Raw genomic sequence first — 61,501 nt, 5'->3', positions numbered from 1 at the left:
CCAAATGTTTTAAGTCAATACTGGTAAATTGCGACACCTTGATTGGCAAAGTGAGACACAAATCTTTCTCGTAAAGAATAATAAATTAAAGAGTATATGAGTAATTTCAAAATGTTCTTCATACAAATTAAATGTATTAAAACATTATTTATGTATTTTTGTGGAACATTAAGAAGCATAATTTATCATTATTATTATCATTATCATCATCATACTTGATTATAATTATATGATGTAGCCTATATGTAATTGTATAGCCTATTCATAAAATAAAATGAACTTCATTTAGGCCTATCAGCTCAACATCACACTCTAATGGACATTTTGTAGAACGAAACCAGAAAGACCTTACCTATCAAACATTTCAACGACTGTTTTATTGTTACCATAGTCAAATACAGCAAAATAAACTTTTTTAGTCATCATATACCTTTATAGTTATGAATATAGCTTGCTAGGATGTTTAATGTATTTTTTTTAGCAAGCTAGCTGATTTGCAAATTTGAGGAAAATGAAATTGAACATTTGATCCTATTTAGAAAATAGATTTCTGTTATTCATAATCCCCGGAAATATTTTTTCTGCATTAAAATGGCCTAGAGTGGTGTCCCATTTTGACAGTAGGCGATTGGCATACTGGCACACTGTCACAATATCACTATTCTAAAACGTGAGAGTAGTAAGAAAACCATTTACAGTCATTTGGATTTACAATTACATCCCATTACAACATAAGTTGTAATGAGACACTGAAAATCCTTTCTTAGTGTTTTATAACTTTAACATTATTTACCTCAGAACCCTATGTCAATTTACTTACCATTATGCCTCGAGACACGTGTCATTACACGGAATGCCACGCCCACAACGATGACGCCATACCCATTTTTTAATCATCACATACTTCCTCACTAACACACAGGCGTTATGTTATAGTACACATTTAAACATATCAATTACAAAGCTTAAGTGTCCCACTTTGCCAGGTGTTCCACTAACCAATGCTCTCCCTACTCTAAAGCCACAAATTGCATAAATTAGGAGGAGTAGGTCACATCTATAACACCCAGGCCTTCTCCCCTGTTGTTTTTTTAATTTGTTATTTTTTTAATTTAACTAGGCAAGTCAGTTAAGAACAAATTCTTATTTACAATGACGGCCTACCAGAAGGCAAAAGGCCTCCTACGGGGACGGGGGCTGGGAGTACAAATAAAAAATATAGGACAAAACACACATCACGACAAGAAAGACAACACAACACTACATAAAGAGAGACCTAAGATGACAACATAGCATGGTAGCAACACAACATGACAACAACATGGCAGCAACACAACATGGCAGCAGCACATGGTAGCACCACAAAACAGGGTACACACATTGTTGGGCACAGACAACAGCACAAAGAGCAAGAAGGTAGAGACAACAATACATCACACAAAGCAGCCACAACTGCCAGTAAGAGTGTCCATGATTGAGTCTTTGATTGAAGAGATTGCGATAAAACGGTCCAGTTTGAGTGTTTGTTGCTGCAGCGAACTGAAAAAACGAGTGACCCAGGGATGTGTGTGCTTTGGGGACCTGACTGGCAGAACAGGTGTTGTTTGTGGAGGATGAGGTGTGCAGTAGGTATCTCAGATAGGGGTAGTGAGGCCTAAGAGGGTTTTTATAAATAAGCAACAACCAGTGGGTCTTGCGACAGGTATACAGAGATGACCAGTTTACAGAGCAGTATAGAGTGCAGTGATGTGTATAGAGTGCAGTGCAATGATGTGTCCTATAAGGAGCATTGGTGTCAAATCTGATAGCGCTCTCTTTCCCAGCAATCTGTTGAATATCAAGGTAAGAAGAAATTATATAAAGTTAAAAAACAAAACATGTACCATAGTTTCAATGTGCAGGGATACTGGAGTAGTGAGGTAAATAGGCTATGTAAGCAGGGGTAAAACAAAAAGTGACTGTTAGCAGCAAGTATAATAATAATAACAAACAAAAAAAATAGTAGCAGCAGATATGGTGAGTGTTTGCATGATGGTGTGTGTGTGTGTGTGTGTGAGTGTGTGTGTGGACGTCAGTATGTGAGTTTGAGTGTGTGTGCAAGAGTGTCAGTGTAGGTATGTGTGAATGGGTGGGTGGATACCTGTGAGTATGCAGTCAGTGCAGAAAGGGTCAGTGCAGATAGTTTGTGGGTGAGGGTGGGCAGCCATTGATTAGCTGTTTAGCGGTCTTCTTTCTTGGGGATAGAAGCTGTCTTGGATCCTGTTAGTCCAAGACATGATGCTCCGGTCACGCTTGCAGAAAGAACAGTCCATGGCTGAGATGCCTGGAGTCTTTGTACATCTTTCTGGCCTTTCTAGGACACCTTTCCTTCCACAGAACCTTCTGAGAATAGAGCTAATGATGGCTAATAGGCCTGGAGAATTCAGAAAGGTCTCAAAATGGAACTTCACAAATTGACTTTCGCGATTCTTTTAAACCAATATACAAATAGCCGCGGAAAGTAGGGGTGCTGAGGGTGGAGCAGCACCCCCTTTAAAAATCTGAATTACAAAAAAATCTGAATAATAAAATTCAAAAACGTTTTTTTGTTTCCCACAAATACTTCACTAGAATTTTGGTAGTTTAGGCTATTACCTTCCATGGTCAAATCAAATCAAATCAAATCAAATTTTATTTGTCACATACACATGGTTAGCAGATGTTAATGCGAGTGTAGCGAAATGCTTGTGCTTCTAGTTCCGACAATGCAGTAATAACGAGCAAGTAATCTAACTAACAATTCCAAAAAAAACTACTGTCTTATACACAGTGTAAGGGGATAAAGAATATGTACATAAGGATATATGTAAAATTATTAGGGATCTATTTTAACAAAACGTATGCAATGGTCAATCTTAGTGCTGGTTGTAAGAGCTATAGGCTGGGGATGTGTCAGAAATATTTTTGCTATTTTCACAAACGGAATTATGGATGCAGTTGCTGGCAGTGGCGCGAAAGGGCTGGGTATTGAGGAGTAAACAAGTTGTAGGTGTGTCGAAGGCTTGACCCCTCACTGGCCAATCAGAACATCTCCAAATCAAATGTTAGTCCATTATGGACCAGTTTGTTAAATAGCCTACAGAAACAAAATAACAAGATGTGTGTAGGCATATCCTATCTTTGCTAAATATCTTGGAACATGTTTGCAGTCCACATTGTAAGAAGCCTAATTGCATGGCTTCAATATAGAAATATATTGTTAAACAAAGCCTTCACACTGATATAGGGACTAGGGCTACTTTAAATTGTTACGGCGTTCGTCTGTTGAAGGAGAGTCGGACCAAAATGCAGCGTGGTAGTTACTCATGTTCTTTAATGAAAAAATAGCGATACATGAAATAAATAAATAAATACAAGAACAACAAACGAAACGTGAAAACCTAATTACAGCCTATCTGGTGAACACTACACAGAGACAGGAACAATCACCCACAAACACACAGTGCAACCCAGGCTACCTAAATATGGTTCCCAATCAGAGACAACGAGAATCACCTGACTCTAATTGAGAACCTCAGGCAGCCATAGACTATGCTAGACACCCCTACTCAGCCACAATCCCAATACCTACTAAAACCCCCAATACCACAACACAACACAAAATAACCCCATGTCACACCCTGGCCTGCCCAAATAAAATATATAAACACAAAATACTAACACCAGGGCGTGACAGATCCCCCCCAAGGTGCGGACTCCCGGCCGCACACTAAAACCCATAGGGGAGGGTCCGGGTGGGCGTCTGTCCACGGTGGCGGCTCCGGCTCGGGACGTGGACCCCACTCCAACCAAGTCTTAGTCCCCCTGTAACGCGTCCTTTGATTGGCAACCCTCGCCGCCGACCTAGGCCTAATAACCCTCACCAAGGACCCCACTGGACTGAGGGGCAGCTCAGGACTGAGGTAGAAGCTCGGGACTGAGGGGAAGCTCGGCACTGAGGGGAAGCTCGGCACTGAGGGGAAGCTCGGCACTGAGGGGAAGCCCGGCACTGAGAGGAAACTCAGGCAGGTAGTAGGCTCAGGCAGATCCTGGCTGACTGGCGGATCTGGAAGATCATGGCTGACTGGCGGATCCTGGCTGACTGGCGGATCTGGAAGATCCTGGCTGACTGGCACATCCGGCTGCTCCATGCAGACTGGCAACTCCGGCTGCTCCATGCAGACTGGCATCTACGGCTGCTCCATGCAGACTGGCAGCTCCGGCTGCTCCATGCAGACTGGCCTTCCGGCTGCTCCATGCAGACTGGCATCTCCGGCTGCTCCATGCAGACTGGCAGCTCCGGCTGCTCCATGCAGACTGGCACCTCCGGCTGCTCCATGCAGACTGGCACCTCCGGCTGCTCTATGCAGACTGGCAGCTCCATGCAGACTGGCAGCTCTGGCTGCTCCATGCAGACTGGCAGCTCTGGCTGCTCCATGCAGACTGGCAGCTCTGGCTGCTCCATGCAGACTGGCAGCTCCATGCAGACTGGCAGCTCAGGCTGCTCCATGCAGACTGGCAGCTCAGGCTGCTCCATGCAGACTGGCAGCTCAGGCTGCTCCATGCAGACTGGCAGCTCAGGCTGCTCCATGCAGACTGGCAGCTCAGGCTGCTCCATGCAGACTGGCAGCTCAGGCTGCTCCATGCAGACTGGCAGCTCTGGCTGCTCCATGCAGACTGGCAGCTCTGGCTGCTCCATGCAGGCTGGCAGCTCAGGCTGCTCCATGCAGGCTGGCAGCTCTGGCTGCTCCATGCAGGCTGGCAGCTCAGGCTGCTCCATGCAGGCTGGCAGCTCAGGCTGCTCCATGCAGGCTGGCAGCTCTGGCTGCGCTGAACAGGCAGGAGACTCCAACAGCGCTGTAGAGGAGAAAGGCTCTGGCTGCGCTGAACAGGCGGGAGGCTCCGGCAGCGCTGTAGAGGAGAAAGGCTCTGGCTGCGCTGAACAGGCGGGAGGCTCCGGCAGCGCTAGAGAGGAGGAAGGCTCTGGCTGCGCTGAACAGGCGGGAGGCTCCGGCAGCGCTAGAGAGGAGAAAGGCTCTGATAGCGCTAGACAGGCGGGAGACTCCGGCAGCGCTGGAGAGGAGAAAGGCTCTGGCAGCGCTGAACAGGCGAGGCGCACTGAAGGCCTGGTGCATGGTGCTGGCACTGGGTAGAGGACATGCACAGGAAGCCTGGTGCGGGGAGCTGCCACCGGAGGACTGGTGTGTGGAGGTGGCACTGGATAGACCGGACCGTGCAGGCGCACTGGAGCTCTTGAGCACCGAGCCTGCCCAACCTTACCTGGCTCGATGCCCACTCTAGCCCGGCCAATACGAAGAGCTGGTATGTACCGCACCGGGCTATGCACCCGCACTGGAGACACCGTGCGCTCCACAGCATAACATGGTGCCTGCCCGGTCTCTTTAGCCCCCCGGTAAGCACAGGAAGTTAGCGCAGGTCTCTTACCTGGCGTAGCCATACTCCCTGTGAGCCCCCCCCCACCCCAATACATTTTTGGGGGTGACTCTCGGGCTTCCATCCGCGTTGCCGTGCTGCCTCTTCATATCAGCGCCTCTCCGCTTTCACCGCCTCCAGTTCTTCTTTGGGGCGTCGATATTCACCAGGCTGTGCCCAGGGTCCTTTTCCGTCCAATATTTCCTCCCAAGTCCAGAAGTCCTTCGATCGCTGCTCCTCACGATAAACAGGGGGAGTTGGCTCAGGTCTGAACCCTGACTCTGCCACACTCTCCCTGAGCCCCCCCCCCAAGAAATTTTTGGGGCTGACTTTCGGGTTTTCTTGCCAACCGTGTTCCCTCGTATCGTCGGCTCCTATCTCCGGCTGCCTCTGCTCTCCTAAGTGCCTCCACCTGTTCCCATGGGAGGCGATCTCTTCCAGCCAGTATCTCCTCCCAAGTGTAACAACCTTTGCCATCCAAAACTTCTTCCCATGTCCATTCCTCCTTTCGCTGTTTCTGATGTCGCTGCCTGTCACCACGCTGCTTGGTCCGTGTGTGGTGGGTGATTCTGTTACGGTTTTCTTCTGTTGAAGGAGAGTCGGACCAAAATGCAGCGTGGTAGTTACTCATGTTCTTTAATGAAAAAATAGCAATACATGAAATAACTAAATAAATACAAGAACAACAAACGAAACGTGAAAACCTAATTACAGCCTATCTGGTGAACACTACACAGAGACAGGAACAATCACCCACAAACACACAGTGCAACCCAGGCTACCTAAATATGGTTCCCAATCAGAGACAACGAGAATCACCTGACTCTGATTGAGAACCTCAGGCAGCCATAGACTATGCTAGACACCCCTACTCAGCCACAATCCCAATACCTACTAAAACCCCCAATACCACAACACAACACAAAATAACCCCATGTCACACCCTGGCCTGACCAAATAAAATATATAAACACAAAATACTAAGACCAGGGCGTGACATAAATTGCATTATGTCTGCCATGTCTGAGCCATGGACTAGCCAGAAGTTGTCAATAAGCAAGATTAAATTAATTAAAAAGAGAATGAATAATTTGAATATAATTGTAATTGAAACTAAACAAAAACTTGTTTTAAATAGGCAATGTCTAAATACAGTTACAGGCACCATACTTGCTCCCCGTGGGCATATAATATTAATGTAGACTGGCTGCTTTTACATACATCCAAAATAACAACGGGAGCACGCTGTTTTGCTGCTCCCAAACTCTTTTAATCAAGCTTTGGTGATTAATATTTATTTCAAACCCTTTATTGATAGGCTGCTATTTGGCGAATGCATTGGGCATTGGACAAAAAAAACTGCCTTCGTTAATCCTTAAAATTCTATTGACACATCCGTGCTTCAATCTAAGTAACATAATTAAAGAATCCCCATAAAAATCTGTCAGTTTAAGCTAGAGATATCAAGTGTTTTGTATGGGCTGTGTCTCAATCCACCTCATCAGTTTATGTCGGCCTTCCGCATCTGCAATAGGAGTCATCTGAAGGTGACCCATACAAACAAATGGAAGTATGGCGGTAGTTTCAGGCTAACAAAAATAATGGGTTAAATATGTGTCCAAAAAAACAAAAATATTTCCTGAGCTTTCTTATATCTCCTAGATATATGATAGACACATCAAAACCTTATTCCTTACGATACTTTTTTTGACTGTCTTCATTTAGCATTTACAAATGTGTTGTAATTCCATGCATTTATATGGGCTATAGTAGTAAATGCCAAATTCAATACCTTTTTTTATACCTAAAGGGGTCCTAAAATTCAAAATCAAATAGCTAAGAATTTTAGAGGTTCATTCAGAAGAGGGGAGGCTATGCAATATTTCTAAATCGGATGGGGTCAGCATGATATCAAAAATCCCATCTCTAGTTCCATGGCACTGTGCACAAACCTAGGAGTAAATCTCTCTACGCATAACATTCACACGCCTATACAAAATACATGGCTCCTGTCAATTGTATTGTTGCCTATGTGCGAGGCACATTCTCGAAAAAATCTGCCGTTGATATGCATTATAGAAGGACTGAATAGTTTGGTGGAGCACGTCTTTGGTAATCGGACGAGGGACGCTCTTTGAAAACGGGGATCTGTAAACTACTTGAACAAGCAAAATGAAATATGCAGGTATGTGAATTGTGAATCATGAAAAAGCACGAGGGCAAAAACCTCCAAAATACTTCCAGCCACTGTCAGTAGACCATAAAAAAACTCTTTATTCATTGGCTACTTGGCTAATGCATGGACAGGATGAAAATGCGCACTATGCAAAGCTGCTAAACTAGCCTTGATTAAGGGAAAGGTAGGCTAGGCTTGTTTTTTAAAAATCAAATCAAATGAAATGGGGGGAAACCATTCCAAAAGGCACAACTCTTATGGGCACACAGCTGGATAGGCTGCGCTTCCGCTCTCAAAATCCATGTCATTATCAACTGCATTACAGTTAAGACCTGCTTTTGGTGGTTCTTAAAACTTCCCTTTAGCGCTGCATGAAATTATCACTTGTGTGCTTGTTTATATGGACAAACCTCAAATATGGCCACCCTTCCCCCTCAGCGGAAGCGAGCTGATATTAGACAGGTAAATTGCTGAACCTGGCGTAAGGGTTTACGACCATTTACACTTGGATCTCGCAGCTAGCTAGATGCTATCCGTGTGACTATTGGCTTACGTCGATTCCGGAGTAAACATCAATTATTCTGGAGCTAGCCAGCTGAAGAGTTCCATCAGCCACTCCTGGGCTACAATCACCTATCCGGACCCGTTTTACTGCCGATGCTGAGCCCCACCGGGCCTTCATGACTGGACTACCGACTTTATCTGCCTGAGGGAGTTATCCAAATGGCCCCTCCGTCGCGACGTTACCTGAACGCCCATCTGTGGCCCGCTAATCGTTAGCTGTCTTATTTGCTGCTATCTGACTAGGTCTATTGGACAAATTTTCTTGGGTCACTATAACTATATCTATTTTGCCAATTGGATTGATCCCCTCTACCACACGGAACCCCACTAATCTACCGACGGAAATGCACGAGGTGGCTAATAACAGACCTCCATCCTATGCTAGCTTGCTATTGATGGCCCGGCTAGCTGTCTGAATCGCCGTTACCCCAACCAACCTCACTACTCACTGGACCCTTATAATCACTCGACTAAGCATGCCTCTCCTTAATGTCAATATGCCTTGTCCATTGCTGTTCTGGTTAGTGTTTATTGACTTATTTCACTGTAGAGCCTCTAGTCCTGCTCACTATACCTTATCCAACCTATTAGTTCCACCACCCACACATGCGATGACATCACCTGGTTTCAATAATGTTTCTAGAGACAATATCTCTTTCATCATCACTCAATACCTAGGTTTACCTCCACTGTATTCACATCCTACCATACCTTTGTCTGTACATTATACCTTGAAGTTATTTTAAAGCCCCCAGAAACCTCCTTTTACTCTCTGTTCCAGACATTCCAGACGTTCTAGACGACCAATTCTCATAGCTTTTAGCCGTACCCTTATCTTACTCCTCCTTTGTTCCTCTATTCCCCAGGCGCTCTCTTTTGATGACTTCTGTAACCGTAATAGCCTTGGTGTCATGCATGTTAACATTAGAAGCCTCCTCCCTAAGTTTGTTTTATTCACTGCTTTAGCACACTCTGCCAACCCGGATGTTCTAGCCGTGTCTGAATCCTGGCTTAGGAAGACCACCAAAAATTCTGAAATCTCCATCCCAAACTACAACATTTTCAGACAAGATAGAACGGCCAAAGGGGGCGGTGTTGCAATCTACTGCAAAGATAGCCTGCAGAGTTCTGTCCTACTATCCAGGTCTGTACCCAAACAATTTTAACTTCTACTTTTAAAAATACACCTCTCTAAAAACAAGTCTCTCACCGTTGCTGCCTGCTATAGACCACCCTCTGCCCCGAGCTGTGCTCTGGACACCATTTGTGAACTGGTTGCCCCCCATCTATCTTCAGAGCTCGTGCTGCTAGGCGACCTAATCTGGAACATGCTTAACACCCCAGCCATCCTACAATCTAAGCTTGATGCCCTCAATCTCACACAAATTATCAATGAACCTATCAGGTACCACCACAAAGCCGTAAACACGGGCACCCTCATATATATCATCCTAACCAACTTGCCCTCTAAATACACCTCTGCTGTTTTCAACCAAGATCTCAGCAATCACTGCCTCACTGCCTGCATCCGTAATGGGTCAGCGGTCAAACAACCCCCACTCATCACTGTCAAACGCTCCCTAAGACACTTCAGCGAGCAGGCCTTTCTAATCGACCTGGCGGGGGTATCCTGGAAGGATATTGATCTCATCCCGTCAGTAGAGGATGCCTGGTTATTTTTTTTAAATGCCTTCCTCACCATCTTAAATAAGCATGCCTCATTCAAGAAAATTAGAACCAGGAACAGATATAGCCCTTGGTTCTCTCCAGACCTGACTGCCCTTAACCAACACAAAAACATCCTATGTTGTTCTGCATTAGCATCGAACAGCCCCCGTGATATGCAACTTTTCAGGGAAGTTAGAAAACAATATACACAGGCAGTTAGAAAAGCCAAGGCTAGCTTTTTTTCAAGCAGAAATTTGCTTCCTTGCAACACAAACTCAAAAAAGTTCTGGGACACTGTAAAGTCCATAGAGAATAAGAACACCTCCTCCCAGCTGCCCACTGCACTGAGGATAGGAAACACTGTCACCACTGATAAATCCACTATAATTGAGAATTTCAATATGCATTTTTCTACGGCTGGCCATGCTTTCCACCTGGCTACCCCTACCCCGTTCAATAGCACTGCACCCCCCACAGCAACTCGCCCAAGCCTCCCCATTTCTCCTTCTCCCAAATCCAGTCAGCTGATGTTCTGAAAGAGCTGTAAAATCTGGACCCCTACAAATCAGCCGGACTAGACAATCTGGACCCTTTCTTTCTAAAATGATCTGCCGAAATTGTTGCAACCCCTATTTTATATACTACCCATCACTGCGACCTGTACGCTCTCGTTGGCTGGCCCTCGCTTCATACTCGTCGCCAAACCCACTGGCTCCAGGTCATCTACAAGACCCTGCTAGGTAAAGTCCCCTCTTATCTCAGCTCGCTAGTCACCATAGCAGCACCCACCTGTAGCACGAGCTCCAGCAGATATATCTCTCTGGTCACCCCCAAAACCAATTCTTCCTTTGGCTGCCTCTCCTTACAGTTTTCTGCTGCCAAATGACTGGAACGAACTACAAAAATCTCTGAAACTGGAAACACTTATGTCCCTCACTAGCTTTAAGCACCAGCTGTCAGAGCAGCTCACAGATTACTGCACCTGTACATAGCCCATCTATAATTTAGCCCAAACAACTCCCCCTACTGTATTTATTTATTTATTTTGCTCCTTTGCACCACACTATTTCTATCTTTACTTTGCACTTTCTTCCTCTGCAAATCTACCATTCCAGTGTTTTACTTGCTATAAACTGAATTTTACTTGCTAAAACTTACTTGTTTTACTTGCTACAAACTGAATTGGTCCACTCACACAGACAGCATCGTGAGGAAGGCGCAGCAGCGCCTCTTCAACCTCAGGAGGCTGAAGAAATTCGGCTTGTCACCAAAAGCACTCACAAACTTCTACAGATGCACAATCGAGAGCATCCTGGCGGGCTGTATCACCGCCTGGTATGGCAACTGCACCGCCCTCAACCGTAAGGCTCTCCAGAGGGTAGTGAGGTCTGCACAACGCATCACCGGGGGCAAACTACCTGCCCTCCAGGACACCTACACCACCCGATGCTACAGGAAGGCCATAAAGATCATCAAGGACATCAACCACCCGAGCCACTGCCTGTTCACCCCGCTGCCATCCAGAAGGCGAGGTCAGTACAGGTGCATCAAAGCTGGGACCGAGAGACTGAAAAACAGCTTCTATCTCAAGGCCATCAGACTGTTAAACAGCCACCACTAACATTGAGTGGCTACTGCCAACACACTGTCAATGACACTGACTCTACTCCAGCCACTTTAATCATGGGAATTGATGGGAAATGATGTAAATATATCACTAGCCACTTTAAACAATGCTACCTTATATAATGTTACTTACCCTACATTGTTCATCTCATATGCATATGTTGATACTGTACTCTATATCATCGACTGCATCCTTATGTAATACATGTATCACTAGCCACTTTAACTATGCCACTTGGTTTACATACTTATCTCATATGTATATACTGTACTCGATATCATCTACTGTATCTTGCCTATGCTGCTCTGTACCATCACTCATTCATATATCCTTATGTACATATTCTTTATCCCCTTACACTGTGTATGACAGTAGTTTTTTTTTTTTTTTGGAATTGTTAGTTAGATTACCTGCTCGTTATTACTGCATTGTCGGAACTAGAAGCACAAGCATTTCGCTACACTCGCATTAACATCTGCTAACCATGTGTATGTGACAAATAAAATATGATTTGATTTGATTTGATTTATATTGTATTTACTTCGCCACCATGGCCTTTTTTTTGCCTTTACCTCCCTTATCTCACCTAATTTGCTCACATTGTATATATACTTATTTTTCTACTGTATTATTGACTGTATGTTTGTTTTACTCCATGTGTAACTTTGTTTCGTTGTATGTGTCGAACTGCTTTGCTTTATCTTGGCCAGGTCGCAATTGTACATGAGAACTTGTTCTCAACTTGTCTACCTGGTTAAATAAAGGTGAAATAAAATAAATAAAAAGAGATGGAAAATAGCTGAATAGCCGAAAATAGAGCCCACAGTTTTGTTATTACTGTGTAATTATTCTCATAAGTGCACTATAACAAGTATTGGTTTTACTCACCGAGATTTGGACATGAAGCTAGGCTTAGGGTTGAACTGGGATGTGGACATGAAGCTAGAGTTAGGATTAGGTTTATTGCTAGGGTTAGGGTTGAACCAGGATGTGGACATGAAGCTAGAGTTAGGATTAGGTTTATTGCTAGGTTTAGGGTTGAACCAGGATGTGGACATGAAGCTAGATTTAGGATTAGGTTTATTGCCAGGGTTAGGTTGAACCATGATGTGGACATGAAGCTAGAGTTAGGATTAGGTTTATTGCTAGGGTTAGGGTTGAACCAGGATGTGGACATGAAGCTAGAGTTAGGATTAGGTTTATTGCTAGGGTTAAGGTTGAACCAGGATGTGGACATGAAGCTAGAGTTAGGATTAGGTTTATTGCTAGGGTTAGGGTTGAACCAGGATGTGGACATGAAGCTAGAGTTAGGATTAGGTTTATTGCTAGGTTTAGGGTTGAACCAGGATGTGGACATGAAGCTCGGGTAAGGATTTGGAATATTGCTAGGGTTAGGGTTGAACCAGGATGTGGACATGAAGCTCGGGTAAGGATGGAGGTTTTGGTTGAGAGGTAGAGTTGATCCTTTAAAAAAAAGAAAGAAAAACAGCTAAATTGTGTGTTGTAAGTCCACAACAATGTTTAAACCCCATCAGGAGGGCCACTTTTGAGGTCTGGGAATGTTTTATTTTATGTTTGTGTGTAGTTACCCTTTAATTCAAGTGGCACATAGCAATAGGCTGTTGTTTAGTGGTGTTTTTGTAGCGCACTTGCTTGATAGTACAGTTTGCAAAACAAATACCCACTGGATTGATTCAAATACTTCTGACATCATTCTGCCAGGTAAGCATAGGCTACTTTGTAGTTAACGTTTAATTGACAAGGTTTGGGGGAAAGACTTTCCACTTTTTATTAGCATCGTCGCTACTGCCTACACAAAGTGGTAGACGCACAAACACAGACAAGGGGAATTCTCATTGTCTCTTCAGCAAGTTGCAGGAAATACGAATCACCAATTCATTCTGTTAATGTTTTATGATAAACGTGTACCAACGAATTCATTTTCAATACATTTAGTTGATTCCATACTAAGTTCAATACATTTTCAATATTGTTGAATTCCGTTTTGATGTCTGGATTCCGTGATTCTGTAAGTGTTCTCCGTATAGCGGATTTTACAGGGCTCTACAGATGCAATGTCTGGGACCTGGTCACAATTGCACACAAGGTTGTCTACGATGCAGTTTACCACTAGATGTCGCTGTATTACTGACTATTGCTGTGAGCTAGTATTTATAATTCACCAGTACACGTAACGTGATATATGACAGCGCAAAGGACGTGGAAACCTTGTGTTAACGTGTATTCACATGAAATGGGTAACGACAACCTATACCGTTTAGTTCAGTTCCAGGGATGACTTTGTTTGGGCCTATAAGATCATTTGTATTCAGCATTCGGTGGAGTGTAATTATGTTAGGCCTCTATCAATGCTACAGCAACCCATCTACCTTTTCTTGTTCACGAAACACACTGACCAGGGTGGGTATAATGTGTGGAACGTTCCAACGGGAATCTGTTCCAAAAACTTCGTAAATAACAAGGTTGCCAACAAACAACGCATACAACGTTGGATAGCGGCCGAATAAGATACCGGGTAGGGAGTGGGCTATTTCATTAGGTTTTCACTCATCACGTTTATTCCGAAAAATGTCTCTGGTAGCCTATGGAAAAACATTAAGAATAAGCTACGTGGTGAGTTGATGCCTATTCGGCAGCTAGTTAGCAAGGTGAATTGATCATGCTACTTTGTATGCGTTGTTTGTTGGCAACCTTGTACTTTACATAGTTTTTGGAACAGATTCCTGTTGGAACGTTCGACAAATTCTACCCACCCAACTGGCCAGGCAGCTAGACTTGGTAAATCGGATAGATGCAGTAGGTTCTGTCTAGCGTCATGGTCTTAGGTTGGATAATGTGACAGCAGTTAGAATTCCATTCAACCATTTTTTTTATAATAGAGATATAAAGTGAAGCATTCAGCTTCTCAGGCAGTTCATGGTTCTCTTACAAAATAGGAGAAGTAGTGCTTAGAATAAATGAACTGAGGCTAGGCTGGTCGTTGACAATGAAAACCAATCATACCAAGGAATAATAGGAACTAGAAAAAAATCTTTGTCTGATCCACAATCACTGCTTACAAACTATTTTCTATTTAACTGATTGGACTTATGTATGGTAACAGTTATTTGAAATATATATTTAATCTACATTATGTAAAATATAAGAATTACTGAGGAAAAAGGTTGCATTGCCATGTGTCAAAATGGTAGTTTGAACATATCTCAAATGCAACATAATAATGAATGATGAAAAAAATTAACATCAGGGGTCATTTGATGTGTCAGCAATGTCATTCTAGTCTTAGACTATACCCCATGACCTAAACTGCTATCACATAAATCTACTGTCTTGTGCATCCAAAACTATTATCATTGTTTCCTTGTTTTAATTGGTTTTAAACTCACTACCCCCAACCCGTCCTCCTAGCCCCCACCCCCACACCCAGCTCTGTTGTGGGCTTGACCAGAGCTGGTGACCTATCAGGGCCATATGGTCAGGCGGGGGGTGACTTCATACAGTAATTAGTGGATGGAGTCGGGCCCCAGCTCCAGTGCCACATTAGCTAAAGGGTTGTTTAAAGCGGAACTGGTAAGGCTAGTAGTCAAAACAGACTGCCTGTTTTGCCTGAGACTGTCTCAGCACATAACTGAGTATAGAAACCATGTACCAATGTCTACAATATACAACTATTTATTGTGCTATTACACACACATGGGATATGCCTATAATGTTATGAATCATGCAGCATACACTTCCACGGTGTTGTACTGTGCTTTCAACATAAAGGATGCATTTGAGCGTGATGAGAGGTGGAGAACCTGGGATTAGGTGCCCAGTCTTGTTCTAGATTGAGGTCCAAAATACTGTTGTTTGTGACTCTCTATAACCCCTAGTGAGAAAATCCATCTGAAAACCATCTGAAAAAATAGATAAATATTACTGTGCTGGCACAACAAAGACAAATCGAAAGGACCATAATCCTTAATGATAATGCTTTAATTTGCCACAGTAAAAGGCTCACAAAGAGCAGCATAATTCCCCTCTTTCTCATAAACATCTCCGGTGTTCAGTCTGTGACTGACACCTGTTCTTTTGTAGGGTGTCATAATCACACCACGCCATGGCTGGACTTAGGGAGCCAAGGTAATGTCTATGGAAATGCAGAATGGCTCATAATAATGCCTGGAACGGCGCAAATGGAATGGCATCAAACACATGGAAACCATTTTGGAAGGTCAGGTGGCAGAGAACCTACTGGGCAGGGAGGGAATGGGAGGGGAGGGGGAGGTGAACAGTGATGATGGCCCTCTTTTAAAAAAAAAATTAACCTTTATTTAACTAGGCAAGTCAGTTAAAAACAAATTCTTATTTACAATGCCGGCCAATCCTGGCCAAACCCGGACAATGCTGGGCCAATTGTGCGCCACTCTACGGGACTCCCAATCACGGCCGAATCTGATACAGCCTGGATTCAAACCAGGGACCGTAGTGACACCTCTTTTGCACTGAGATGCAGTGCCTTAGACCGCTGCACCACTCGGGAGCCCTCTGAATGTTTAGAGTCTAGTAAATAATGTACCCTCCTTGTTGGGGAACCATTTAATTGTTTAGTGTGGCCCCCACCCATTGGTCCATGTTTGGGGAGAACACTACACATGCTCCTTTCCCCCCCAACCTTTCCTCCAACCAAACATGTAGAATGGCACATTGTGGCTGACAGGCTAGATGCACTCATTGGTCGCTTAATCTAGTCACCCTAATCATCCAACCATTAGTCTTGAATGCGGATTAGAGAGAGGGAGAGAAAGAGAGCACATCCTGCCTAGTTTGCTGTCTATTGCTGCCTCAGCCTCTCTTTGACAGAGAGAGAAAGAGAGAGAGAGAGAGGAGGGGGAGGAGAGAGATTGGGGATGTGCCGTGTGTGAGGGGAGGAGAAGGAGGGGTTTGGCTTCAGTGTGATGTGAATGAAATAGAATCAGCGTGAGGGAGGGAGACAGAACAAATCAACCTGCCTCTTTTGACTGAACAACGGAATGGAAGAGCTGAGCTCCTAGGCACACTGACCAGAGAGGAGTTTTCTTTTTGGAGAGGGGAAGAAGAGAGCAGACAAGGGAAATCGAAGAGGGACGAGGAGGAGAAAAAGCATCAGCGTGGGGATAGATAGCAGAAAAATGCTGTCATGGGGAGAGGGGGGAGGGAGGCTACAGAAAGGAACAGGATGATACCAGGCAGGGTGGAGCGGAGCTGAGATGTGGAGGTAAGCACTGTCTTTCTTTACTCAAAGCCTTCAGAATGTACACATTCCTAATTCCCTATATCTGGTGATAATGAATGTGATTGATTTGTTCAGGACACCCCCTATGTGAGCATGCATATGCTCTTATTTCCTGTCGATTTCACCAGAGATTCAGATCATTCTGCCGTACAGAAGTGAGAGAGCAAAGGATGTGTCAACACAATGAACGGACGCTTTGTCAGGGGTAGAAAATTATGTCTGAGCGGCATTCTGCTATCTTCACGCTCCCCCCCCTCTGGTGTTCTGGGCTCGTTTTTAAAACGGTGTAATGACATTGACATGAAGTCACTGCAGACCTTGCTGTAGGGCGCTCGGGGCTGCAGGACCCAGAGATGTGGGCCAGGTGGAGGAATGGAGGGAGGGAGGAAGAGACAGAGAGCACGCCAAAGACAGGGAGAATGAAAGAGGTGAATAGACAGGAACTATAGTGACACAGAAACAAAAAGGTAAGAGAAATAGGATATACATATAAATGTACTTTTTTTTTTACAGACTAAGGTCTGCAGCCCCTGCCTGTTTTCGTGTGGGGGATGATAAAGAGGACTGAGAGGGTACTGCATGTAATGTGCACAGACAATGATGGAATGGAGAACCAGAGCTGGGATCAGGGTGTTGTTTTCAAGGTGGCAAAGAAAAGGAGGGATGCGGGATATCATTTTTTTTCTCATTTTGGCAGTGAGGGGGGGTTGTGCTTTTTGGGGGTTGGGGATGCAAGGGATTGAGAGGGCTGGTGTAGAAGAGAAAGGGGGAACAAGGAGGGAGATGAAGAGGAGAGGGATGAGGGACAGCTTACATAAGCTAGTGCACTATAAGGACTGGCCATTTCATTTATTTTGCGCCAGATGAATCCTCCTATGTGGTGTTCACTGTGGTTGTCAGTAATGGACAATGGTATTCCTTATGATGATGAATGCATCGGGACTTGACATGGTGAAGTCCTTGCACTCATTCCCGAGGAGTGTGGTAGGCCGTGTGCTTGTCTAAATTTGATGACAGGGACTTGGTCATGGTCTTTGTGCGTTCCTTGCCAGATTGGCAGAGGGTGTGACGTTATCGGTCCTAGACTGTTAACCTAGATGGTTGGCCAGATGTGCTCATGGATATGTGTGTGTGTGTGTGTGTGTGTGTATGTATGTATGAAAGTCAATCTTCTGAAATCAAGCTCTCTGAGAATGAATATACTGTATATGTGATCGGGGGTAACTGAACCCGGATTATAACATCAGATTTGTTGGTGCCACCATGACACACAACCACTATCATTGCACGCATAGCACATGGGTACAAGAGTCTGGTGACGCTTTGAGGTCACACTGCCAATGATGGGGACAGATGCCGGTTTTATCGAGGGAAACGGACCCTACCACAGTGCTTCAATTTTCATGAAATGCTTCTAAAATATTCAAAATAATTGAAAATGTAATAATATCACAATAATAACAAAGTAATTACATAATAGGATTGCAAAAGGGCATTCAACTTGGGATCAAATGTATTGTTATTTTGAGTGTTCTTTGAGAAGATTAGGCCAGATAAAATGTCCACTCTTAACAGACATTCAACTATTTAATGCAGCAATCTCAACCCGACAGTTATTTAATTGTCAGTCAAATGTAGGTTCATGGATATACTCGCCAGTATTTTAGGGTTAAATAAACTCCCATGTATTCAAACTACGAGAAAAAAAGGTATATTCTCTATTATTTGACAACATAACAGGAAAAAACTTTGCCCTCAGACTTTTATAGTTTGTGGACAGTAGGGAGATTGTTCTATACCTACAATAATATAACGATCAGATGTGTGTCTGTCTGTCTGTGTCTGTGACAGAAATATGCCTGTTCTAGTTAAAGTAGTGAAGCACTCGGGCGCTCTCAAAAATAACACTTTTTCTTAGAACATGTTAAAAATGTGGTGCTTTAAATATGCTGTTTTGACCCAAATGATGGGAACTAGCCGTTGGCGTCAGAGCATGTACGTGTCTATATTTGTTCATCTAGCTAGGACTAGTATTGTCACAGTAGGGGGCTACAAAAACCTGTGGGTGTCTGGGACTCTTTTTTAAATATTAGAGGCTCTCTGTCAGTCAGCAGGGACCTGTGGCACAAATTCTTCAGCTGAGTGGGAGGAAAGGAGAGGCTGAACAGCTCGTCTCTGTGATCGATCAGGCCCACTTGTATTTCCTGCACAATCAAATTGCTACATCACTGTCCATTCCTACACCAGCCCCTGACCACAGAGGACAGATCTATTAAACAACATTGTGTTCCATAGTAAGAGGCATCTGATGAATCAAGGGTGTATGTACAGAACCACTTGACGTCTTAAATGTATAGATGAAATGTAAAGGAACTGTTACATGTTTGTCCTTTGCCAGTTTAATAAGTGGAGATCCTTAAAACATTGAAGGCCAAAATGACTTATATGATGTTGATGGAAATAATAGTGAGAGCAGCGGTAGTAAACGTTTGTGCCGCAGGATGCTAGCAGAGCCCCGGAGCTAACAGACCCTGCTTGTCTCAGAGGTACTAAAGCTGTGTGTCACCCAGGATTTCAACCCCAGATCACACCGCTGCACTCTTTGCATACCAAATTGCATTTCAATGCCAAAAGCAACTCCTCTCCGTTGGACCGCTGCAGCGTATAGCCTCTGAACAGTCAACCAACCGTCTTCACATAGCACGACATAGACAGGCGCCTGTCCGACAACAACCTGAGGCTTGTAAAAATGCTATTCAATCTACGCTGAGGCCTACTGTGCTCCGCCGAGAGAGGAAAGTCACCATGGTGCTCCCACCGTGCCGTGACAAACTGACCTATTTCTACTCTCATCTTTTTATGCAAGGACAAATTACAAATATGAGCGAAAATGACTAAGACTATGGTTAAATAGATTTCCCTGGTGTCTTAGGAGAAATAATCAATATGTCCAATCAACATGGATCAATGTTACCGGGCAGATTATTCTCTCCTCTAAAACATGAGTCAGCACCACACCATCTCCCTCATTTGGAGCCATTTTGGGTGACTAGGCCCCGTCTCTCTATCCCTCCTAGTGAGCAGTATGTCTGTGTGACTGAGGTAGGCTGGTGGCCCAGCAGTGCCACCCCCTCTGAGCAGAGCATAGGATGGTAGAATGGTGGATGGCAGTGTAAGCCACTGGGTGGATCCTCTAATCGGCTTGTGCTCTCTTTTGTCACCTGTCCTCTGTGGCCATGCTCTTAATGGGAGCTCAGCCCTCTCTGGAGTGGAGTCACCCTCAGATATATGTCCCTGGGCTCTGGCCGGCCTATAGCTCTGCTCTGCTGCACAGGAGCAGACTGCACAATGAGCAGGACAGGAGAGGAGAGAAAAAGGAGAAAGAGAAAGTGATGGGAGGGAGGGAATGAAGGAAAGGAGAGAGGCAGAGAGGAGGATTAGAAAGAGAGATGGTGAGAAGTAAATCAAGTACTGTGTTTGTGCAACTGGAAGGAACATGTTTCAACCTGTATTGGCTTGTTGTTTTACTTCTCTAAATTAACATGTTTCAACCTGTATTGGCTTGTTGTTTAACTTCTCTATATTAGGTCTTAATGCAGGTCGAAACATGTTCTTTCCAGTCCCACAAATATTTGCGTTTTATTTATAATTAGGATTATGATAAAGATTATTTTGAGATGGCATAAATTGAATGAAAACATGACTTCTGTAAATTTGAATAAATTCACTCTAGTGGTGGTTGATCATGTCACATGTTGATCCCTTGATACAGATTTGCATACTGTAAATAACCCACTAGTCAGAAATACTGTAGGCAGTGTGTGTGTGGAGTTTGCTGTCGTCAGTATTATTAATCAACCAGTTATATCATACATACACTAAAAAACACACACAAACACCTACTGTCTTCATTGTTCCAATTCCCATTATAGGAGAAGTGCACTCAGTGACATTCAGTGGTGCTGAAAAGAGATCTAACTCAATACACTCCCACGACATCACTACTTCCCCATCCTGAGCAAAGATAAATAAAAAAGGTAGAAAACAACCCTGCACGGAGAATCTGTCAGGGGAAAACACCTCAGGAACATTACTACAATATTACATCAATGGGTAGATACATACAATATAGTGAAAATCATTACTGCTCTAGCCATGTGGAAAAAGCACTTCATAGTATGTCATGCTACAGTCAAGAAGAGGGGAAGAGTCATTGTGAAACTGGCTGTGTTTGCATGTTAATGGCATTGGCAGTAAAGAGAGAGAGAAAGAAACAGGGTTACCAATGAGAAGCGGTTAGCTGTGGCACTGGCAGATCTGCTTCACGCCTGTCTGTCCTGCCCTTGTGTGTGCCCCTGAGGCTCGGCTCAGACAGCCACCGCACAGGAAACACACAGACGGGATGTGACCTCACAGACTGAGGTGGGGGGCCTCATAGCTAGGTCAGAAACACTGAGCATAGTGCACTAGCAAGCTCCGATACTATCCTTTAGTCATTATCATGACTTATCATCACTTAGTTACTGCACTAATCCTCTCCTTTTGTCATTATCGTGACTTATCATCACTTAGTTACTACACTGATCCTCTCCTTTAGTCATTATTATGACTTATCATTACTTAGTTACTACACTGATCCTCTCCTTTAGACATGATCATTACTTATCAACACTTAGTTACTACACTAATCCCCTCCTTCAGTCATTATCATGACTTATCATCACTTAGTTACTGCACTAATCCTCTCCTTTTGTCATTATCATGACTTATCATCACTTAGTTACTATACTGATCCTCTCTAGTCATTATAATGACTTATCATCACTTAGTTACTACACTGATCCTCTCCTTTAGTCATTATAATGACTTATCATCACCTAGTTACTACACTGATCCTCTCCCTTAGTTAGTTATTATCATGACTTATCATCACTTAGTTACTACACTGATCCTCTCCTTTAGTCATTATCATGACTTATCATCACTTAGATGCTACACTGATCCTCTCCTTTAGTTAGTCATTATCATGACTCATCATCACTTAGTTACTACACTGATCCTCTCCTTTAGTTATTATCATGACTTATCATCACTTAGATGCTACACTGATCCTCTCCTTTAGTTAGTCATTATCATGACTCATCATCACTTAGTTACTACACTGATCCTCTGCTTTAGTCATTATCATTACTTATCATCACTTAGTTACTACACTGATCCTCTGCTTTAGTCATTATCATGACTTATCATCACTTAGTTACTACACTGATACTCATCTTTAGTTAGTCGTTAACGTTCCTTATAATCACTTAGTTACTACACTGACACTCATCTTTAGTCATTATTATGACTTGTCATCACTTAGTTACTACACTGATCCTCGACTCAGACAGCCACCGCACAGGAAACACACAGACGGGATGTGACCTCACAGACTGAGGTGGGGGGCCTCATAGCTAGGTCAGAAACACTGAGCATAGTGCACTAGCAAGCTCCGATACTCTCCTTTAGTCATTATCACGACTTATCAACACTTAGTTACTACACTAATCCTCTCCTTTAGTTAGTCATTATCATTACTTATCATCACTTAGTTACTACACTGATCCTCTCCTTTTGTCATTATCATGACTTATCATCACTTAGTTACTACACTGATCCTCTCCTTTAGTTAGTCATTATCATGACTTATCATCACTTAGTTACTCCACCGATCCTCTCCTTTAGTTAGTCATTATCATGACTTATCATCACTTAGTTACTACACTGATCCTCTCCTTTAGTCATTATCATTACTTATCATCCTTTAGTTACATTTAGTTACTACACTGTTCCTCTCCTTTAGTCATTATCATTACTTATCATCCTTTTGTTATTACACTGATCCTCTCCTCTCCTTCATCACTTAGTTACTACACTGATACTCATATTTAGTCATTATCATGACTTATCATCACTTAGTTACTACACTTATCCTTTCCTTTAGGTAGTCATTATCATGACTTATCATCACTTAGTTACTACACTTATCCTTTCCTTTAGGTAGTCATTATCATGACTTATCATCACTTAGTTACTACACTTATCCTTTCCTTTAGGTAGTCATTATCATGACTTATCATCCCTTAGTTACTACACTGATACTCAGCTCCAGTTCCACCCCCAATATTATTCCAAATCCAACCAGAGAGTAGCTTTTGTGTCTGTTTACTTTACTATCATACCTTACAAAAGCTCATGCCATTGATTTCAACTAAATCAATGTGCTTGGGTTACAGTCTCTTTCTTGCCCTCCACTTCCTTACAGAGGCATTAATGGCTTGGTTACACTCTGATGGTTGAACTATGAAGCATGACACACACAAGCAGATGTAGCCTGCACACGGAAAGGAGCAAAATTAGCTTGTGTCATCAAGCACAGTTCGCATATTGGCATGTAGTTCCAGGGCAATGTACAGAGTACATAGGGGAGACGGAGCCATAACTTGATGTTGAGGCTAGAGAGAGCAGCAGGATGGCTTGTCTGATGCCAGGTATCTACCTATGAGGTGGAAGACAGGCAACCGTGACCACTGTCCTCTCAGTCAGTCACCAGGGTAGCTGTAACGACATGCCACTGGCTTTGAGTAAGGCCAGTGTGTCTATGTATGCAGAGGACTCAACACTATACACATCAGCTACTACAGCGACAGGAATGACTGCAACACTTAACAAAGAGCTGCAGTTAGTTTCAGAGTGGGTGGCAGGGAATAAGTTAGTCTTAAATATTTCCAAAACTAAAAACATTGTATTTGGGACAAATCATTCACTGAACCCTAAACCTCAACTACATCTCGTAATGAATAATGTGGAAATTGAGCAAGTTGAGGTGACTAAACTGCTCCGAGTAACCCTGGTTTGTAAACTGTCGTGGTCAAACATGTTGATGCTACAGTAGCTAAGATGGGGAGAAGTCTGTCCATAATAAAGCACGGCTCTGCCTGCCTTTTTAACAACACTATCAACAAGGCAGGTCGTACAGGCCCTAGTTGTGTCACACCTTGACACCTGGTCAGATGCCACAAAGAGGGACTTGAGAAAATTACATTTGGCTCAGAACAGGGCAACATGACTGGCCCTTAAACATACACGGAGAGCTAACATTAATAACATGTATGGAAGTCTCTCATGGCTCAAAGTGGATGAGAGATTGACTTCATCACTACTTGTTTTTGTAAGAAGTGTTGACAAGCTGAATGCACCAGCTGTCTGTTTAAACTACTAGCACCCAGCTCGGACACTCATGCATACCCCACAAGACATACCACCAGAGGTCTCTTCACAGTCCCCAAGTCCAGAACAGACTATGGGAGGCGCACAGTACTACATAGAGCCATGACTTCTACATAGAGCCAACCCCTCTTTTACGCTGCTGCTACTCTCTGTTTATCTTATATGCATAGTCACTTTAACTATACATTCATGTAGATACTACCTAAATTGGCCCGACCAACCAGTGCTCCCGCACATTGGCTAACCAGGCTATCTGCATTGTGTCCCACCACCCGCCAACCCCTCTTTTTACGCTTTCTGTTCATATAGTGCATAGTCACTTTAACGATACCTACATGTACACACTACCTCAATAAGCCTGACTAACAGGTGTCTGTATATAGTCTTGCTACACTTTTTTCAAATGTCTTTTTACTGTTGTTTTATTTCTTTACTTACCTACACATGCCTTTTTTCCCCGCACCATTGGTTAGAGCCTGTAAGTAAGCATTTCACTGTAAGGTTTACACCTATTGTATTTGGCGCATGTGACAAATAAACTTTGATTTGATTACATAGAACTCTATTCCACATCAGGTAACTGATGCAAGCAGTAGAATCAGATTTAAAAAGCAGGTACAAATACACCTGATGGAACAACGGGGACTGTGAAGAGACACACACAAAGGTACAGACACATGCATACGCACACATTGTCACGGCCGTTGAAAGAACTGGACCAAGGTGCAGAGTGATCAGCGTACATTTTCTTTATTAGAATGAAAAGACGCCGAACAAAACAATAAACACTACAAAACAAACCGTGAAGCTAAAGGCTATGTGCCATAAACAAAGTCAACTTCCCACAAAGACAGGTGGGAAAAAGGGCTACCTAAGTATGGTTCTCAATCAGAGACAACGATAGACGGCTGTCCCTGGTTGAGAACCCTACCCGGCCAAAACATAGAAATACAAATAATAGAATAGAATACCCACCCCAAATCACACCCTGACCAAACCAAATAGAGACATAAAAAGGATCTCTAAGGTCAGGGCGTGACACACATTGTGATATTGTTGAATGGAAGTATTGTTGTATGGTGAACATTTTGTGTTGAGGATTTGTCGTGGTGTAGAGATGTTACATGATGTACTGTTTTATCTTTATCTCATTCAGTACAAACATAGTTCACTGTTTTATATGTAATGTGGATGCTTTGGTGTGTTTGGACCCCAGGAAGAGTAGCTTCTGCCTTGGATCCCTAATATACACAAATACAATGTCATGCAGAACATTGGTTACAAGAGAACAGAACCTGGTGCAGCTGGTGTTGTTTTAGGGACAAAACACAAGTTAAATTTAACCAATCAACATTAGGTCTCATAGGGGTGGTTAGAGTAGAGACTCATAATTAAAGAATTTGGGGTCATACGCAGAGCTTAGCTGGGTAGGTCTGTGTGTGTGCGAGAGAGAGAGAGAGAGAGAGAGAGAGAGAGAAAGAGAGTGTAGGCGGTGCAGCCGTTTCAGGAGGACCAGGCTTAATTTCGAAGCACAATAGCGGGGATAGTGAGGAAGTGAGGGAGGCCAGTGTCTCTTCCTCTCTGAGAGGACAGGGTAGGGGTGACAGTTCAGACTGCTAGAAATGCTATTGGTGGACAGTCTCTCGGCCTCAGAGCCAGCTGCACAGATAGGAGAGGAAGAACAGTGTGCAGTTCAGCTTCACATAATAGCAGCAGTGATGACGTGAGGGTCAGTTCCCCTCTCATTTTTGTCACACACATACACCCCCCCACACACGCCTGCACACACAAGTGCACACCCCCACACACACGCACAGAGATAGAAAGTCACGGGCAGAATCACACAGTGCAGTTGCAGAGGGACAGCTGTTCTCCCTGCCACTGTGGCTTTTGCACTCTTTCATAGAGTCAGCAAAGGCACACAAAGAACGACACAGACACATTCACTCCGACCAACTCTTGCACGCATGCATGCCATGCACTCCCATATACCCACACAATAAAGTCCTTTGAGCATGCGAATGACCAATACTATAGTGAAAATGTTCAAATGCTTTATCACAGTGTTGATTGATGGACATACTAATGTAAGATGGCATGGAGTGAGAGGGACAAAGATGTATCATCCCCAAGGGCGTAGGAGCCGGGGGGGGCATGGGGCATGTCTACCCCACCCCCCAATGTTAGAAGCAGGTAAAACACGCGAGAGAGTCACCACATTCATTGAGGGATTTTTATTTTTAAATGGCCTCCACTGCTGGAACGTGAGTCACTTGCCCCGCCCCCACTGACTGCTTCATTCTCACTCTCGGTCGTTACAAGCAGCGTGGCAGTGCATGTGAGTGATAGAAACAGCACTGTGCAGCACCGCCATCATTACTCAATGCACCGGGTAAAGTAACTTTGAAATCTACTTTGAAACAAAAGTATATACCTCACACACATGGTCAAGGGCTTAAGAAAAAAGAAGACACCTGTACCATGTCAGTTATGGAGTTGAAATGTATTACATTTTGTGTTTGCATCCTAATATTAAACGTGACATACAACAAAACTGAAATGATGAGGCTATGAGGTCATTTTACTGCAGGAAAGGGCTACGATTTGTCTGTATCCTTTTCTCAAAAGTGACTAGAAATTAGCATTTAAAACCTTTTTATTTCATTCTTTATTTATATCCTGGAGTGTGCCTCTTTTTTTAAGCCCATAACCATGTGTGTGAGGTGTAAACTTATGTTTAGCTAAATGTGTCCCCTTGTCAGAGTCGCTCCTACGCCCCTGATCATAATTCTTTTTGTTGGTAGTTTCAGTCAAAGAGGAAGTCAGGGTTAGATGCACAGACAATGTTATGGAAAGAGCCATTTCTGAACCAACTTCCTCTTTCTGCCTTTCTTTCACTGAAATAGGAGGTAACATCAGATTTAAACATGCTTAGTTCATGACATATAGTACATATATGTGATTCAATACGCATGGTAAAATACAGATGCAATATGTTTTATCAATGATCAGAATAATACTTTTGTTTCCACACACACACACACACGCACACACACACACACACACACACACACACACACACACACACACACACACACACACACACACACACACACACACACACACACACACACACACACACACACACACACACACACACACACACATTGATAAAACACACACACACACACACACACTTCTTTGGTATCAGAGATTCCAAAGAGGAAGGGACTTAAAACTGAGACTGTTTTACAGTATCGAATCCAAAACTTCAGATGACTTCAACTGTGAGATGACTAAATTGGAGCTTTCTCACACACATATTTTTAGAAGTCACACACACATACACACACGATATGGCAGTACACACTTCTGTGTATAGTTCTTTGTGACAACAAAGCTGAGGGTATAGGTGATGTTTTGGACGGCCCAGGCCCAAGTCCCATGGTCAGAGAGTGGGCTTGGGGGGGCTGCCTCATGAATTATTCAACAGTGTCTAACTCTAGCCCCATCTTTTCCCCCTCATTAATAATTGATAGCACGACAGACATATGTTCCATTTCTGAAGGACGTATTTGCGGGAGGACAGCCTCCTTTCAAAAATGAATATGTTTTTAGTTGTCTTCAGCAGATGCTAACATCAGCACAGCCTAAAGGTGGGCTTGACCTCCACAGACCAACAGCAGAAACAGATGCCCAGTACACTCTGTCACAAGGTCCCCCACTGGAGGACACAGGCAGACAGCAGCCAAACACACTCTGCAAGGTGACATTAAAGGCTTAGCAAAATGACATTGGAAATGAGAGGTGACAATCTTTTTAGAAAATCTTTACTTCCTTTGTGTGTCCAGTGTCACATATACTTTAAACTCACGAGGGTAGGATGGTAAATCAAATCAAATCAAATTTATTTATATAGCCCTTCGTACATCAGCTGATATCTCAAAATGCTGTACAGAAACCCAGCCTAAAACCCCAAACAGCAAGCAATGCAGGTGTAGAAGCACAGTGGCTAGGAAAAGCTCCCTAGAAAGGCCAAAACCTAGGAAGAAACCTAGAGAGGAACCAGGCTATGTGGGGTGGCCAGTCCTCTTCTGGCTGTGCCGGGTGGAGATTATAACAGAACATGGCCAAGATGTTCAAATGTTCATAAATGACCAGCATGGTCCAATAATAATAAGGCAGAACAGTAAAAGGTTGGGAAGTGATAAGAAGCATGTGTGGAAGGCAGGGAGGGTCGTGTATTTGCACTCCCACTGACTGCTCTGACTCAGCCTGGAGACGTGCCAGAAGCAGTCAGGGAGACTACCTGTTGTCCTCATTACCATCATGGTATCATCTGTCAATTTCCACTCCTCAGATCAACATCTGACCTCTGAGACGCGATCATGTGATCCTGTACAGGGTGGTCCTAAGAACCTTTCCACTTCCCTCCTTCCCCTCTGCCACCTTGACAGCTAACCTCTACTCTAAAGTCAATCTATTGAGTAGACGAACTATGTGTCTTTGGAGACCAACAACTCAGACAGACATCTGCTAACTCTAAGTAATAAATCAAAACCGAGATAAAATGTGGGACAAAAGGAGTGTGCCAGAACCAATCACTTAGCAGTCTCTGGACCTGGCCCAGACCCTACTCAGCGGGCAGAAGCAAAGGGGAAGGATGAAGGGTGATTGGAGGAAGTGTGAGGGAGTAGCAGCATTGGGATTACTTTATTTCCTGAAACCAATTTTGTGTGCAATAACACACCCACTGGCTGTTTTTAGTCTTTGAAGCCCGTTTTGTGTTTCCAATGACATGGTAGTTATGCAGTGTGAATCCAAATGTAACAGGCAGAGCTGGGATCAATAACAGGCCCTGGGATTGGCTGCTGGGCACAGTGAGAACACACGGTTAATTAGCTCAATTTTCCTAAATCAATCATCCCTAATAGTCGATTTAGGCCCTAACGTATCGTAAGCACCAATCACTGTGATTTGGAGGACAGAGGTTGCGTTGCTGGTGGCAGTACTGTGATTTGGAGGTCAGAGGTTGCGTAGCTGGTGGCAGTACTGTGATTTGGAGGTCAGAGGTTGCGTAGCTGGTGGCAGTACTGTGTTTTGGAGGACAGAGGTTGCAGAGCTGGTGGCAGTACTGTGATTTGGAGGACAGAGATTGCGTAGCAGTCAGTACTGTGTTTTGGAGGACAGAAGTTGCGTAGCAGTCAGTACTGTGTTTTGGAGGACAGAGGTTGGTAGCAGTCAGTACTGTGTTTTGGAGGACAGAGAGGCAGTCAGTACTGTGTTTTGGAGGACAGAGGTTGCAGAGCTGGTGGCAGTACTGTGATTTGGAGGACAGAGATTGCGTAGCAGTCAGTACTGTGTTTTGGAGGACAGAGGTTGCAGAGCTGGTGGCAGTACTGTGATTTGGAGGACAGAGATTGCGTAGCAGTCAGTACTGTGTTTTGGAGGACAGAGGTTGCGTAGCAGTCAGTACTGTGTTTTGGAGGACAGAGGTTGCGTAGCAGTCAGTACTGTGTTTTGGAGGACAGAGATTGCGTAGCAGTCAGTACTGTGTTTTGGAGGACAGAGGTTTCAGAGCTGGTGGCAGTACTGTGATTTGGAGGACAGAGATTGCGTAGCAGTCAGTACTGTGTTTTGGAGGACAGAGGTTGCGTAGCAGTCAGTACTGTGTTTTGGAGGACAGAGGTTGCAGAGCTGGTGGCAGTACTGTGATTTGGAGGACAGAGATTGCATAGCAGTCAGTACTGTGATTTGGAGGACAGAGATTGCGTAGCAGTCAGTACTGTGTTTTGGAGGACAGAGGTTGCAGAGCTGGTGGCAGTACTGTGATTTGGAGGACAGAGATTGCGTAGCAGTCAGTACTGTGTTTTGGAGGACAGAGGTTGCGTAGCAGTCAGTACTGTGTTTTGGAGGACAGAGGTTGCGTAGCAGTCAGTACTGTGTTTTGGAGGACAGAGATTGCGTCAGCAGTCAGTACTGTGTTTTGGAGGACAGAGGTTGCAGAGCTGGTGGCAGTACTGTGATTTGGAGGACAGAGATTGCGTAGCAGTCAGTACTGTGTTTTGGAGGACAGAGGTTGCAGAGCTGGTGGCAGTACTGTGATTTGGAGGACAGAGATTGCGTAGCAGTCAGTACTGTGTTTTGGAGGACAGAGGTTGCGTAGCAGTCAGTACTGTGTTTTGGAGGACAGAGGTTTAGCAGTCAGTACTGTGTTTTGGAGGACAGAGATTGCGTAGCAGTCAGTACTGTGTTTTGGAGGACAGAGGTTGCAGAGCTGGTGGCAGTACTGTGATTTGGAGGACAGAGATTGCGTAGCAGTCAGTACTGTGTTTTGGAGGACAGAGGTTGCGTAGCAGTCAGTACTGTGTTTTGGAGGACAGAGGTTGCAGAGCTGGTGGCAGTACTGTGATTTGGAGGACAGAGATTGCGTAGCAGTCAGTACTGTGATTTGGAGGACAGAGATTGCGTAGCAGTCAGTACTGTGTTTTGGAGGACAGAGGTTGCGTAGCATTCAGTACTGTGTTTTGGAGGACAGAGATTGCGTAGCAGTCAGTACTGTGTTTTGGAGGACAGAGATTGCGTAGCAGTCAGTACTGTGTTTTGGAGAACAGAGGTTGCAGAGCTGGTGGCAGTACTGTGATTCAGCATAGAATACTAGTATGCAATGAGGAAAATTGTATAACACACGATGTTGCTCTGAGGTCTAGTGACACGTATGCTTGGAATCCTTGTTATCGTATCGCACTTCTCTGCAGTTCTAATGAGGGTTTTTGAAATCATTCCAGAAGTACAGAAATACATACTCTTGATGGCCTTTGGTTTGAGTTATGATAGTAATCTGTCCTGCTCCCAATTTCAAGAGATCATTTTAATCCCACATGTGCGTGGAGAACCATGAGCCAGAAACAGAAACAGGTCAGGGGAGTCAGATATTTTCAACGGCAGATTGCATCGTCAGTACTGGCATATAGCTGGTTTAATAACACAGGGACCCGTTTCTATCTTATACAGACATAGTAACTATGAGCCCATCAAGGATTTGTTAACCTAGACGCCCACTGAAACCTTCCATAAAGAACCAGTTTGTCACCTGATAGGTCTGATATGGCCATGGGGCGGATACCAATCCTGGTCATTGATCACATTGAATGGCTGCCTATGGTGAGCTTTTTTCCCCCCAGAGCTGGGCCTGAAGCATGTACCCTACTGTAGGCTACACCAAATACAATATATCATTTATTCATAAATGCTTTTGTTGTTGCTGTTTTTCCCCCTCAAAACGATTTGCTGATGAGAAGCAGCTTAATAAAACCGCATTAGATGTAATCTTCATGTGAGATGTAGGTCAGGAGTTGAACAGAGACTTATGGTTGGTAGGCTGAAGTCAGCCTGGTCTCCTCTCTCTGATACAACAGTCCAGTTAGCCATGATGGGAGGGGGAGATATGATGATGACACCCTTCCTCTGAGGGCTAGTGAGGTCAGGATGCAGGTGACATCACAGGACGCAGTCTCGAAAGGGAGGAGGGGTCAGAGATGGTGCAAAAAGAAAAGTGTTCCTGGAAACACGGCTTCCCTAAAGTGGGCGTATGGTCACCATGGCAGCCCTATGGCTCCCCTTTCACAGTAACATCCGGAGAGCACACACCCTGGAGCCTTGTCCTGGGTCTAGCATGTACACCAAACAGGATGGCGACCCCACTGCGCTGAAGACTCATGCCTCCGAAGCACTGAGGTCAGAGCAGCGCTTGTGAAAAACACTAGAAAACATGAGCCCAACACAGACCAGACCTGTGTTCAAATAAATGATTTCAAATACCATGAACGAGGGTGTATTTGAGTCAGTATATTTAAGTATTTCAAGTAACTACTTGAAAAGCATCTGAATTCTTACTTCCAAATGTCTCTGAAAGTAATTGAAATACCTGAAATAGTATTGAAACCCACGTCTGACACAGACATACTGTAGTACCTGTAAATGAAGTCTGTTAAAGTACCAAGGGGCTGACAGCACAGTCCTGTTATAAAGACTGGTGCAACACAGGTCACGCAGAGAGCCAAGATACTCGGGATAGAGGCTGAGATCTGAGATCATTAGCAGCCACTCACTGCTAGCAGTGTTCTGTCAGCATGGTTAGACACCGCATCAAACACCAGTTGTCCTAGCTTAATGATGTAGTGAGGCAGTGCATGCCTGGTTGGACTTCTGAGGCACTGAGACTGCTCTGCTCTCTGGTTTCATGTGAGGATGTGTGGACTGTGAAATGGGCCCGCTGAACTGTCATGATGAACGCTCCCAATCTTCAGAAAGTCCTGGAGAGCCTTTTAATCCCTTGGCTGCATGTTTTGGGTAATCCCTCTTTGCTTAATCTTTTGATAGAAGAGGAAAAATACTGTAATTTGTAGGTTATTGTGATGTACTGTAATATGAACTTTATGCGTACAATATAGTGAAGTATGCGTATTGATCTCTTAAAGGGACATTTCACAATTATCCAACTTCAAATGTATAATCTCCAACACCACCCCAACATCAACATTTGTGAAATGTGCACATTTCTAGGTTTTGTAATAAAAGATATAGAGGAAGATAAGGGTTGTTGGGTTGGTGCTGGAAATTATGAATATGAAGTTTTTTTAATTTTTTTAAATGCCCCTTTAAGCTTTCCTTCCTAGGTGTTTCAAATGAAAAACATTAACCAATTTTCTATAAAGTTGCAAAGCTTACAACCTGTGCTCTACCTTTTGTTTGAACGAAAGCCCAAATGCAGATCTAACAAAAAAATATATTGAATTTGGTTCAGAGGAAGTGACAGATGTGACCGAAGAACTAGGTTAGTTCACATGGCCTTTAGGGTGGGGGAAGAAACATTCTCCCTATAACTTTGATACAGTCAACAGAGTCACTCGTTACCCTGTTAGACACAGAAACCACCAGACATGTTGGATAGTAGTCTGTGGAGGATGGAGAAGTGAACCTCTGCAGCTATGCACAGAAGTGACATGAGGAGGAAGCTGTGGTCACCGTAGACCCCTATTGCGTAGTTGAACCAGAAGTCTCACTGGGGCAGTTAGAGAACATCACATACAGTACTGGACTAGTTAAAGCTTCCCTTTATCAGTCTGACTCCTTACTTTAGTATATCGTATGTCCTGCTCTTTGTCAACCCACAGAACTTGGGAGTAGAATGATTTGACTGCAGGGCAGGTTCCTCTGCAGGCCTTTATATGGTTTCGATGAACTAAACCACTGGATATCCAGCTTTACTCTAAACTGGCAATCAATTTATAATGCATGAGACTGAAAACAGAGACTGGATTGATCAAATATTTAGCATGTGTTATTGTGTTGTTATAATAGATGAATTAAATGAATGGCCACTTGTTGTGGATGCATGCAGCTTTTGGTATTGTTGATTGTGTGCTTACAATCTGCCATTGGGTCACTAAAAGCACCAGGGAACTATCGAGTGGCCCCAGGGGGAACGCATGGCCATACAGTGGATGTACAGCCACTCCATATATAATCTCAGTGTGTGCTCAAAGAACACACAAATGCTGTAGTCCTTTTTCTCATTTCAGAAAAAAATACAAGTAATGCGCATGTTTCAAAGAATTCTACCCTAAACTATTTTGCAAACCCAGCTATCACCTTCAGAGTACACATTGTTTCATCTTGACTCCCACAAGTCAGGGCACTCTGCTGGGAGATTCAGAGACCTTGGATGGAAAGTAAATGGCTGGGCTTGGTACCAGCAGGGAGATGGAAGCTGCTGCTCTGTCATCGAACAAGTCTCTTAACCTGATTTGCTTCAGTAAAAAAAAAAAACCTTTCAAAGAACTGAAGAAATTGATATTATCCAGGAAAATATATCAGAGTGAGTTGCTGTGGTTAAGGGCATCCAGTACACAGCTAGAGAAATGTCAGAAAGGATGTCCAAACATGTTATCATGTTTACATGTCATCATGGTCTAAAATATTGTATCTATGCAACCAGGCCCAATGTGATTGTTCCTTTATGGGGACAGAAGGTGAATTGCAAATCTCCAATATTCAGTCAATATCTGGAGTAACTATTTACATTCAGTTGTGCAGAGGCAGAGAGAGAGAGAGCGAGAGAGAGAGGGAGATGACTCCCTCTCTCACCAGTCACCTCAACATCTCTGCAGCATTCTGTGCTAACGCGCACCGGGAAACATGAGTGTGAGCTGCGTCGCTGCACCTGCTCTCGAGGCTGCAAATCATCTCGAGACAGGAGATGCATGAGAAATAGCGAGACAGGAAGCAGCCTTTAGAATGTAGAAGAATCTAATATTTGGATTAAAGAGAAACTGGTTTCCGATATCGTATGATTGACGTCAATTTGACCAGAGAGAAGGGAACAAAGAATGGGGATGCCAGGAACCGAGGAAATTCATTTGAAAACAACCTATTTTCGCCTGTGAGTTGACCTGAAACAAATTGTCTGTAATGAGAAAGACTTAGGATGTTTAGAATAAGTCTAGATAATGAAAATCCACTTATGAATAGTGGCCCTCATTTAAGCAATAGACTGGCCTGTCACTTATTGACGGAAGTCTTACTCTATCATTTACTGTAGAGTACCTTGGTTAATTTCGAGACAGAAAAAAATGTAGATATTTACATACTGGCTATCCTTAGGCAAACAATTGTTTTGTTATGTTATTCAGTAAAAAAGCCTCCCTCAATGGGTCTAAATGGCCCCTGAAGATTAGTATGTTAAAATCCAATGTATACGTTTCATTTGGGCATTTCTATTTAATTGACTCTTACAAGCTAAAGTCTATGTTTCATATTTTAATTAAATAAATCAAATATCCGAACAAAATTACATTGGACATCTCACTATTAATATCCTCACTATATTGAGGTTTTGATGTACAGACTCTCGTTTTATTTGTGCCCTTCTGATCCAAATCATCCTAAAGTATCTCAACATTGATTGTGTAACTCAAAGGAGTTGCTTATAGATGATTTGGACATGATATTTAAAATGCTAATATAGGTACCATTGACTTGCATTGATCAAGAGAGAGAGAGAGAGAGAGAGAGATGGTGGGATATGACAATTTATGAGCAAATGTGACCATAAATTCAAATGAACAATCAAGGCCCGTGTTACATTTGGGATGTCAGATAATGTGTGGAGTTGTGTGGATTTAGAAGTCCGGTGGCGTTGAATGTTTCTGCTTTCTCTGGGGATTGTATATGATAGGAGAGGATGAATTGTAATGCCTCAGAGGGGAATATTGTCTTAGACACACAGCAGGCTACTGTATTCAAAATAGACACTGTATGAGATAGATAGAGGGAGTCTTATTCTGTTGGCAGGCTGGCCAGCATTGTTATGTTTATTACCATTTTATTCTTAACTTGTTTGAGGACAGGAAGGCCACCTCCCCCTTCCTGCAGTGTTCTATTGTGCCTGTCCATAGAGGGGATGTGGTGGGCCACATACGACTACTTGGCAGCTATTTTTGCAAAGGAAAAAAATCATAATGCAAGTATTGAGACGTTAAACAATACAGAACAAAACAACACACGTCAGAGCTGCTTGTTTGCCCATTTCGATTTCTATGCGTCATTGTTGAAAAGAAATGCATTCGAATTTCAGGATAATGTTTTGACAGAGTGGCATGAAAAAACACTGGTGTATAGTTTGATTTGCAACCATTGAACAAAACCTCAGTGACTGAATGACATCTGAGGCGTCAGGAAGGATAATAGCAGTATGGGTGGGAGACGGGTGTCTGTGGTCAATGACCGTAGCTTTGTCTCTGTGCACAGGTGACCAGTGGAAGAGACCAAAGAGAATGGATGACAGGGTATAAAGAGCTGGGCTCTTCTCATGGTTAACTCTCCTCTCCTCTGTACATTTTTACCAGCAGGACCAAACCAAAACTGGACCAAACCAAAACTGGGGCACACCAGAATCGTAGTCATCTGCAGAGCTGGAGAAGGCCCTAAAATAACTTGGAATGGGTGTACGCTTTCCAGACTTAAAACATATAAATGTATCTGACTGTGTGGACATAACTGTCATCTAATAGTCCTCTGCATTTTGTTATTGAATGTGGATGAGGAACACGTGTAGTACCTTTACTCATCCGGTTTGGGAAAGTGAGGAGAGACAGTTGGAGGATTGGAGTCAGAGTCTGAGGCGCCATGCAGTCTGATGACCTCTTCCTCCGCAAGTTCTGCCGGCAAAGGCCGCGACCCCCTCTGGCAACGGTCAACTTTGACTCTAAGCGGGACGGTGGGGTACGGGCGCGGGTGCTGGCAGGGGAGTGGCCCCCGAGGAGGGACGGGGAGGGGGCAGATGGGGAGAGCCTTACTAACCCGAACCGTGTGGGTCTGAACCTGAGGTCCGTGGGCCGAGGACACATCATGCAGAGAAGCAACAGTGACGTGACTCTGGGTGACCTGGACTCCTCTGGTAAGGTGGGAGGGAAGGCCACACGGGCGGTGGGGGAGAAGGCAGGTGCCGGGGCTCAGGGGGACTCAGGGGTGGTGCTGCACAGGGAGTATGGCAGCCTCTCCTCACTGGAGAGACAGACAGGTCTGTCAGGAACACAGGAGCTCCGTGCAGACGACCAGGGAGCTCTGAGCCCCAACGCCCTCCGCTTCAAAGACCCCTTCCTGCTGCTGGGTCTGCATGCAACACCCCCAGAACCAGACGGTTTCTTCAGGGCTCTTTCCGCCCCCACAGGAGAAACTCCAAAACCAGCCAAGCCCCCCAAGCCTGAGGGGCTGAGCAAGAAGACCAAGCCTTCACCCCCACAGATCCCCCAACCAGGTCCTTATGACAACCTGGGAGGCGGAGCCTGGGTCAGGAACTTTGCCCACTATGATGTTCAGAGCATTCTGTTTGACCTCTTGGAAGCAGCCAGCAATCGGGACAGCATCGGCCGCAAAAAGAACATCACCTCAGGGGCGTCGGCTGCCTCAACGATGCGCCCCCTCCCCCAGGCCACACCCTCCTCCCCCTCGCAGGGTGGGGGTAGTGGTGGGGGGGCTGTGGAGGACCCTGACCAGTGTCTGCTGGATGAGGGAGATGGGAACGACAACGAGCTGCTGCTCAGCTGCCCCCACTTCCGTAACGAGATGGGGGGTGAGGAGCGGGCGGGCCTGGGGAATACACAGGGAAGAGGGTGCCTGTGGCTGAGCCTGAGGAACCCCAACGATGCAGTGTCAGTACTGGAGGAACCCAGAGAGAGCCACGTCCAACAGCAGGGCAAGAGCAACTACTTCATAGAACACGCAGACCTGGGAGCCCACTACTACCGCAAATACTTCTACATGAAAGGTGAGTGCTGCGTCGTTGTGTGTGAAAGATCATGTTTGCTTTACCTCATTAAATGATTGAGACTGTTTGTGTTCGTCAACAACGGTGTTACAGGGATATTTCTTTCCACTCCTCAGATCATCAGAACTTCTTTGGTATAGATGACCGCCTGGGTCCAGTGGCCATCAGCTTCCGTAGAGAGGAGAAGGAGGGGTCCAGTGGAGCTCAGTATAACTACAGAATCATCTTCAGAACCACTGAGGTCAGTCTACAATACACACTCAAGGTCAATATGAGTATAGAGTATTGACAGACGTCTAGATCCTTTTCTGAAAACATACCGCCATTCACACATACCCATACTTACTATTGTTGCACACATTTGTCCATCTACTCACACCCCTTGGGACTGTCCCTGCCTCCCAGCTGAAGACTCTGCGAGGCTCCATCCTGGAGGAGTCCGTGCCGTCAGCGGCCCGCCACACCACCCCGCGCGGCCTGTCTCCCAAGAGGCTCCTGGAGTTCATCATCCCTGAGCTCAACCTCCACTGCTTGCGTCTGGCCTCCACCTCGCCCAAGGTCCGAGATACCCTGCTCAAGCTGGACGAACAGGGGGTGAGTAGGACCCACCCTGGGTTGACCCCACTCAGTGTCCTGCTCATGGCCAATAAGATGTCAAATCAAATCAAATTCAAATCAAATTGATTTATATAGCCCTTCGTACATCAGCTGATATCTCAAAGTGCTGTACAGAAACCCAGCCTAAAACCCCAAACAGCAAGCAATGCAGGTGTAGAAGCACGGTGGCTAGGAAAAACTCCCTAGAAAGGCCAAAACCTAGGAAGAAACCTAGAGAGGAACCAGGCTATGTGGGGTGGCCAGTCCTCTTCTGGCTGTGCCGGGTGGAGATTATAACAGAACATGGTCAAGATGTTCAAATGTTCATAAATGACCAGCATGGTCGAATAATAATAAGGCAGAACAGTTGAAACTGGAGCAGCAGCACAGTCAGGTGGACTGGGGACAGCAAGGAGTCATAATGTCAGGTATTCCTGGGGCATGGTCCTAGGGCTCAGGTCCTCTGAGAGAGAGAAAGAAAGAGAGAATTAGAGAGAACATATGTGGGATGGCCAGTCATCTTCTGGCTGTGCCGGGTGGAGATTATAACAGAACATGGCCAAGATGTTCAAATGTTCATAAATGCATGGTCGAATAATAATAAGGCAGAACAGTTGAAACTGGAGCAGCAGCACGGCCAGGTGGACTGGGGACAGCAAGGAGTCATCATGTCAGGTAGTCCTGGGGCATGGTCCTAGGGCTCAGGTCCTCCGAGAGAGAGAGAGAGAAGGAGAGAATTAGAGAACGCACACTTAGATTCACACAGGACACCGAATAGGACAGGAGAAGTACTCCAGATATAACAAACTGACCCTAGCCCCCCGACACAAACTACTGCAGCATAAATACTGGAGGCTGAGACAGGAGGGGTCAGGAGACACTGTGGCCCCATCTGAGGACACCCCGGACAGGGCCAAATGTCAGATCCATCAGGGTACTCTTTTAGATGGTTCATGTAAACCTCCTATGGAGCAGTCTACAGAGAAATGTGTCTGATCTGTCCATTCTGATACTATCACTTGAACAGGCATTCAAAGAGATACAGTACATCTATTCTAAAAGTTTTGGGCTGCCATGGTTATTAGCAAAAACACAATAGTTGATGAAAATCTCTCTCTCTCTCTCTCTCTCTCTCTCTCTCTCTCTCTCTCTCTCTCTCTCTCTCTCTCTCTCTCTCTCTCTAGCTGAACTTCCAGAGGAAGGTGGGGGTGATGTACTGCCGTGCAGGCCAAAGCTCTGAGGAGGACATGTACAACAACGAGAGCTCTGGGCCGGCTTTCGAGGAGTTCCTGGACCTGCTGGGGGAGAGAGTGAAGCTTAAAGGCTGGGAGAAGTACCGCGCTCAGCTGGACACCAAGAGTGAGCCCTGCACATACATACCATCTACATGTTATCTGTGTTGGTGTTGGTCCCATGTTTCATGAGCTGAAATAAAATAACCCCCAAATTGTTCATGCTCACAAAAAGCTTTTCTCTCAAATGTTGTATACAAATTTGTTTACATCCCTGTTAGTGAGCATTTCTCCTTTGCCAAGATAATCCATCTACCTGACGGTGTGGCATATCAAGAAGCTGATTAAACAGCATGATCATTACCCAGGTGCACCTTGTGCTTGGGACAATATAAGGCAACTCTAAAATGTACATTTTTGTCAAACAACACAATGCCACAGATGTCTCAAGTTTTTGAGGGAGTGTGCATTTGGCATGCTGACTGTAGGAATGTCCACCAGGGTTGTTGCCAGAGAATGTAATGTTAATTTCTCTACCATAAGCCGCCTTCAACGTTGTTTTAGAGAATTTGGCAGTATGTCCAACCGGCCTCACAACCGCAGACCACATGTAACCACGCCAGCCCAGGACCTCCACATCTGGCTTTTTCACCTGCGGGATGGTCTGAGACCAGCCACCTGGACAGCCGATGAAACTGTGGGTTTGTACAAGCAAAGAATTTCTGCATAAACTACCAGAAACTGTCTCAGGGAAGCTCATCTGCGTGCTTGTCGTCCTCCCCAGGGTCTTGACCTGCCTGCAGTTTGGCTTCTTAACCGACTTCAGTGAGCAAATGCTTCGATGGCCACTGGCACGCTGGAGAAGTGTGCTATTTACAGATGAATCCTGGTTCAAACTGTTCCGAGCAGATGGCAGACAGGGTAGCGAGTATGGCGTTGTGTGGACGAACTGTTTGTTGAGTGCCCCATGGTGGCGGTGGGGTTATGGTATGGGCAGGCATAAGATAATGACAACAAGCACAATTGCATTTCATCTATAGTAATTTGAATGCACAGGCTCATTGTCATGCCATTCATCCGCACGGCTCCATGTCGCAAGGATCTGTACACAATTCCTGGAAGCTGAAAAAGTCCCAGTTCTTCCATGACCTGAATACTCACCAGACATGTCACCCATTGTGCATGTTTGGAATGCTCTGGATCGACGTGTACGACAGTGTGTTCCAGTTCCCACCGATATCCAGCAACTTCGCTCAGCCATTGAAGAGGAGTGGGACAACATTCCACAGGCCACAATCAACAACCTGATCAACTCTATGCAAAGGAGATGTGTCATGCAAATGGTGGACACACCAGATACGGACTATTTTTCTGATTCAGGTCCCTACCTTTTTTTGAAGGTATCTGTGACCATCAGTTGCATATCTGTATTCCCAGTCGTGAAATCCATAGATTAGTGCCTAATTTATTTATTTCAATTGACTGATTTCCCTATATGAACTGTAACTCAGTAAAATTGTTGAAATTGTTGCTTGTTGCGTTACATTGTTTGTTCACTGTATATATTGAATCACAGGGCATCAGGGGTTAGTAAACACATAAGATTAACACTATCTAACATGGTGTAATTGTAGCAGTATTGGGAGAAGCTGTATAGTCACTGTGTGTGTCCTCTATCTTAATACTGTCTATCACTGTGTAATCTAAGCACCTAAAGTCAGACTGATGTTTTTTTTAGTCTGTGTTTACACTATCTGTAGACTGTCTCTCACTCTGTTAGCTACGAGGCTGATAGCGGCGTGTTTAAACCTTTCTGTGCGCGTGTGTGTGTGTGCTCGTGCGCGCGTGTGTGCACACAGCGGACTCCACGGGGATCCAGTCCCTCTACACGCGCTACCAGGACTATGAGGTCATGTTCCACGTGTCCACCATGCTGCCCTACACGGCCAACAACACACAACAGGTAACAAACAACACACAACACATACACACTACACACTGCTTTACAGGACGCTAAGGAAACCCAGTCAGACAACTTGAAGCCGTGGTAGTGATAATGTGATAACGTGGTTGTTTAGAAAGTCCTTTTTAATCGAAAACGATTAGAAACGGAGATTCTGATCTTTTACACAAGCATAGTTAGGTCTTTTTTTGGGGCAAATATTGAAGAGAATAAGCAGCATTCCTCGCAAAAAAATGTATGAAAAATATTCTGTGTTCATGGTAACATTATTCTTTGGTTTTAAAACCTACACAGTTCCCCATATTCAAATGAAGGCGTCCCCGCTTGAGGAATGTCGCACAACAAGCACGGCAGGCAAATGACTTGTTCCTCTGCGGCTCTATGTCCAACTCCCACTCTAAAAGCATGCTGTGTCTGCCCATACACTATAGATACTGAGCTACTGCCACTCTGTCTGTTTGGCTGGCAGTCAGGCTGGAGAGCCACTCACATCTGCCAGCTCTTCGGTTGGAGTGATTTGGAAACACGACACCATACAAATAAGTAACACCAAATAGCTAACTGCACATGATCATTAGTTGATCAAAGAACCAAAATGTATTAACAGCTCTCTTGACTACCTCTAACCCCCCCCCCCCCCCTCTCTCTCTCTCTCTGGTACTGTAGTTGCTGAGGAAGAGGCACATTGGGAATGACATAGTGACCATAGTGTTCCAGGAGCCAGGGGCTTTGCCCTTCACTCCTAAGGCCATTCGCTCCCATTTCCAACATGTCTTCATCATCATCCAGGTGGAAAAGTCCTGCTCTGACCACACCTACTACAGGTGAGATGAGAGCCTTCTCTCCTGCTGTACCGCTGTCCCTGGCTGCTCCACGACTGTCTCTGTTTGTCTCGAGCTGTACCGCTGTCCCTGGCTGCTCCACGACTGTCTCTGTTTGTCTCGAGCTGCACCGCTGTCCCTGGCTGCTCCACGACTGTCTCTGTTTGTCTCGAGCTGTACCGCTGTCCCTGGCTGCTCCACGACTGTCTCTGTTTGTCTCGAGCTGCACCACTGTCCCTGGCTGCTCCACGACTGTCTCTGTTTGTCTCGAGCTGTACCGTTGTCCCTGGCTGCTCCACGACTGTCTCTGTTTGTCTCGAGCTGCACCACTGTCCCTGGCTGCTCCACAACTGTCTTTATATGTTTATCTGCTTTCAGCATTATCAATCAGAAATGACAGGTGTAACAACATGTTTACTGTTGTCACATTGTATTTACAAGGGTATCAAAACTAGGAGTGTGCTGCAAGACTCTGATTATGGGGTTGGATTTCTGATTTTTTTACCCTGACAATCTCTCTCGCCCCCAGGGTGGCGGTAACACGCTCCAAAGACATCCCGTTATTCGGGCCTCTGTTCCCTAAGGGTGCTCGATTCCCCCGTTCCCCTGCCTTCAGAGACTTCCTGCTGGCCAAGGCGGTGAACGCTGAGAACGCTGCCGAGAAGGCGGAGAAGTTCCGCTCCATGGCCACGCGTACACGGCAGGAGTACCTGAAAGACCTGGCAGAGAACTACGTGACCACCACGCCAATCGACTCCTCCACCAAGTTCCCCCTGCTGTCCCTGGGGGGCAAGCGCAAAGACAAACTGAAGGGGGCCAAGGGGGCAGAGCTGCACAGTGCTGGGGCGCTAGTCTGGGCTGTCAGGGCCACCAGTGGGAATGAGGAGGAGACAGGAGGACAAAAGCTGCCCTGTCTACTGGGGGTCTCAGCTGAATCAGTGGTGCTGATCGAGAGATACACACGGAGGGTGGTGTTCAACTGCTGCTGCCGTGACGTGATTGGCTGGAAGGCGGTGACAGACAGCAGGGCCATAGGTGGGCCTTGCCTGGATATCTTCTATGAGAGGGGGGAGGCAGTGTCAATCAGTGTGATGGACAGCCAGGCAGAGGAGATACGGGAGATGGTGCAGAGACTAGAGGTGAGTGGGAAGGCTTTCAAACACCACTGCTCATATTGTGTTATCGCATCATGGTTTCTGTTCCGATGTTACATACAGTGGGGCAAAAAAGTATTTAGTCAGCCACCAATTGTGCAAGTTCTCCCACTTAAAAAGATGAGAGAGGCCTGTAATTTTCATCATAGGTACACTTCAACTATGACAGACAAAATTAGAAAAAAATCCAGAAAATCACATTGTAGGATTTTTTATGAATTTATTTGCAAATTATGGTGGAAAATAAGTATTTGGTCACCTACAAACAAGGAAGATTTCTGGCTCTCACAGACCTGTAACTTTTTCTTTAAGAGGCTCCTCTGTCCTCCACTCGTTACCTGTATTAATGGCACCTGTTTGAACTTGTTATCAGTATAAAAGACACCTGTCCACAACCTCAAACATTCACACTCCAAACTCCACTATGGCCAAGACCAAAGAGCTGTCAAAGGACACCAGAAACAAAATTGTAGACCTGCACCAGGCTGGGAAGACTGAATCTGCAATAGGTAAGCAGCTTGGTTTGAAGAAATCAACTGTGGGAGCAATTATTAGGAAATGGAAGACATACAAGACCACTGATAATCTCCCTCGATCTGGGGCTCCACAAAAGATCTCACCCCGTGGGGTCAAAATGATCACAAGAACGGTGAGCAAAAATCCCAGAACCACACGGGGGACCTAGTGAATGACCTGCAGAGAGCTGGGACCAAAGTAACAAAGCCTACCATCAGTAATACACTACGCCGCCAGGGACTCAAATCCCGCAGTGCCAGACGTGTCCCCCTGCTTAAGCCAGTACATGTCCAGGCCCGTCTGAAGTTTGCTAGAGAGCATTTGGATGGGAAGAAGAAGATTGGGAGAATGTCATATGGTCAGATGAAACCAAAATATAACTTTTTGGTAAAAACTCAACCCGTCGTGTCTGGAGGACAAAGAATGCTGAGTTGCATCCAAAGAACACCATACCTACTGTGAAGCATGGGGGTAGAAACATCACGCTTTGGGGCTGTTTTTCTGCAAAGGGACCAGGACGACTTGTCTGTGTAAAGGAAAGAATGAATGGGGCCATGTATCATGAGATCTTGAGTGAAAACCTCCTTCCATCAATCAGCAAGGGCATTGAAGATGAAACGTGGCTGGGTCTTTCAGCATGACAATGATCCCAAACACACCGCCCGGGCAACGAAGGAGTGGCTTTGTAAGAAGCATTTCAAGGTCCTGGAGTGGCCTAACCAGTCTCCAGATCTCAACCCCATAGAAAATCTTTGGAGGGAGTTGAAAGTCCGTGTTGCCCAGCAACAGCCCCAAAACATCACTGCTCTAGAGGAGATCTGCATGGAGGAATGGGCCAAAATACAAGCAACAGTGTGTGAAAACCTTGTGAAGACTTACAGAAAACGTTTGACGTTTGTCATTGCCAACAAAGGGTATGTAACAAAGTATTGAGATAAACTTTTGTTATTGACCAAATACTTATTTTCCACCATAATTTGCAAATAAATTAATTAAAAATCCTACAATGTGATTTTCAGGATTTCTTTTCCTCATTTTGTCTGTCATAGTTGAAGTGTACCTATGATGAAAATTACAGGCCTCTCTCATCTTTTTAAGTGGGAGAACTTGCACAATTGGTGGCTGACTAAATACTTTTTTGCCCCACTGTAACTGTATTCAACTCACTGGGTCCTGTTGTTGTCCTCAGCTGGTGACGCGGGGCTGTGAGGCGCGGGAGGTGACCCCGCTGCGTGACGGGGTGGGCCAGCCAGGCTTCCTGATGAGCGAGGAGGGCTTTGTGACAGACCTGCAGCGATTTGGCTATGCGGAGAGTGGGGGTCTGCAGCTGGGGGCGCGGGTGGTGCGACTGTGTGGTCACGCCCTGGTGCACCTGGGGCCGGAGGAGAGGGCCAGACTGCTCCGCACTGCCCACAAGATCCACATCACCGTCATCCCTCCAGACGAGAACGGCAAGCCCCGCAGGTCAGAGAGGGGGGAGAGGGGGAGTAAGAGATGGATGGGGATAGAGGAGAGTGGGGAGGGTAGGGTAACATGGCAAGGATTAGGGTAGAGGCAGATATGGAGAGAGGGATGGGGGTCAGGGTTGTAAAGTGTTTTAGTAGTGTGGTAGGTGAAGAGTAATGTTGATGAGTGGATGAGGGGTTAAAGGAGTAGGAGGAGGGAGGGCTGAGGGGAACAGATTCATTGAGGAGGCCAGGGAGGCACCATGCCAGGGTCACAGCTCACTCTGTTGTTTATGGCGTGCTGTCGTCAGTGTCCCACCAACTGGCTAACCACCAATCAATGGCTCTAATGGCCTCTAATGATAGTTGCCCAGGTAGTGGCTGTTAGCAGAACCCTCTACATCCTTTTAATGTCAGCCAGATCGCCAGTGTTCCAGTGTTACTGCAGCCTGGTGAAGGAGGAACTGCTCAGATAGAGGAAAGGGAACACTTAACAGGATATTAGCTTCACAACTTTGCTTACCACATACCTGTCAAACTGGCTAGTGGAAATATCTAGAGAGATAGCGGATGCTGCTTTGACAGTCATGTTTAACATCAGCCCCAAAAAAGTGTGGCGGCTGTTACAATGTTGTCACATCCTGTGATAGGGAATGACACTTCTTTGATTTCAAAGAGATTCCATGTTTTTTCATAAGTATTTCTTGTTTTATCCTCCTCATCCGTCTGGCTCAGAGGTACTGCTCTAGAATACTCCCACTAAAGCACGGACCGACGCAGACGCGTTTTTACATTTTACAAAACTTTTTTTTGGTGTGAGCCGGACCATCATTGATTATAACAACCACAGACTACAGTATGGCACAGAAGAGTATAGTACAGTATAATGTACTGCATTGTACCCTATTTTACTCTTATGTACTCTACTGAACTAAACTGTACTTTACTTAACTGTACTCTACTGCATTAAACTTTACTCTGCTCTACTGAGTTAAACTCTACTGTCCTGTACCATACCGTGCCGTACTCTACTCTACTGTACTCTACAGCAGTGCTTCCCAAACTGTGGGAACCACTGTCATTCAGAAGACGCTCTTATCCAGAGTGACTTTTCTTGTACCCACTTTTATTTTATCTTGTATTTTGATTATGGAGTTTTGTCAAGTCTATTAAACGACTCCATTTATACCAAGTTCGATTCTCCTGCGCCTGACTTCCCTGCCACCTACACACACGACAATTACAGAACCACTGTCATTCAGCAGACGAAATAGTAATATTCTTGTGATATAACGCTTACTTCCTTCAGAATGTATGTGCAGTTGAAATTTGGCCATACATATTTTCAACGTCTGTAAATTACGCGGTTTCTACGTTCATTCAAAACAGAAAATGAACCTGATTTCAACGTCTGGGAAAAGTTGTATTTTCAACGTCGGGAAAATATGTATTTTCACCTTTCATTCAGCACCTAAAATGAACCTAACTTCAACGTCTGGCGAAGACGTCTTTTCAATGTAATTTTGCTTACTGGATTGTATCATTCCTGAACAAACTGAATGCTTAAAGATGGAAGTATGAATATTTCCTCAGTAATAACATGTTGTCGGTGTGTATTCTGTCTCTGATGGCTCCAGGAGTTTCTCCGAGTTGTACCAGAAAGCCATCCAGGATGCAGAGCGTAAGCCTGGGGAGGGCCAGTCTGGAGAGGCCTGGGTACTGGACGAGAGGGAGGAGGAGGAGGAGATGGAGGAAGAGGAGCGTGAACAGGGAGAGGGAAAGGAGGCGGAGACGATGGAGGGACCAGCTGAGGGAGGAGAGGCTGAGGACAGGCCGTCAGAGATGGGACAGGGTGAGGAGGACCAGGGGGACCAGGGCTCCCTTTTCTCCACACCCAGCCTGCCTATTTTACGGGCCACCTCCCTGCATGACCACCCCCCCAACCAGACCATGGAGGCGATCAGCCACTCCCAGCTAACACGCAGCTACTCCTTAGAGTACTCCCGGGACATGTGTGGCGGGTACGTGACCTCCACCCTCAGTCTCATCATACACCTCAGGTTATCTCTGCTTTACTCAGAGGATTTTCTGACATCCGGGGGCTTGACATTAACGCGTGTCCTCTCATAAAAAAAAATGTTGGACTGAGTGTACAAAACATTAGGTACACCAATCTTTCCATGACATAGACTAACCAGGTGAATCCAGGTGAAGGCAATGATCCCTTATGGATGTCAACTGTTAAATCCACTTATATCAGTGAAGATGAAGGGGAGGAGACAGGTTAAAGAAAGATTTTTAAGCCTTGAGACAATTGAGACATGGATTGTGTATGTGTGCCATTCAGAGGGTGAGTGGGCGAGACAAAAGATTTAAGTGCCTTTGAACGGGGTATGGTAGTAGGTGCCATGCGCACCAGTTTGAGTGTGTCAAGAACTGCAACACTGCAACACAGCCAACTTGACAACTGTGGGAAGCATTGGAGTCAACAGCAGCATCCCTGTGGAACGCTTTCTACACCTTGTAGTCCATTCCCCGAGAATTTGAGGCTGTTCTGAGAGCAAAAGGGCGTGCAATTAAATATTAGGAAGGTGTTCCTAATGTTTTATACACTCAGTGTAGATATAAGTTGTCCCAATGGACTAGTAAAAAAAATACATAAAAATAACAATATCAAACCATTTCTCCGATCAGAGAGGCCAATAATATTCAAATATATTTATTTTTCATGTACATAAATAACAAAGCCTCCAGGTCAAAGTGTAGGTGAAATGCAGATTGGCTACAGCCTCATGTCCAAACCGATAATGACATGAGGGAGGCCTTAGAAAATGTAACCAAACTTTAATGAGCCTTTTAATTCCATAAATATAGGCTAAACACCAGTCATGTTTGACAAATATAATGAAGTAAAATTAACATGAACCTTTAAGGGCTTGATTCTGTACTCGAGGCACGGCAAACCGGTCCGGAGAGTCGGAGGGGTCAGCATTTTGAAACTATTTAAAAATAAACGTAATTGTTTAAAATCTGGACGTTTCGTGTCATTTTATGATGCATGTATTACCTTGTTTCAAAGTAGCCAAAATAGGACCATAGAAATGTTGAGATAATCATTTTAGAAACACTTAATATGACATAGAAACCAGCATTTCATGTTCTATTGGTTTTCAAATCCACATGATTTTATTGTCAGGCAGCCAAAGGCATTATCCTAGTCATATTGGTAACTAATGCTGTTGCTAATGCTGTTGCTAATGCTATTGAAGCATCCTTAGATCTCCCCTCTTACTTTCTAACAGATATTTTAATCTCTGTCACATAGAACCACATGTGCTGTGCTTTGTGGTGTGCTTTGTGGTGTGCTTTGTGGTGTGATTTGTGGTGTGCTTTGTGGTGTGATTTGTGGTGTGCTTTGTGGTGTGCTTTTGGTGTGCTTTGTGGTGTGCTTTGTGGTGTGCTTTGTGGTGTGCTTTGTGGTGTGCTTTGTGGTGTGCTTTGTGGTGCGTTTTGTGGTGTGCTTTGTGGTGCGCTTTGTGGTGATTTGTGGTGTGCTTTGTGGTGTGCTTTGTGGTGTGCTTTGTGGTGTGCTTTGTGGTGCGTTTTGTGGTGTGCTTTGTGGTGTGCTTTGTGGTGTGCTTTGTGGTGTGCTTTGTGGTGTGCTTTGTGGTGTGCTTTGTGGTGCGCTTTGTGGTGCGCTTTGTGGTGCGCTTTGTGGTGCGCTTTGTGGTGCGCTTTGTGGTGCGCTTTTGAGAAAGGTGTTTTTACATTTTGAAACATTCGCATGTAGCCTACCCCCACATGTGCATTGTTGAGCTTTATAATATAGAAACTTTATCGAAATGTTAAGCTTAATGGTCTGGTCTGTTGCATCAGCCTCATTGCTTTTTAAAATGTTTTATAAATATTTATACAAACATTTTTTGGCTGTATAATTTTTGGGGCTGTATTTGGGGTCTCTCGCCCCAGAACTGAGTTTTTAACTTTCAACATATTTTTTATCGTCTCAGGGACAATGGGACGACATGAATGTATAGAGCCGTGGAGAGAATTTATTTCATAAAGACATAAAAAGTATTTGGTTGTAATTGTAATGTTTCAATATTTTATAGGCGACCAAGGGTGGTCAACCATCCTCCACGAGAGCCTTAACAAGGCCGTGTTGTATTTTGAGACAGGCTTGAATATGCAAAGACGGTAGCCTATATTTTTGTCTGATTCTCTATCGTAAAAAAAGATAGGAATGCATTTTATTTTGTAAAGGGGTTCCTTGCATCATACAATTATGTAAAAATTGTGTTACAGACCTTTTTTTTAGGGGGGGGGGGCAAATGACTTCAGCTTTCGGACAAGTAAAAAATCTGTTCTGCTTGTCGCAAGGATAAATTGAAAAAAAAGTTCATGTCAAGCCCTGCATCCTAGTCATCCTGCGTTAAGACATAATGGTTTTACGAGGTATTACTTTGTGCGTGTGTATTTATGGTTTCACAGTAAGCAGAAGCAGACTGCTAAACTCAAATCTTAGCCCAAATTTGAGCTATCCTGAAGATTACTAGGTTAACCAGTTTGCCCTCCAGATTGGATTGGAAAGTCATTAGTATAAACAGCGGATTTATAATATATGTCTCAATCTCCCCGTGTCTCTCTGTGACAGGCATGTGTATGACAACGTGGGTGTGAAGATGGAACATCACATCTATGAGAACCCAGGGGAGCTGAGAGACGCCACGCCTGACCTCATCCTGGCTGTTAAACCCAAGGTGCCCCTGGACGAGGAGCAGGTACAGAGACACACACGGACAAACACCTGGTGAGTGATCTGTTGAAGGTTCCCTATTCGATAAACCTCTAACCCTCTTCTCTCTGTCTCTCTTTCTCACTCTCTCTCCATCGCTCTCTCTCTCTCTCTCTCTCACTCTCTCTCCATCGTTCTCTCTCTCACTCTCTCTCCATCGCTCTCACTCTCTCACCATCGCTCTCTCTCTCTCCATCACACACACTCTCTCTCTCTCTCTCTCTCTCTCTCTCTCTAGTTTGTAGGGGCTGAGTTGGGTGATGAGAGGACGTTAGCGAGGGACCCTTCCCTGTCCTCCGCCCGGTTGTCATGTCTGGACAGAACAGAGAGGAACTCCCGAGCTTTGAGCCTACACAACTCCATCACCAAGAGTGGGTGTTCCACCACACCGCTCACTCTGTCCTCCATAACAATCCCATTCCTCTCAAATGTCCTCCCACACCTCTAAACCATCAACATATCCTCAAATGTCAACTTCTAGCTAGACTTCTTTTGTCGAGATGAGGTTGGTGATGTGTTATGAATCCCACTTCCTATGTATTTCTCCTGTATAAAACAGCATGCAATGGGCGGTAAGCGAAGAGGGATCTCCTCAATGATCTTGATAACGCTCATAATCGATAAGGAACACACCGTTGTTCCTCTGCCACAGCAACCAACAGCTTGAGAGGGAGAGCAGTCAAACAAAAGAGAGAAGCTGTAAAGAGTGAGAGATGAGTCGCTATGATAAGAGGAGGAGTGTGAAGGCATGGCTGGGAGGCTGATCGGACGGACAGGCAGCTGTCTGAAACAAAAGTCCTCTGCGCAGACCCTGTGCCAGCTGATAAGGCCAGGCGGAATGGTGCTGAAATTGAACAATTACAACTGTTCAAAAATGCTCTCCGCTTTAATTGAGCCTCAAATCCGTTTTTTAGCCTCCGGGCCCTTTCTCCCCTAAACCCCTCTTCTCATTATCCTCATTTAGCCCTGCCTTCCATCCCCTTTGTCCCTCTTCTTTCATCTTGGCTGCCCCCTATCCCCTAACCCAATATGCCCCCCGCCCCTCTACCACCCCCTACCAGCTCCAGTCTAAAGGAGGGACAGATGGAGGGTGGGAGGGGTGGGCTTTAGGTTGCTTCAAATCAGGGAACCCTTTTGGACCATCTGCTCTCTCTCTCTCTCTCTCTCTCTCTGCCGTGAGGCTATGCAACTCATATTTCTATAAGAGCACACACACTCATCCTCTCAGCAAATACTTTGTTTTTTTCGGAGGAGATTATCTCCGTTTCCCTCCCCACACTCCAGAAGTCAGTCACACACAGAGATGGAAAGAACCCACTTCTCCCTCTCGCGCTGCAGCTAGTCGGCCAGTGCCACCGAGGCGGCAAAGCATCATGATACCACCCCCTGGTGGTGGCTCTTTGTCATTGTTAAACCAGAGAATTTGCCTGCTCATAAACCCCACAATTCTATTGTGTTGTCAAACTGTATTGTCCTACATACATTCATGGTCTGTTACTCCCCTCAGAGATATGCTTTTGTGATGAAAGCACATTGAAACCCTGTTTTCTCTCTCAGTCCTGTCCGAGAACACAGATTCCTCAGAGGAGGAGTGGCAGTCTATAGCTGATCTAGCCGCCGCCTGTCGCGGCATCCTGGAGGCCTTGTCACAGGAAGGTAAGAAAACATCTGCGGGGGATTACAACAGATGATTTATATTTTATTTTACTAAATACATCTACATCTGTTATATTTTACACATTATCACTGGAAATGGCAATCGTGGCAGTGTTGAAAATGAAACATGGTACATTTTCTATTCAGTCTATATGACTGTGTGGTTGAGCTCAGTGACTAACACGGTTGAGTGATGTGTCATGTTTCAGATCGTAAAGCAGGAGATGGGACCCAAGGAGCAGACTCCCTGACAGATGGCAAGCTAAAGGACATGAAGGACAGGTGGGTTTGAGTCTCCAGCTATACACACACATACACACACACACACACACACACACACACACACACACACACACACACACACACACACACACACACACACACACACACACACAGTGGGTCACTGTAGACCTCTGCATATTTCTCTCTGTATGTGAACACCAAATGATGTCTGACTCATTGTGTGGATCTGTGTCTGTGGGAGTTTCTGATTCAGAGATGGACTGTTGAACAGTTCTCATAGTTCAGCCTCTGTTGCTCATCATGATACTGGCTCACTGGCATGTTGCCTGTCCTTATCTCGCTCTTCATCGTCTCTCACGCTTTTTTTTCTCTTTCTTGAAGAACTGACTAACACTCGTTCTCTGTTCTGTCATGTATTGTCTTTCTGATTTAGTCAGTGCATCAGCCTCCCTCCTTATTTCCGTGTGGTGGCGTTTCCCTGGCAGCCCATTCCCTCCTTATTGTCTCTCCCATTCTGACCCCATGTCTCTCTTGCTCACATACATACACGTATTTACTCACGGTCTTCTCATACACACACCAAACCAAAAGAAAGGATCCCTACTGGTAACACATACAGACACTACCTCACTACAGGTAACTGACTAAATCTAAATAATGGAAACGCTTGAGTAAATGAGGGATACAAAGGATACAAAGGTGCTTCCACACAGGGGTGGTTATTAATTAAGCAATGAACATCCCATCATGCTTAGGGTCATGTATACAAATGAACAGTTGCCCATTATTTTGGCTACCTTGGTTAGAAGAAGAGATCTCAGTGACTTTAAAAGAGGGGACTCACAGGGGCATGTGGGGTTTAAAGTGTGTGTGTGTGTGTGTGTGTGTGTGTGTGTGTCTCACGTCACCAGATCTCAACCCAATTGAACACTAATGGGAGATTCTGGAGTAGATCTTGAGACTGCGCTATCCACCATCCTCAACAAAACACCAATTTAGGGAATTTCCTGTGGAAGAATGGTGTCACATCCCTCCAATAGATTTCCAGACACCTTAGAATCTATCCCAAGGTGCATTGGAGCTCTTCTGGCAGCTCAGGGTGGCCCAATGCCCTATTAAGACACTTTATGTTGGTGTTTCCTGTATTTTGGCAGTTACCTGTCTGTGCATTATGCTGAGTGTGTGTCTCTCTCCCATGTCCCTGTAGTGACTCCCCTGGCCACATGGAGAAGGTTTCCCAGCTGGAGGACATGCTGAAGAGGCTGCAGGACGACCTGCAAAAGGTACTCCCCATTCAGATGGCCAACCACAGCCCCTCCCCAGACCCCCTCACAGCATCCTGCCCACACAGTGACCCCCCCTCCCTCCGCCTCCCCCAACCCCCTGACTCCTACTGCAAACACACAAACACACAGAGGGAATGTAGAGGTAGGGCGGGCAGCAGGCGGGACAAGCAAAAGAAACCTGTCTTGTCATTGGGCAGGGTGAACGGAGGAGATGAGAAGATTGGCTGGAGTGACATTGGGCAACCATGCTCACTCTCTCAACACTAAGCGACCAAATGGCAGCAGAGGCAAGTAAAAGCACGAGATGTGTCCTCTGTTGTTGTGTTAAGACAACAGAACAATAACAATTGGAAATAGAACTAATAAAAAACGGGCCCCGAGTTCATTAACCCAATAACCCAAATCCACCACTAGGGTCCTTCATGGATGTGAAACATTGGAAGTGAAGTTCCTCCTCACAACCCTGAAAGTCTGACAGGCTGTCAGTCATCCCTGTGTGCAGCCTCTGGATCTCTTACCACCATGTTCCTCACCCCATTTACCGCCTCTTCTCTGGGAAACACGGGGACTCGGGGATACCTTTTGAAGTCCTCACAACCGCTGAATGACTGGTTACTCTTGTCATGTAAAAGGAAGAAGCACATTGGAGAAAGGGAGAGAGAGAAAGAGCGAAAGAAGGGGGGAGAGAGAGAGAGAGAGAGTTTGGAAGCCTCCCGAGCGTCCTTAAACACATTCTCAATTGGGTGAAACATGATTCCTGTGTTACAGTAACGAGAGTGTTTAATCTCGAAGGTCAAATGAAACCCTGTGGTATGCAGTGTGCGCTATATCCCCTCCAACCAAGTCCTTTTCACCACTCATATATCCAAGAGACGCCACACTGCCAGAGTTTTAAGCTGGCATCCGACTAAGTGAATGACATTCCAAGGATTTTTTTGTGCAAATGCTATTCGCTCAACTTGGTTCTTGAAACACGTGAGACATAAAGCACACAAAAGAATCAAACTCAAAAGAATCAAACTCAAAAGAATCAAACTCAAAAGAATCAAACTCTGCAGACTTTCTGGTCACAAACCCTGTGGCTATAACACCAACATAACCAACATAAGTCTTACCCTCTGTTTTTGTCTGTAACTCCCTACGCTTCCTGGGAAAACGCACCATTAACACAGTATTATCATCAATTTACACAACACAGAGACATTGACAGTCAGGGACAATGAACCAAGGAGGACGACCTAACAGAGAACTACCACATCAGATGAACCCTTTCCACTTTTCTCTGTTGTTTACCCTCTGCCCTGGGAGAGTGAGTGAGTGAGCATGGTTGGTTCTAGGCTCTCCCAGTCCCATAGTATGGCCAGTAGAAATAGGACTCACCGAAGACTGTGGGAGGAGCTAGTTGGGTTCCATTCAGAAGTGTGCTGTGTCACCTAGACTACTTTTGGTTAGTCTTTGGTTTCTGTCCATGACTGCCAAGAAGGGGAGAGTTTACAGCTGAGCTAGTACAGATTTGAGCAAAATCATCTGATGTGGCGATGAGAATGTGTTCCTTCGCTTTCTGTTTGAGTTACAATCTCATCAGTTTATTTTCCAATTATAAAGCTGAGTACTGGTTATTTCAGGTTAATTGATTTGCTTTAGGGCACAGTTGCACTATGGCCCACTAGGGAGTTGAACCAGCAAGACCATACAGTACTGCTGCTACCAAAGAGAATTCCTATTGACCCAGATTGATGATAATACCTAACTGGTTTCAGCTATCATTCATTGTTATTGTCAATGTGTTGTGAGTCCCACGACTCACAACACAGCAGACAGACAGACAACACTGGAGTCAGTCAGGATAGAACCCACTCTCCGTATAGACAATCAAATAAATCAACACCATCACACAAGGCAATGGTGTGTGGAGGCAATATTACATTGCATTCATTCCATTTTTTTAGTTGTTTTTTTGAGATTGAGTTTGAATAAATCCAATCACCAAGCTAATTGGCCCAAGCTAAGTATAGCTCGCTCACTCATGGCACGCTGTACTTATCGAAGATTAAGTTACAATGAGCTTACATTTCATACCATTGCTCAAACCCCTTATCCACTGCGGCGAATCCCTTGCAGAAACACCACATGATTTCACAAAATCACATGATCGGAACATTTCACACGTGATCACATTTTCACATGTGTAGTTTCGTGTTGTCACATGTCGCTTTATACATGTCGTCGCGTTGTCACATTCACTTCACATAAGAGCACGTGGTCACATGAGAACATGTCATTTTGTAACACTTCACGTGAAATTCATGTGTTTTTTTCCGTAAAGGGATCTGGCATATTACTCTACACTCAGTGTTGCCAACTTTCTGCAATGAAGCAATCTTTCTTTATTGATCAATGACTTTGTTCTGCAAGTGAACAGCAGATGTGGCAACGCACATCTCTTTTGGAGGGTTACAAAAAGTCAGTTAAAGGTGGTGTGATAGGAATACAGTTGGCAAAACTGGTTGTAGTGGTAGTTGCCCCTGTCTGTTTGTCTACCCTGAGTCTCTGGTTTCCTGTCTCTGTTGCTACCGTGTATGACATAGCAAACAGGAAGCATTTACTATGGCAAATCACTGCTCTGAATCACTGCTCTGAGCACTGAAAGTTGCATTAGCTGATTTCAAACTCAGTTCCAAGTAGTGAGGGATTAGGGTGACCCCTGCAGTTTGCTAGATTAGGAGTGCCTGTCATTTTGGAGTTTGAGTCTTTAGAGACATTTCACTTGTATAACAATCAGCTACATTAAACATGTTATGGCAATTCCTCTGCTCTCGTTTAAAGGTCCAATGGAGCTGTTTTACTGTGATTGTTCTCAATTAAAAGGGTCAAAAAGGGGCCTCCCGAGTGGTCATAAAGAAATAAAAATAGCTTCTTGGCAAAGAGCAATTCCTCAAGCAAGAATTTTGCTATGACTGTCTGGGTGTGATCTGGGAGTGGGAAGAACTAAAAAGTAGCTGTTATTGGCAGAGAGGTTTGGAACTCTCTTTCTTACTGGTCTATTAACTGTGATGTCACCGGGCAGGCCAAAACTCCATACTACCAAAACAGGCTGACATTTCAGGCAGTCTTTTCAAACAGCTCTCTTAAAGGGCATGATCAAACTTTTCACAGTATTATTCCTACCTCATAGTGTGGAAATATATATAAAACACAAGAAAGTCTAGTTGTTGACTGCACTGGGTCTTTAATAAGAGATTGATTTATTAATTGGTTGTATGGTCTCGAACAAGTGGTTGCCATAGTAAATCCGTTTGAACATTTCCTCCATACGCCACCTCTCCCCATGGAGTGCTTTTATGGAAGGTAATTGGTTTGTATTTGCGTGTATGTGCGTGCATGTAAGCATCTGGTATGTGTGTGTGCTTCTCCAGTACCCAGTCTTGCACTGCCTCTACCACTATAAGGCTTGTATGTTTGTGAACCCCTCTGTCTGTGTGTGCCTGCAGTCTTGTCCACTCAATGCAGCCACCCCTCACCCACCTCCACCCATACCCAGCTCCCTCTCACCCCTCCATCCATCCCAGCCATGGTGGTCTGACAGACGGGTGTTGTTGTGTGCCGCTCCCTGGCAGGAGAAGGAGGACAAGGCGGTGCTGCAGGCCGAGGTGCAGAGCCTCAGGCAGAATAACCAGCGGCTGCAGGAGGAATCCCAGAGCACCGTGTCCCGCCTCATCAAAGTCACCGAGCTGCTGTGCAATGTCAACAAGCCCTGTTAGCTCCACCACAGTGCACACTGTGCGCACACACACACACACACACACACACACACACACACACACACACACACACACACACACACACACACACACACACACACACACACACACAGATCACACACAAACAAACACACACAGATGATCGCACACAGATCACAAACACACTGCGCATTCAATATTGTATAAAAACACACCAGCACAGTACATCAACCTGCTCTACACCACACATGCATAATACTCCGCATTCTGTCGGATGACATTTTACCTCTGGGCAAGCCCATGAGGGCAGAGTCAACTCAAAAAACAACTCTGAAACATTTCTCACCATCTGATAGTCCTCCCAATAGATTGACTAATGGTTGTGCTTTACCCAAGAGTGTGTTTTGTACCTTGAGTGTGCGCAAGTGAGTGTGTGTGTGTGTGTGTGCCGTCACTATGGTTCTTTTATCTTGCTTCACATACTTGACAAGTTGGGCAGAATAGCAATTGCTTAAAACAACCCAGTTGATTTAGATGAAGAGGCACGTGTGCAGCATGTTTGGTGGCTGTTTATTTCGATTGACACAAAGCGTGTGTGTATGTCTCATGAGGTACGTATGTAAACAGTAGTCTCCCTCCCCTCTCCGCTCAACCCACGCCATGATATGCAGCGTCTCGGACCGAGAGCAGTTCAACTGGGCACCCTTAGAGTGGAGGGCCTTGGAGCTACATATTACACAGAGAAAAGGGAACATGACAATTGCATGCCTGCAGGCAGCCTGCTGGAAAAGATGGAAGGATGCATACTGACCCTGCCTCTCTCTGCCAACATTCTCACGGAATGGTTCATTCATTGGGTAGAGACACCATTCTCTCCTCTCCATACCTCCTCAGCTTAATTTCAAGGGTGGTGGACTTGAGTATTCCACGTCTGCTTCCAGTGAATGAGACACAATTAATTCTGATTGAGTTGAAACAGATATTCAAGTGGATAACACCTCTGCCGAGGATGAAACAATGGGGGAGATCCTCGTCATCCCTGAAAGACTGGCTGTAGAAGCTATGCTGTAGAAAGTGCACCTCCTGCTGGACTGAACCATGCATTGTCATAAGGCAGCTCTCCTTTTAGACAAAACTATTGTAGGGATTTAATGTGAACTGGACAGGATTTCTTTAGTGAACACAGCCTTCTGTGTTACAATATATGTTGTGTTTGATGGCCACAATGACAATTCAGTGTATTTGAAATGAATCCAGAATGGAGTGGATACCTGTGGGTGAGGGATTCCCCCATTTCACCCTAATGTTTTTGTCTGTGTACCTACTGTATGTGTGTTTCTGTGTTGTTCTTGCACTTTTAGCATCACCTATATCGGCATGGGACAGGGCACATATTTAACCTCCTGCCCAGGTTCATGCCTTGCTTGAAACATTTAAGTGGATTTGATCTCACCACTTCACCTCACCCCACCTCACCTTCAGGTCCACTGCTGATGACGCCAATAACAATGTGAGATCAGAGGAGAACAGGATTATTCCTCCTCCAAGACTGTTCTGCCAAAAGATGCCAAGGCAGCTCTCCTACACCCAACTCAAACCACTGGACCCAGCTGTGTTGTACAGCTCTGTAAGGGATGCCAAACAAAAAGCTCTTGTTTGTTGTATATACTATTTTACTTCCTCTTGTAATTTTATTTTAGAGTCACTGTGATTACCCGGTACCAGCAGATAATGATATATTCAAATTAAATTATAAATCTAAACTTTATCTATATGTGAAGACAACATGTACAGCTGAACTGCTCAGTGCTACTTAGTACATTTGGTTGTGTATGCCCTCAATTGCAGGATGGTTTAATATGGAGACTAGTGTAAATGTGCCCAAACAGGCAGTTTGAGCCAGGCTGTTTAAAATGGTGATGCCTTGTTGTTGGAAATGATTAGCAGAGTGGAGAAGTGTAAGAATATCTGATGTTTTACTGTGTTCTTCTGTATAGTTCTGTAGATTGTAGGAGGTTGATGAAGCATGATAATGCACCAGGTCACTTCCTAGCTCCCCTCTCTGTGTGTGTGTATGTATGTATGTAAAAAAAAAAAAAAAAAAAAAAAATGTAATAACTTATTAATCTTGCAAATGTGGAATTCCCTGTTAGATGTGTCAATACAAGGGGAGGGAGGCAGCAATTAGATGTGTTATAAAGTTCAAATGGTATGATAGGGGTTGGTTTTAAGGAAGAATCTGTTTTTATATATACATTCAAATACAAGAAGACAAGAGGTCAAATATTTCTGCAGTGTTATAGTATTTCTTGGGGAAACGATAATGGCTATCGTTATCATTCTAGTATTGAGCTATTCATTCAGAGCTCCTACGTTCCCGTTCAATAAGGTCTCTAATGCCACTAGGTACGCCTTAAAGAGTGACTCTGGGACTCTCCAGAGAGGACAGGACAGACAACATGGTCAGACTGGTTCATGTGAAGGCTTCTTTCTCAGACATTGTGCCTACCTGAAATTGTAATGTATGGTAACTCAGCGTGGTGTCTTCATTTCTGTTCTTCATGGTCATTGTTTGTCCTGTTATCCTGCAGGATAGACAGGTGTGTCTGCCACATGACAGTGGTAGATGTAGGGGTTGGTTGGTATGGGGTCTCTCCAGGGTCTGCTCGTCAATCCTCCCAGAGGATCTGTGGCCATTAAATCAAAAAGATGGGTTTAGGGACCCCAGGAAAGTGTCAGAAAGGTTATATGAAGACGATATGAAGTGTGTTTGCTTTTGTTAGGTTAAAGGAAATGATTCGTATAGCGCTGGTTTAAGACCAGCATCTCCAACCTTATTGAATCACAATCATTCGATGCATAAAAACATAACTTTCCACAATCATTTGGACATGAACCATCCAGTGCACTTTGAACCCCCATTTATGTATCACAAAAAGTATCCCTGAGTGACACCTTGTATGCCTGAGTGACCCCTAACAACACCTTGTATGCCTGAGTGACCCCTAACAACACCTTGTATGCCTGAGTGACCCCTAACAACACCTTGTATGCCTGAGTGACCCCTAACAACACCTTGTATGCCTGAGTGACCCCTAACAACACCTTGTATGCCTGAGTGACCCCTAACAACACCTTGTATGCCTGAGTGACCCCTAACAACACATTGTATGCCTGAGTGACTCCTAACAACACCTTGTATCCCCAAGTGACCCCTAACAACACCTTGTATCCCTGAGTGACCCCTAACAACACCTTGTATGCCTGAGTGACCCCTAACAACACCTTGTATGCCTGAGTGACCCCTAACAACACCTTGTATGCCTGAGTGACTCCTAAACACACCTTGTATGCCTGAGTGACCCCTAACAACACCTTGTATCCCAGAGTGACCCCTAACAACACCTTGTATCCCTGAGTGACCCCTAACAACACCTTGTATGCCTGGGTGACCCATAACAACACCTTGTATCCCAGAGTGACCCCTAACAACACCTTGTATGCCTGGGTGACCCATAACAACACCTTGTATCCCAGAGTGACCCCTAACAACACCTTGTATCCCTGAGTGACCCCTAACAACACCTTGTATGCCTGGGTGACCCATAACAACACATTGCAGATGGTAACAATGCAGTAGTCCTTTCACTCCCCTGCTCTAGGCTACATCAGCTGGCAAACGATCTCCACCCAGCCAATAGTAAACCTGTGAGAATGATCCCTGGTAGAGACATTGTGGTTGTTGCCTCCTCCCATCCATGCTGTAGGAGAGGAAACCAATGACCAGTTGTTTTTCTTTTATCCTCTTATTTGTTTGCCTTATATGTCATTGCATCATCCTTACAGGAAACCAATGCTCTCCGTACAGTGTGTGCCCTACTTCCACCTTGTCATCTCTTTGCTGCTGTTGTAGAACGGGATGTATTCATGTGGCCATACAGTAAGGATGATAGAATACAGTACATTATTACCAGTGGAACCACACATAACATCACATCACATCCCCAGTGTAGGTTTATGGGAGGCCTGGCCACACGTCGCTCATGTCACAACGGTAGCACGCACTATGCACTCTGCTCAGCCAGTTAAAGAGCTGACGTTACCATAGCCAGGCAGTGGCACACTGAGGGAATGTGCTGTGACAAGACATGGTTTCAGTATGATGCCACCTTCACCTGTTATGTCATCCACGAGAAGAGTAAATTGACTAAATGTTGTTCATGTACTGTGAACTGGAGGGCTCATGGCAATAAAGATTCCTCTGTACCTTTCTAAGTGGTTGGTGTATCAATGCTATGATTGTCAATGTCTCTTTCTTTGTGAGGCCTGAGAAGTGGCAGTGTCGGGAATGTCCAACGGAGGATTGTTCTTTTGATGCGACTCAGACTTGTAAAAAGCCACCTGTTGACAATGATGTGACAACAACATGATCACTCCAGATGAGCCCTGACACCTTTACTGCAGTGGCTAACAGAGGTTGTGTGTTACAACCTCGACATCATTTCACTCCGCCGGGTCATTCAAACACAACACAACCCCGACTGCAGTCATCCAATAACTGGACCGTTCACAGTTGAATAGCCTACATTACGTTTGCATGTATGTGATCAGCATCATCCCGTGTAGCGGATCCATTCAGAAGTAGATGTAGGACTTTCTATAGGTGACTGTACAGACTAGACACGGA

General features: G+C 44.8%; 1 protein-coding gene across 10 annotated transcripts; it reads left to right on the top strand.

Annotated features, from left to right (window-relative positions):
• Positions 1-16,433: 16,433 nt before the first annotated feature.
• Positions 16,434-61,085, top strand: LOC112228840 (signal-induced proliferation-associated 1-like protein 1). 10 transcript variants are annotated; one of them, XM_042309315.1, is made up of 16 exons: positions 16,435-16,746; positions 35,949-37,366; positions 37,483-37,607; positions 37,772-37,960; positions 39,148-39,322; positions 41,055-41,158; positions 41,825-41,982; positions 42,509-43,118; positions 44,839-45,113; positions 46,732-47,115; positions 49,749-49,875; positions 50,128-50,260; positions 51,447-51,545; positions 51,755-51,827; positions 52,996-53,071; positions 56,566-61,085. In XM_042309315.1, the coding sequence occupies exons 2-16, from the start codon at positions 36,226-36,228 to the stop codon at positions 56,833-56,835; spliced, it is 3,939 nt and encodes a 1,312-aa protein (XP_042165249.1). In that variant the 5' UTR covers positions 16,435-16,746; positions 35,949-36,225; the 3' UTR covers positions 56,836-61,085. The 10 variants fall into 10 exon arrangements, with proteins under 10 accessions (XP_042165257.1, XP_042165249.1, XP_042165253.1 ...); XM_042309319.1 differs by having other exon boundaries at positions 35,946-37,366; positions 56,644-61,085; XM_042309314.1 differs by having other exon boundaries at positions 35,946-37,366.
• The last annotated feature ends 416 nt before the right edge of the window (positions 61,086-61,501 follow it).

This window comes from Oncorhynchus tshawytscha, linkage group LG30 (genome assembly GCF_018296145.1).
Source record: "Oncorhynchus tshawytscha isolate Ot180627B linkage group LG30, Otsh_v2.0, whole genome shotgun sequence".
In the NCBI taxonomy this organism is placed as follows: domain Eukaryota; kingdom Metazoa; phylum Chordata; class Actinopteri; order Salmoniformes; family Salmonidae; genus Oncorhynchus; species Oncorhynchus tshawytscha.
The sequence above is the reverse complement of the archived record's forward strand: the minus strand, read 5'-3'. Positions and strand labels throughout refer to the sequence as shown.

Coding starts and splice junctions, on each gene's coding strand:
- LOC112228840 (XM_042309315.1), top strand. CDS start 36,226: ATGCAGTCTGATGACCTCTTCCTCCGCAAGTTCTGCCGGCAAAGGCCG. Junction 41,159..41,824: donor CGGCCAACAACACACAACAG/GTAACAAACAAC, acceptor CTGGTACTGTAG/TTGCTGAGGAAGAGGCACAT. Junction 51,546..51,754: donor GGAGGCCTTGTCACAGGAAG/GTAAGAAAACAT, acceptor GTCATGTTTCAG/ATCGTAAAGCAGGAGATGGG.